The following is a 70,412-nucleotide window of genomic DNA, read 5'->3' on the forward strand; positions in this document are numbered from 1 at the left end:
ACTGTGTGGTGCAGGGGATGGGAGGGGTCATACATGATGGATGTTAGTTTTACCAGCATCCTTCTGTCCGTCACCTCCTCGATGGAATCCAGGGGGCAGCCCAGGACAGAACCAGCTCACTTAACCATCTTGTTGAGTCTCTTTCTGTCCCTGTCCCTGCTACCTCCTGCCCAGCCCACAACAGTGTAAAAAAACCGCAGATGCCACTACAGTATCATAAAAAGTCCAAAGGAGTGCCCCCCACACACCAAAGGACCTCAGTCTCCTCAACAAGTGGAGGCGGCTCTGGCCCTTCCTGTACAGGGCATCACTGTTTTCAGTACAATCCATTTTGTTGTTGAGGTGGACCCCCAGGTATTTAAAGGTGTCCACAATCTCAATATCTGAGCCCTGAAAGCTCACCAGCGTGAGTGCTGGTGATTTCCGCCAGGGGTCAATCACCATCTCTTTAGTCTTACTGGTGTTCAGGACCAGTCGATTTTCCTCACACCACTTCACAAAGTCAGTAACAACCCCCCTATATTCCCACTCATCCCCCCGATTCACATCCAACAATGACGGTGTCATCAGAGAACTTTTGTAGATGACAGTGGTGGGAGTTGTACCTGTGTACCTGAAGTTCGACGTGTAGAGGGTGAACAGAAAGGGGGAAAGCACCGTCCCCCGGGGCTCCCCCGTGCTGCAGACTACCATGTCCGACACACAGTCACGCAGCCTGACAAACTGAGGTCTGTTTGTGAGGAGAGAGAACTCAAGGAAACATGTTTTAACAGACATGAGACATCCTTGCCTTTCCTTTGATCGTTAATATGAAGTGTCCATAAACTGATTTCAGATGCAGGGGCGTGTCAATCTGTAACACACTTGATCGTTAATATGAAGTGTCCATAAACTGATTTCAGATGCAGGGGTGTGCCAATCTGTAACACACTTCTGCGAAGGATGCACTCATGTGTCCTCAGTTATACTGTAGCTCCTCCAGGCAGCCTCCTTGCTCCTCAGAGCAAAAATAAGAGCTTTTGGGACATCCTTTATTATTGTGGACCAGAACATCTTGCGGGCCGAGCGAGGATCGAGGGTTTAGGAATGATAAAATAAGGGAATTGGGATTCATCTTAAGTATGTCCATGTGAGTATTGGTGGAGTACATCCCTTTTCCCTTATTTGATCGTTCCTCACTCCTCAATCTGAAAGATACTCGAGAGCATCCTTCAGGAAAATTTTTTATGTACCGACATGCTTATTTATCAGGAATCAGTGATTGAACCCTTCAAATGAAGGATTGGAAGAAAGGATGTCTCGTGTCTCTAAAATGTTTCCTTAACTCATCTCTGCTAGACATTTTTCCTCTCATCTTACAATATATAGAGAGAGATATATAGATTCAGATTGCTCAGTGACTGATGCAGTGATGCAGTAGATGGGCATCCTCGGGACAGCAGAGGTTTTGCCATTTATTCCTCTTCCTTCAGCCCCGTCTCCATCTGTCTGGAATGGTCAACAACTCTTAATTGATACTCTGTGATTCAGTCAGCTCCTTAGCAAATTAAAGTGAAATGAATTAATTTTTCACTTATTAGCTAATTAGATGTTGAGGAGAGCTATGGTGTGTGCACTGTTCCTACACTGATCCTTCAAGATGGCAGACCGGGATGACCCCCAGGTTGGTTGAGGATTGACGAGTGAGGAAAGAGCTAATGAAGGAATTGGGATTTACCCATGGAAACCCTCAGTTGCCTTGTTCTAACCTTGCTCTCTGAGCACTGAATGTTAACACCTTAGATTGTTCTACTGAAATGACCTGCCGCTTCTAGATGTACGTTGTATCAAGTTTATTCCTGTGTCCACAAACGTCTCAGCATCAAACTGTTACGATAGCACTGAGACAAAGTGATACTAAAAATATGAACGGGGGATTTTAACTAGAAGTAGGTTGGTACTGGCACCTACACGCACCGGCCGCTTTGTTGGGTGCACCTGTGAAGTTGTGTGCGGTTCGGTGCAGCACTTCCGCCTTGGCATCTGTGTTTGCGGAGCTAAAAATGTTTCAGGTTTTGGTGAGGTTGTCAAATTAAATTGTATGTTTATTGCTGCGGTCATAGTTAGGGGTGGTGTTGGGCTGAACAATATATTTAGGTGTCTATATTTTTGTCCTCCTTAGCTACATACCTGAGAGGGTCAGAATATTAGGAACACCTCTGAATATAATGTAGTCCAGTACAACATCACCTTTGGCCGTGACCTCAGTAATAAACGTATAATTGAATTTAAACATTTGACAATTTCACCAAAAACAAGCGTTTGGGGCTTGGTGGGCACGGATGTTGAGGCGCAGGTGTTGCACTGGGGTGCATGCAAATTGTGCAGGTGTGCCTACTAAAGTGGCTGGTGAGTGTATTTACAGACTGACTGTGGCCATGAGGGGTTCGGGCCCTTCACTGCTACCTAATTGGTGATTTCTTTTTTTCAACAACAAAATATCTAGAATTTCTGCAAGGCCGAGGAATCAGATTCTTCTTAGTTCACAGACATCTGCATCTACATGTATACATTTAGTATGTGTGCACACATGAACACTGACTGCCCATAAAGCTTCAACCACCAACAACAGTTTATATGGGTATAGCTATACCAAAACAGAAAGCCTTTTTTTCAACAGCAGGGAAATGGGTCTAAGTTTCTGTGACTCACACATTTCTCTGAGGAGAAGAAGCTATATATATTACACAAAAGTGCATTGGGATGGCTGTGCCTCAGGAGGTAGAGCGGGTCATTTCCTAACCGGAGGATTAGCGGTTCGATTCCCGGCTTGTCCAGTCAACATGTCGAGGTGTCCTTGAGCAAGACACTGAACCCCCAGTTGCTCTCGGTGATGTCACCGGTGTGTGAATGCGTGAGTGCTTGGGAGTGCGAATGGGTGAATGGCCGAATAATATGAAAGCGCTTTGAGTGTGCTGTAAAGCATAGAAAGGCGCTATACAAGTATAAGACCATTTACCATTGACTGTTCTGAGAGAGGAGGAGGTCTAATCAGTAAACATGAGAACACCTGTGGGGCAGTGTTTTAATTTCTGTTCTTTTTTGCACTTTTATCAGCTCTGTATTGTTAAATTATTTTACTAGTTTCTTCTGTTAACCCGTTTTTCCTGAGCTTGTTCTTTGTTGTATCTCTGTCAGCAGAGGATAAAAGGTTATTGACTGGATCCACTTATCATCACGTGGCTGACAAGAGAGGCTGCAGCCTGTACTGACCTTTATTTACAGTCTCACAACCAAAGATGGTAATCTTTCATGGGAAAAGAATGAGAATAAAATTAAACTCAACCCTGTAAAGCTAGAGGGAATAAAAGAGAAATCTGAGCCCAGGTTGAACCCATCAGGCTCAACATTCATTCAAAAAGTACCTTCTATTTTATGCACAGGCAATGTGTAATAAAGCAGTTTTTGTGCACAGCATAATGTTGACATTGTAGTTTTTATTTGTGCCTAATGTTTATTCTGAGCTCCTGAGTTCTAATAAGGCAGCTTCTAATAACTGGTGATTTTATGGCAGGAGAGATGTATACTGTATGTTGATCTTGTTATAGAAGTAATTTTTTACATGTTTATAGCCAGTTTCTTATGACTGAGCAGGAATATATAACCTTAGCCAGCTGTCACTAAGTGTGTGACCTGTTCTTGGGGCAGACAGATTCAGTTTCTATAATGTGTCTTGAAGCAGATTTTGGCCAGAGTTTTCATAGCAGAGAGGATTTACAGGAAGTTGTTTATGGTGTACGTGTGTTTCCTGTGTTAGAGCTCTAACTTGTAGCCAGTCAGGCACAGCATGCTGGCATGTTCTCCTGCAAAGAGGCAGATGACCGCTGAAAAAGGGTACTGGTCACTATGTCCTTCTATATTCCATTAACTAGGACACACATGCAAACAAACATTAGATCCAGGAAGCCAGCACTACTCCCAGTCAAAGTGGTCTACATTATCAGCTGCTGAAAGTAAGACAATCCCCTCTAGCAAGGACAAACCTCAGCACTCAGCTGCTAAAAAGTGCTGCAGAGATATGTATTGTGAATTGATTTATTGACTGTCATAATATCGAACGGCAGACAAACTAATGTTTTAAAAAGTTTAGGCAGTCTGGCCACAGTCAGTTAGCTAATAGGCTGACTAATAAGATGCACACCCATAGGTTTGCTGTCCTGTTCCAACATGGCAGTAGGGTGTGTTTCAAAGCCAGGATGAATGCTAGATAAATAAGTGCTTTGTTTTCTAAATCTGAGAATAGACTGTAGCTCTGTGGAAGACTTTCATGTCAGAAAAGGGTAAAACACATACACACATACCTCAGTACTACTGAGGTGTGTGTGTGTGTGTGTGTGTGTGGATGTTTGACATTATCTGAAACAGATTTCAGCGTTAACGCGTCATTTGTTGCATGATGCTTGGAGTGTTGTTTCAGTGTATCTACTTTAAGGGGATGACACGTTCTTATGATCTGAAGGTCTTCAAGAAGTCAAGTTGCAACACCAGTACAGTCAGGTCACTAAGGTTGAGCTTGACTCAGTCATCTTATGGTGGATGGAAAGGGTTTCAGTGTCTGGGTGGTGCAGCACTGGTTTCCCTTCAGGAGCGGAGAATGCATATCTGTGGTCTGTGTTGTAATGGTCATATTTTTGCAGTTTAAAGCACAGTCAGGGGTGACAGAATACCAGACTGCACTGAGAAATCATCAGTGGGAGGGGAATCATTACTGTTTGACATTCTGGGCCGAGTATCAATTGGCTACTCAGTGAAAGTACAGTATTTTTGGAAGGTCATTAGCAACAGCTGGACCTAATACCTAATGATCACCTTCTGTATGATTTCATTAGTAAGAACAGTAACAACAGAGCCCAACATCACCCTCATATTTCCATTGCTATGCAGCTACTGTACAACATTGTAATTTTCCATTAGAATCAGCACTGATTCATCTTGGAAAGATTCCTTTACACTTACTTAGGGGTTTGAGCCCAGGTCCCCTGGGTGCGTGTGCCTCTTCTTAATGTCTACCTTGCCTGCCAAATGTAGTCTGTGTATAGATGGGTATAACCCCATTTGAGAAATGGCATTACTATTAGTCAGGTAACGATTTAAGGAAAAAGTGAACCAACAAGTCTAGAAAAATGCTGAATGTCATTTAATGTATAAAAACACTACAACTATACTACGCTACAGCTTTTTAAATTGTAAGATCAAGAAAAGAAGTTGATACAACTGAAACACCCTGCCTTTCCCCCCCAGACAGAAACCACAGTTATTGTTGTGTTATTTAGCAGTGGCTCCCTCAGCCCAGTGAAATCTTCCACTTTCTCTAATCTCAGCCCTGCCCTGTCATTGTGATCGCCACTAGAGCACAATACAGGGTGGGAATGTTGTTGCCACAACATATTAGATCCAGGTAATGGTGATGCTGCTACTGTTTAGTTTGAAAATACAGTATTGTTTGGTTGGTAAGTATAATGGCATCATTTTTTCTGGGCACTGGCTATGTAGTGGAAAGAGCTGCAAAAACTATTTATTTCTTTTTATTCTTGCCATGTATTGTTAGTCGTCTGCTGTGGCTCTAAGAACATTTGACAGTTCAGTTTGCAGATTGTCTAACTTTTCCAGGCTGTTACCCATGTTGGGAATTTGGTTTCAGTCATGAGAAAGGCTGAGATCTGGAGCTATAGCAGGGCAGTGTCCCTGCAGCTGCGCATATGTTTAGCACTGATTGTATTTTTGGTTGTCATTAGCAACAGTGTTTGGGCGTTTGGATGTCCTTGACTCCTTAATAATGGAAACTGTGTGACTTAAATTGTACTTCCCACAAGGCATCAGGAACTGACTCAGTAGTATATCTAAGAGGAGGCTGCGGTGAATAAAGAAAGACAAGTGTAGATGTTTTTGGGGGGAGCAGAGAAACAGGTGTGATTCTACATACAAAACAGCTGGGTTTTTAATCGGGGTAGCGAGTCGAGGTGTACATACGAAGCAGCACCTCTTGAGGGTTGTGTGTGTGTTTTGAAGGGCGGACTATTAATAGAAACTTAGCTAAGTTCCTCTTCAGTGCTGGGCTGGCTGCCTGCTGCTGAGTGATATGATTGTGTTGTACTTTTGTTGCCTTTCTAGCTCATTGGCCAAGTTTCCTTTTATTGTTGATTTTGTAGCAGTAGAATGTGTTTACTGCTTTTGTTGTTCAACAGTGGCTTAATATGAGGCGTCAACTAAACATTTATCCAGACAGTCAGCTACTTAGTCAACTCCAAGCACAACTTTCACTTCTCTCCATATTCCAAAATGCCATTGTTTCATACTGTTTTTAATGTATGTGTTCTTGTACTGATTACATTCACTTAATGAAGCTCAGTGTTTACATTTTTGGTGAAATTGTCAAATGTATAAAGTCAATGACATATTCAGAGGTGTTCCTAATATTCTGACCCTCTCATGTATGTGGCTGGGGAGGACAGAAATATAGATTAAAGTCAATGACATATTCAGAGATGTTCCTAATATTCTGACCCTCTCATGTATGTGGCTGGGGAGGACAGAAATATAGATACCAACCAGTACAACACCAATTCAGTGCAGTTTAGATTTATTTGTATAGTGCCACATCGCAGCAAAAGTCATCTCAGGACGCTTTACAAAGTAAGGTCTAGACTTTACTATTATTATTATTATTATAGATGAAAACCCAACAAATTACTTTTGAGCAAGCACTTGGCGACAGCAGGGAGGAAAAACTCCCTTCAACAGAAGAAACAGACCCCGGCTCTTGGTGGGCGGCCTTCTGCCTCGACCGGTTGGCGTGAGTGGATAGAGGGGAGAGGAGAGGAGAGGACCACCTTTAAATATGACCTCAGCTATAAACATAATTGAATTTATACATTTATGACAGTTTCACCAAAAACAACCATTTTGAGCTTCATAAATAGATTTTAATAAGGTGGAAGTGTTGCACTGAAATGCATACAATTGTACAGGTGTACCTAACAAAGTGGTCAGGTGGTGTATATGTGATTTAGTACAGGACTGTTGCATTAAATTGTATACCCAATGGACCCGCCTCCAAAACAATCCACTTGTTCGGGCTACTTTTCCATGGCCCACCCTGTATTTAGATTTGAGCATACGTCATCCAGTCAGCCATCACGTAGGTGACTGTGATACCATACCATAAACAATACTGCTGTAGTGTAAGAGAGGTGTATACCAATTAAAGCATGTATCAGGGCACACATTCCAACATGTTCAACTCATTAATTCACATATTCAGATTCCTACTGTATTAGAAATGCGACATTTGTAACTTGATCTAAAAATAATGGATGTAAATTAACAGTGTTCTCCTTCCACTGTTTCTCTCTGTGTTTCCTTCAGGTATGCAGTGACGAGCTTCTGTAAATCCATGTGCATTGCTATTGTTCCTGCCCCCACCCGTCCTGTGCTGGTGAGAAACCCTGATCAGTTTTGTCTGCTCCAGTCCAATAATGCACCTGAGACCAATCTAGTTTGACTTTGTCCTCTGTGGGCAAGTCCCAAGCCTTGTCCATGGCTGGTCCTGCCTTAAATGGGTAATCACCTAGCGCCAAGCTGGACCCGACGACTCCACCTCACCACACCCGTTCCTGCTCCTCTTCCCCGCCCCTTAAACAGTTTTTGGAACGTACACACATACCTCAGCTGTACAACTCAGGGTTCCCATTGGCCAGCAAAGAGGAAGAAGAGGAGGAGTATGTCAGTGAGGCAAACCTGCCGGCTGCACTCCAGGTGTTCACGGCCACATGCAGAGATGCAGAGACCATTACTGGTAATGTTGCATGCATATGTTATAACTGTAGGTCAACAAATCTTACTGGAATCCATTTGATAGTGCTGAATCAGCAACTACATCAGCAACTACATGCATAAATATATAATTCAACATTCAAAGATGCTCTCTGGCTGCATTGCTGTGGTAATAGAAGTTCTGCATTAGAATTTAATTAAAAGCTTCCTACAACAGCCGTCCACAAACGAACGGCTTTAGAGCAAGCTAAGAGGAACACTGTAGGCTGAGGATCATGATGACTGTTTGTGGGAGTGAGGCATGCAGAGCTGTGAGAAGCTGTCCCTCTCTGTGACCCTTTTCTAATGTCACATCCTGTCAGTGAAGCAGTTCCTGGGGACTCAGCTCAGTGTGAAAGAGAGAAGAACTCCCAGAGGAACTCTAATGTCTTGTCACAATTTAGCTGTGTGATGGCCTGGCAACTTTTACCATCCTCTCTAAAAACAGATGTAGAGAATGTAGAGTGAAAGAATGAACAGGACAGGATTTTCTTACTGTTTGTTTGTTCAGTCTGGGGACGTCAGTGACGTTAGGTACAGTCCTAACAAAGGTTTGCACAGATGGGACCTGTCGTCTACTGGAGCTGGTATTGGGCCATTGTTTTAAACAGTCAGAGACGTCTTGAAAGCAGAACTGCATCTTAATACACTTCTGCACTGGTTTGGCTACTGTATTACTTACTATAAATAGTTTTGGAAAAATCTGACACCCCAGGGTTTCAATGTTATGATGTAGTTTGTTGATTTTAGTTTTATTTTCAGCAACATGGCCTCAGAATCAGTTGCTTAATATTGTGTGTACTAGAATTACGTCCCTGGGAGTGGGCACTAACTCTTTATGGTCACTGGATCAGTGCATTAATGGCTGCTTCCTAATGGACACTCCTTAACCAGGCTTAGGTACACAGGTGGCAGACAAAGTTGCATTCAATTGTACTATAGCTCTGCAGAGCTTATGTGAATTGGTGAGTTCCAGTTTTTTTTGGAACTGGGTCAAGTGTCAGAGAAATTATGTTAATTGTGTTATTGTGCTGTAATTTAGTGTAAACAGTTGGATAATATTGAACCTTAATATTAAGTCTTGTAATTTTCAGAAACAGGCTGGTGACATTTGGCTACAGCAGCCAACAGTGAAACATATTTTGCAAGGTCAAATGGTGAAATGACACGCTGTGGTCATGTGCCTTAAGGCAGGAGTTACTCAAGGGCAGGAAAGCAGTGGGGGGGTAAGTCAGTGCTGCCATCTGCTGGTGGGATAGTAATAATATAAGAAGCATAGATGTACTGTGTAATCGTTTTAAGTTCTTACTTTTCTCTGTATTTTCTTCTGTGTTTTATTCAATTCCGTTCAGTTTTATTTGTATAGCACCAAATCACAGCAAAAATCATCTCATGGCACTTTACATAGTAAGGTCTAGACCTTGTTCTTATTGCTTTCATTGTCTCCCTGTCTAACTCTTTTGCTGAATACTTTCTCACAGAGAGAGAGAGAGAGTTTCTGTGGGGGAGTGTGCATATGATTTCTAGAGTCTAGAGGATGAATGAGCACAAAGAGCTGAATAGAGCAACATGTTGCCATGGGGCAGTTCCTGGGTGTGAGCCTTAGAGTCCTTGGTTAACGGCCAGGAGTGAGGTAAAGTGTTGAGTAACTGAATTTCTGGGATGCTTGGTAAAAAAAAAGAGAGGGATCAGGAACAAACACGCAGTTATGTAATTAGACAAACAGTAGAATCCAAACTGCCGAGTATGCGGCCTGACTCTGATCCAATCACTGCATGCAAAAACACCCACTGTGCTGTTATGTATGGAGGAGAGCTTGTTCACTGTATTGTCACACAGAGGCAGAGTCAAGTAACATGAGACTGAAACAGAGTTGATCCAGTTGCGTCACTAAAGTGAGGAAAACTGTTATGTGTGCTATATGAGCAACTGCAACCTGCCTCACTGTAATTGAATTTATTGGAGGAGTGTAGGATTGTAATTGAACTCGGTGTCTGTCAGATGTACAGTATGACGCACACAATTACTGTAAGTACACTGTTGCAATGGATTTAGTGTTTTTGTACACGAGGCTCTGAATGATCTGGTGTAGAACGACTGGCTGATTTGCATACAGAACAGGCTGAACTGCATTAGTTTTGTTGTTGCTGCAGGAGCCTTTCAGCTACACCGCATGAAAATCAATTTAGTGCTTTGTTGCATGTGAATATATTGAATGTTTTTGTTTTGTTTTTTTCACCCTAAAACAGGAGTAGGCATGAGTGCATGGTTCTGGGTTGTAGCTCATCTTTCAGGCGTTGTTAGCATGTGGTGTTACGTGTTTACATGTTCTATAATATCTGATAGAGCCGCATGTCCTGTCATGTCCATGTCTCCTTACTTGATTGTTTCCAGCTCTTGTATCTGTGTATTCTACCTGACAGGAGCTTTATAAAACTACAACAAGACTGAATAAATGACTTTTAAGTTGTCAGCCGGTTTGTCCCATTGTATTCCAAAAAACATTTTGCAAATGTTCTTCTTGTATTGTCATGCAAAGATATATTGTGTTATTTTTACCTAGTGGTAAACTTAACTCACTGGATATAAGTAGGGTTAAACAAGAATTTCGCCAGTAAAACAGCCTCTCTTCCTGACACTAAGAAGCAAACTAATGGCCACTTCTTTGCTTATTAGTTTAGTAAAAGTCCAACTAATCAGAAACACTAGCTTACACTTGTACCAGTAAAATCTGATATATGGAACTGATGAGGTCAAAATGTCACTTTGGCATCACAATTGACTCTTAATTCACAAAGCCACGTAGGCATATCTTGTGCAACAATAAATCATTAAAATAGTGTGTACAGTACATGTTAGCGGTAGCTGTCACCAAGCCAGCAGTACAGTGATGTCAGCCACAGTGAAGCTGAGTGTCAGTTTGGATTTATGGGGTTGGTGACATTCGAACACCTTGGTGGAGCCTTCCTCACTTAGCTCTTGTGGGCTGCCAGTGATATTTGACCACAGTGTCATATTCTCCTGTATGTCATGTGAGTACCCTCCGTGGCCAGTTTACAACTGTCGCCTAGTCTAATTCTAGACTGTGCTGCAATATTTGGATGTATGGCTTCAAATGGCAACATGTGGTCCAACAGTAAGTGTAGGTGTACTTTCAGAGTAGCTGCTAAAAGCTAAACTAAACGAAAACCTTTTGATCATTGGCTCTTTCCTATTCACTATGCTATTGTATGTTTAAATAAGATGTCACACCCTGTAACCAGTCCTTTTTTGTGTAACTCAACTACAAAGAGGTGGCCATTAGTTTGCTTCTTAGACCAAATACATGAGTCAGAGCTGTAGGATTACATGGAGAACACACCGAGTGGGGTTTTGGCAGTTTTTCTCTTACAACTCAGCTGATCTTGTATGTAGGGCTGTGTATTGGCAAGAATGTGGTGATATATATGTATCACAATACAGTTATCATTCAACATATTGCAATACTGAAAACTACGCAATATATTGCTTTTTTTTTAATCAAAATTTTTTTGTCATAAAATAAGCAACACTCCACTATATTCATAAAATGTCCTGTACATTTTTTAAAAACTTTTTTATGCAATCAGAACAGGGATCTGCATTTGCATTTGTCTCGATCCCTTTAGCGTCCAATGACGTAGCACTACTTGGCATGTGAGACATTTGCATTTGCATTTTTCGCAGCCCGTTTAGCGTCCAACAACGTAGCACTACTTGGCATGTTAGCGGTTTATTAAAAATTGACACTGTGTTTTTGAGGATCGATACAGTATTAGAAAATGTAATATTGTGATAATTGTGTATCAATATTTTCTTACACGCCTAGCTGTATGGGCCATGATTGCTGCTGTAACTGGGTTAAATCTGGTTTGATGACCTGTTGAGCTGACAGTGAATTATGTTTTACACTTGAATATGCCCTCTCCTTAGATCTCCTTAGTCGCACGTCTTTAGGTCTGTGTTTCTCCACGTATGAATTGAATGAAGTGAAGCTGCAAACACTGTAACAGTATGAACAGTTTCAGACTTGCTGTTAGCTGCTACCTGCAGTGTGTTCATACAGAAGCTGGATAGGGAGAGAGAGAGTGTGTGTGTGTGCAGTTAGTGCAGAGTCCAGCTGGGTCTGTTTCTGTCAGAGTGAGGGGGGGCAGGGCAGGGGCGGTCCATGTAGATAGCGTCATCAGCATGTCAGGCGTGATGAACCAGTTTGGCTCGGGTCTCTCCTCTTCATTCCTCCCTCCCTCTTTTCCTCTCTTTCTCTTTATGTCTCTTAAACCCAGTACCGTCCTCTAAAACATTGAGCACCCTCTCTTGTTCTTCCTTTCTCTCACTGCTCACAAAACTTCTCTTTGTCTCTCACTCTCTCTACAATGTTTCTTGCAACCTTGCCTTTTCCTGGTCCAGTGGAAAATGTGATCGGAGGGCAGGATAGTTGATGGTTGTTGGGCTTCAGGCACCATGAGTGAGTATACTGTGCACATTGTAGTTTTTTTTCCAGTGTCAACTGGTCTTTAGTTAGGTTTAGAGCTAGTTTGGCTAACATCTGGATAGAGTCAGTGTCTCTATCCCTCTGACTTCCCTCTTTTTGTCTGCCAGTGAGTCAGCGGGTCATTTCATGTTATATAAGAGTCGTATAGTTCAGGGAGCCTTTGGGATTTGCCTGTACAAGTTAAATATTTGTACTGTCACGTTTATGTCTGTAGAATTAAGAAAAGTTTGTTAATATAAAAGTCCAAATCTTACATTAGAGGTAACTTTCATATTAACAGTTAAATAATGCATATTTTTGACATTAAAAGTGAAAAGTTTGCAATGACTGTATTATGGAAAGGTCAACTTACAGTAGCTCTGCCACAAGTAGCACTTGATGTTGCTTAACAGAAGGCAGCCATGTTGGATTTCAGTAGTTAAAATCTATCCCGTTCTAAAGTCCCACTCCTGTTATTCTGTGTGTGGATGGTTTGCCCTGTGCTTTTATACTGTACCCCTCTCTCTTCAGTGACATGATTTAAGCTGTCACTGTAGAGATAGGGCAAGTTTACCCATGAAGCCCATGTACTATTTAAATCGACTTTCTCAGTAATTTTACTAATAATAATAATAAATGATTGTTATTAGTAATATTACAATAGTAAGGTCTAGCTGCTGCTACTAATGTTGGCATCATCTGAAGCTTGTGTTCTTTTGGCCTTCAACTTCTCTTGGTCATAAACAACGTTTTCATTCATCTCAAATGACAAGAAAAAAACTTTGTGATTTTTTTAAATACTTTGATTCAGTGTTCAGAATTAAAACTTTGCATTACTACATCCCTGCTAGATGTAACACAGTATGTTATACAGTATGTGTACAACAGTGTCTTAAGGAAATCCTGACAGAGAACAGAGAAAACACAATCTACAGTGTTTAACTGCATATAAATAAATATTCAGCAATTATGTTACACAGACAGGCTTTTTACTCTGTACTTTGGACTGCCATGGTTAGTTTTTGCACTCTTTGTAGCTTATTTAGTGACACGGTTTTGATTGCAGAACTGTGAAAACAGTGTCCTGCACAATGCAACCTGGATAAGAGAATACATTCAAGCAAGGGACCTCTGTTTTTTGACAAAAAGAGACAATACCAAAATAGAAAATTGTGTTTTACCAAATACAAAACACGTGCACACACACACCTACCATTTGCCGTCTCCACTGACCTTTTGTCAGCTCACACAGCACAGAGTTGGTGCTATTATTGTCTTCATCCATGTCCTGTCTCTTCTCATTGTTCTGAAGTGCATTGGTCATATTTCAAATCAGTACAGAAGAGAAAGATTGTGGTTCTGAATAACAGTGTCCTCCTCAGGATCAGACTTGATTGAATATGATTTGGTTTCATTTAAAAGTGTGATTAAACAGAAAGAAAGATTAAAGATAAGTTGATGCCTCAGAAAAGTTAACTTTACAGGTACAGGTGCACTTATTACTCCCGGTTTATTATCTATATAAATGTATAAAACTTTACTTACTGTTACTTTGCTGTTGTCTTGTTTATATAAAGAAGAGATCAAAAACCAATGTACGAATACTCAAATAAATTAGTCAGTACATGAATGAATGGATGCTGAAATGTCCCCTGTCTTTTATCACTGGTAGAAATTCAGTCTAACCTCTGTGTTGAAACCTCATTGGCCGAATGAGTCCTCATCTGTTATGCTTGCGTCTATGTGTGTGTTTCCTTTTTTCAGTTCAGTCAGTCACTTAGTCTGGATTAGTAGAGTGTGAGAGACGGCACCAATAGAGAGACACAGAGGAGAATGACAGAGACAGGAGGAGGAGATGGAGAAACAAAGGTCTTTGCCTTTATTGTATGTTAATTTACATTCTGTTTGTTAATTCTCCCACATTTCTGTAGAAAAATGGACTAAAATCTGAATTCTGTGTCTGAGAATGTGCTCTATAGAGTCCTAAATGTATGTCCTCTGAATAGCACACTAAAGTGATGTATGAACAGAGAGGGGCATACTGTAGCTGAAAGCTTAGGAAAGACCGTTTAGTTTTCCACTTCCTGCCTGAGTCAGTGGTTCACAGTACAAGGCTACCATTGAGTTTGGATTATCCTTCTATTTATATTTTACACATTCAGAAAAGGGTCCTGGAAAACAGAAGCCTATATTTTTGCTGTCATCGTCCGTATTGGAGAAAGTTTATGCTTTTATTTGTTTAATTCTCTGAAGTGCCCCCCTCACCCCTTAATTTTTTAAAACTTATTTATATGACTTTTCTCAGACAACAGGGCCTCATAGTTGGTAATGAGACCTCCCCTCAGACAGTCCCCACTTGTACATTTGTTACGCCTTTGAGAGTGACATTGAATCTCAAAGGCATTTTGCTACACAGACATTAGAGAAGTTAAGACTGTACAATAGAATTTGATATGTGTGGGTTTTGATGTGGCCTGTAATGTATGTTTTTTTCATATTGTTGCACCTTGTAAGAAATGTTCTACATTATTCATCATGTATTATTCCATTTACATTTATTATTGTCTAACATGACCAGATGAGTTTCTTTCTACCATCCCACACCAAGGAAGCCTTTAGTATAACTTAGCTGGGCATAAAATTTGTCTCAAATTAACCTAAACTTCAGCAGCGCTTCGTTTGTGAGAGCAACAGAATAGTTCCAGTCAGTTCGTCTGTTTCCTCAGTTGGCCACTAGAGTGCATTATATACTTTGAGTTCCAACAGACCTTGTCCAGTCCATATTATGACAATTACCAGAACTCATAATAATTCATCACGCTAAAATAATCAACCTTTTTTTATCTAAAGACTGTATTATCTATACTCAAGTAATGTGAAATAAATTCAAAGTAAGTAGTGTTGCTAGAGAAGTGAACAAATACTGTACTGTGCCTGTCTTTCTCTCTGTGCAGATGTGTGTAACAGCACTGATTTGCCAGAACTTGAGATTATCAGTTTATTGGAGGAACAGCTACCAGTCTACAAGCTGAGGGCCGACACCATCTTCGGCTATGACCAAGATGATTGGCTGCACACGCCACTCGTGGACCCCGACTCTGCCCTCGACCTGACTACTGAACAGATAGAGGAGACCCTCAAATATTTCTGTAAGTTGTTTTACATACTGTCTTTCAATGATATCAGTCGGTATGTTCCTACAATTCCTAGAAATAAGTCTGTGTCATAAACTACGGACAGAAAATTTGATTTCTAGATTTAACCTCCAGGAAATTGTTAGTGGAGATCGTCAGTGAGGATTTAACATTGAGAGATGAAAGATTTGTACTGGCCTTCAGCAGGTGGGAATGAGAGAGCAACAGAGAGAGAGATGACAATGTGCCCGTCACAGTGTGGGCATGACAGCTGGTCCTGGTTGTCACAACAAACACTTACTGGGTCTCTCTGTCACTCTCCGGGTGATGTCTTTCTCTTGCACTCGGCCCTCTGAGTTCTAATGCAGTCTGCTCTTGTCTTACCAAACTAAGAGCTGCCTTGTGGTTGTCATCGATGCCAGCTGTAAACTACACCACACACCCACTTGGGTGTGAATAAACACACACAGACACACAAACCAAGAGAATTTAAAGTGGGTTTTTTTTTTCACCATCAATAATTCAGTGATGTCTGCTTGAACAGCGATTCAGGATACAAACTGTTTCTAAAAATAAATCAAGTGTCTTATAAATAGGTTTAGCCGACCTCACCTCGATGCCCCATGCTGACATGAACACCTTGGACTTGACATTTCTGTGACAGCAGGCCAGGCTAAGATGTTACATAACATTATGAGACATTCTGCAGGAGGCATTTTGTTAAAAAGTCAACATTGCTTTTGTACCTTTTACCGACTGGAGGCACGTTGCTCCTCTGTACTGTAGTAAGAGCTAAATAAAAATAATTGATAGTTCCCCTCAAATGTATTGAAACTAAATGTAAGGAGTAGAAAACTACTTAGTACACTAATGAAGTATTTGAACCTTGTTACTTCCCATCAGTATAGCGATAACACAAGTATTCTCCCGCAGTACAGACTGTGAACTTAACAAAATCTGCAACTGGGGTCTGATGCTGCCTCACTGCATTACACAAGTAGAATATGGAGCAGTTCTATGACCCCTCTGCATAGTTGGTGTAAAGCTGCATGCAAGTCACTTTATTAGCAGAAACTGCTTTGTTTCATCAGAGACATATTGATGAAGCCAGTTTCCTCATAAGCATCAGTTTTTTAGTCTACATTTGGTCTGTTAGCATTTAGCTTTGTGTGAGCTAATTAGAATTTATTGGGGTATATTTAATCTTTTAATAATATACAGGAATTTCCAAGCACGTTAGCACTGAATTTTGCTCATATTGTTAACAAAATGGCTGTATTTTACATTTTGCCTTTGCCATGATGGTACTCCAGCTTTCTGTCTCTTTTGCACTGTGCATGTGCTTATTTCATCATTCACCAGATAAAGTAGCCAATCCCAGAATCCCCGCTGTGCTCACTCATTCTGGGTTAGCCACGTCACCTCTGCCAGCACTACACTCTCATGCTAACTGCTTCTACATGCTGCTCAGCCTCAGGCCTTGGAGTCTGAGCCTGTTACTATAGCAACCACACAGAAGGACAGAGATGGGGAGAGGAGGGGGAGATACTGACATACAAATGGAGGGTGGGAGCAAGCTGTGAGATGCTCCCGCTGATTGGCTGTAGGCATCCTCTGAACCACCCATCCCATAGTGTCAGGATCGTCATCATTTCTGCAGCAAAACCCGTGACTGCTATTGCTCGCTTTCTCACTCTCTGTATGTCTGTGTTTATTGAGTCATTGTTGGAGATGCAGTGGTCCATGTGTATGCTGGTGCTGTCACTGAGCAGGGAATGTTACAAAGGAGAAGACAATAGTAATAATATGACCGCAGAAAGACAAGACTCAGCCCAAGGACAGACTGACAGGTGCATAAGAAGATAAACTGACATGAAATGGATGGTGACATGAGAGGATAGAAGCATTTGCTGAAGCTTTGGAGTGACTCTGATAAACTGATGGACAGAAAACAAAGAAGACACACTAAAGGACAGAGACGGCACAGATTAACTGAAGATTTGCAGTGAAGCGCTAAATGATGGACTAAAGGACAATAAAGTGACAGGCAGTTTTTTTATTTATTTATTTTCCCAACAACTGATGACGCAAGTAGCAGTTCTGTGGGATGGTAAGCAGAAATGACAACCAGCACCACAGCAGATATGGAGCACAATATGCTAAGAGCTTGCTGTTAATGAGATGGGGGCAGAAAGGACATATGATGAGCTTGGGAAGACCCTCATCAACAGTGACAATGTGCCAGCTGGTAACTTGTAAGCATACGGGGATGACTGACCAACAGCCATGATCGGTTACAAATAAGACTCCAGTGACAGCTGGTTATCGCTAAGCAAGCTGGAACATCGGATCTTCCAGAGATGCTACAGCTAATTATGCCAGGACATTGGAAACACTACAGCGGTCTGTCAGAGCAGTGAGGATGAAGAGACGAGGCCAGAACAGAGGCCAGAGGTTTGTCAAGGCAGACTACTATGAATTGGACTGGTACTATGAGGAGTGTACTGATGGTAAGACAACAGTCTGCTCTGGTTTCATGCAGTGACTTGTGGTTATTGTAGAGTCCACTAAAACTGCTAGTTGCATTGGTATTGCTGGGTATGTGGTGGTGGTAACAGGTTTGTATATACTATACACTTTTTGTTAGAGAGCAAACAAGCAAACTGAAACTAGAGTAAAATAATTCGATATATTACCAAAACTCACATGGTAGGGATGGCTTCAGTGTACCACTATAAAAATACACTGACAGCAACAAACAAGAACTGACTAGATTCTGCACTGACACAGCTGCTTGATGTGCGGTCCATCAGATCACCACGTAAGTGTAATGTTGTTATAAAGAAGTTAAGACAGAAGTAATAGTAGAAAGCACCTCCTGAAAGGTGAGATGGGAATTTTAAAATAACAGCTCACCAGCGCCACAACAAATATGGATCCTAATACACTAACAGGTGCCTTGATAATACCATGTTTATGTTGTAATGCTGTCTGATAGCCTCTGGCAACTAGCCCGGCTTTGCAACTTATCCTCTGGCCACTTATAATTCAAGGTTGGTGAATAGCATAAGTGTTATGAGATCATTGAACTTAAAAAAGATAAAAAGTATTTATTGTCCTTCAGCTAAACTCCCAAGGGAATCGACTCAAACTGAATTCTTCCTCCTGCTGGTTTCTAAGTCAACTCAGAGAATGTCACCTTGTGGATTCACGACATAAAAACATCAAGGCCGATGTTACAACACAGACAAACACAGAAGCATCAAAGCTGTAGCTACAGCAGACTTAGTGCCTGGTGGATATGGCAGGTGCTCTGTGGCTGCTGAGTCAGTGGCTTCTAAAATAGGGCCCCAGAGTAGCAGTGGGTGTAAGTGTAGGAAGTAGGACTGGGGATGGCTGTATGGAATGGAAGGCCGTCTCTGGCACTGATGCCAGCCACAGGGTTACTGGGGCCACTGAAAAAGGGAGAAACATAAGCGTATCTGGAGAGAGTAAAGTCACAAGTTGCAACAACTAAATTCACTGTGAAAATACATGCTGTGTGTAATGAAAATAGCAGGAATCATAACGGAAGAGTCTTAAGATGGAAATAGTCTTAAGTGACTGAAAAGTAAAGTTGGTCAAGCAGTGAAATAACATACTATCCATAATAAGGAATCTGTTATTGTTAACACCTTTTTATTAAGATTTTGGGCTGGAAGAATCTATAGTGATATCAAAAAAACATAGCTAGTAGCAAATCACTTGCAATCCATTTACCAATTCACTTTTCTGCATGTGCTAAGGAATTTGATGCAGTGTTGCACATTTATGTAATGTATCCCAGTTTGTCTTGGATGTGTAATGATTCTACAGATTGATCCATACACAAATAATCAACATGGTGGACTGGTAGCATCTGGTCATGTGACATATGTGACAAACACTCAGGTTATGGCAGAGGTTGATTTATCACCAGTCTGTTGACAGTGCCTCTTGCTCTTCCTCCCGCTCTTAGTCTAGGAGTTATGTTTTCTTTTTTTTGCACTTATGAGGTTGGTTATGGTCCCATCGTGGTTATTAACAGGGATGCAGGGATAACATTTTGAGACAGCTCAGCACCTCCACAGTGTGAGCTGTGCAGCTTATACATCTGCAGTGTTATTTTGCTGTGGCAGCCAGAACAGGTTTGTTTTCCAGTTTTGGGTGATTTGACTTTGTAGAGAGATTTTCTTTTTCTGCCAGACACAGACAGAAGACTTTAATGTGCATAATGCTGAAATGATCAAACAAGAAAATGAGAGATGATGGGCAGTTTCTTTGATAGATCTTCTAGTGGACAGTAGAGGCAGAAATAGAAAGCAGCTGGTTATATTCTGACATGTGCAAGGGAGGGATGAGGAAGTAGGTTGGCTTATTTTTAGCTCAATGACTTTCATCCTGCTTGAAGCCAAATATTCTTTGGCACTTTCAGAAGCCTTCAAACAAATGGTTGGTCAGGCAGAGGGGAACCAGGACAGGGGGCCGGGGCTCAGAACGAGGGCAGACAGTTCTTCCAGTGGGAAAATGACAGAGGGCAGGGATAGGGGTGGGAAACAAAATGGACAGATTAAAGTTTTAAAGTGGTTAACCTCTTGGAAACGGTGCCAAATAATTCTATCACGAGTTGGCATTTGCTTTTAGAAAAAGAAGCATCACTGGAAGATAGTTCTTCCCTGGCCACTGCTGCTCTGTTGATCATTTTGCTACAGTTGCTGTATAAAAGGAAATGGTGAGAAGGAAAGAGACCACAAGGACACAAGTTTGGTCTGGAAGCCTTGTTTTAGCTACATGTAGGTGGGTTTCTGGATCTCAGCAGGGTTATATACTGTACATCTAACTGTCAAAAATATAGTAATTTTCTTCAAAACTGTTGTACAAAGTATGTCAACAGAAACTGAACAGAGGTTAAAAGAGGGGGAGGGGGCTATGAGAGGGAAAGTGGACAAACAAGTAGAGTGTAAAGCGTGAATGTGACCAGAAAAGCAATGGGAGAGAACAATGCTGCTTAGACACCGAGTTGTGGTAACCTCCTTTGTTGCTTACCGTATTGCCTCCATAAGACCTGTGTGTATTCAAGCACTGAGGACAGTACTGGGCTGCCATCAATTTTCCAGACCAATTACAGTAATTACAATGCTTGAGCAATGAGTAATGAGCAAAAAAAGAACAGCCTAGATGGTGATGTGAGTATTCACTCAGTATAGTATATATGGTTATTTTCTAGTTTTCGTTACTATCAGATTTTCTCACAGATGGTAACTATACTATATATATCTGTATTGTCCAGTATACCACTATATGTATCTTTCAATAGATGCTAATGAGGACTAAGAAAGCTCAGTATGATGTTTTCATACTGTAGGACAGCTAATTAAAATGTACATGGATGAGCACCCAGGACAGTTTATTGAATTTCCTGACCTAGCAGTCTTAGTAGACCTGCTGCTGATGATTAACCACTCTGCCTCAACTGAGCTATTTAAACAATGAAGTGATAAAGGTTATAATTTGGTGGTGAGCATAATTCATCAAGACACAAGGAAGTCTCTCAAACTGAATGGTTAACTAAAGTAGAATAACAAACCACTAAAGGGAGTTTTCCCTCCCCGCTGTCACCAAATGCTTGCTGTACTGTGTAAAGTGCCCTGAAGTGGTTGTTGGTGATTGTCGCTATAAAAATAAAATTGGATTGAGTTGAAACCCAGTGTGCTGCAAAGTTAAATTACTGGCCACAGGGTTTATAAAACTCAGATATTCTTAACAAATAGTTCCATACTTCTCAGTCAGCCAACAGAGAGAGACATGTCTAGAGACAGGGTTTGAAGTATTGTGTCCATTTTCCTGAAACCCCTATTGAATGTCACACAGTTGGATACACATGACCCAGTTCTCTCTTTTCTGCATTTAAAGTTGACAGTATAGTCTTCTAAGCACTGCTTTGGAATGCTTTGTCTACCATGTGCTTCTAATATTTAACTCTCACAATGCAGATCTGAGATTTGATCCCAAACTTTGGCCTTTCTGATCTTTCTGGACTTGACTAAACACTCTCCCCTGTGTTTGTATCTCAGTGCTGCTAATTGCCTGCAGAAAACTCCTTTAATGTAAGACTGACGTCCTGCAAACTCTCAAGAATAATTTCTGCTCTGGGTAATTGCCAAAGACTACAGTGGGTCCTAAGTGGGCACAGTCCTTTTTCTTCCATATGGACTATCATCTCAAATCCTGTCCTTGTAACCACATTATCTTTGAAGTGGTTGAAAATGGTTCATGCTAACTAATAGAATGATCTGATCTTATTAAGACTGATAACTCATCTCTTCATCTGTCCTAAAAATTGCACTTCATAATGCTGGTTGAAGGTTAAAGACACAGGACAAAACATTTACCTGTAAAGCTTGTCCAGTGTCTGGCCCCACCCTGAAAACATGTGCATGTCTGTCATTGTTTGCTCTGCCTTGTTGTCACCACAGAGGCCGAACGGACTGTACCAAGTTATTTTCAATTGATGGGGGTTACACTGGATGTGAGACTCACCTGACAGGCAGGTGTCTAACTCAGCTCCAGTTGGCTCCTCTAGATGCCAGGGTGTACCATTTCAGCATTTAATTGTAAAGGGTGGAATGGGTTGAACATTTGAGGATTACAGGGATGAACACAAATATTCCAGATTATTTAAAACACTCATATCAGTTGTGTTAAATCTATTTTAACCTAGTTTTATGACCTTTATTTGCTGATGGACAGCTTTTTGTGTATATATGCATGTGTCCACCCCCCTGTCTGTGGTAAAGTAGAGCAAGCCATTTACTAACCAATCGTAGAGGAGAAAGGGAGGAGTCAGGTTATCTGGTTTTCTCAGGGAGTTACCATAGGGTACAAATGATACACACACTTTTAGCAACTCACAGCAGAAGGAGTTTGTATTTGATGGACACCCACACACACACATTGATGCACAATGGAGTGTTTAGAGAGAGAGCGACTACAAATACTATATATATCTTGTTTTGTTTATGGAACAGAAGCTAGTTAGATGTTTCCTTTCACATATAGGCACACACAAATTAGTTACTGGTACACAGATGAAAACACTCACACACCCACAAATGCACACAGCACAGGTAGGAGCCATGGCGTTGCACCTGCAGGTTTTGCAGTTTCCTGGTTAGCCACAGTGCCAGAGAGGGGGATGGCAATGCTCACAGCGGCTGAGGATGAGCTGGAGAACTCCTGCCAGCCAGAGGAGGACGAGGAATATGTTTGTCTGCCCAGTAATGGAAGCACAGAGCAGGAGGAAGAAGACGAGGAGGAGGAGGAGGAATATGTCAGTTTTCCCACTCATGGAATACAAGAACAGGCGGAGGAAGAGGCAATGGATGAGGAGCAACAGGTTCTGTGTGAAGGTAGTCTGTGGCCTTTGTGATCAAGGGCACTCTCTTTTGTGCTCTTGTTTGTTCTTCCTAGTCTGTGCATTGCTTTGTGCGGTGTATCTGGCCTTTGTTGCAGCGATTCCTCTGTCTTAATCCATTCATTCTGAACTGATGTGGATTTTGGAAGGGATTATTGATTATTGAATAGTTGTGTAAACTTTTAAGAGGCATTGTGTCACCTGTGGGCTGTGGTTTTATCCTGCAGGCGCAGTCCCTCATGTTAGTGTGGTATCTGGTCTCCACACAGCGTGGTTTATCTGCCTGCTAATTTAACCTGTTCAAATATGGGCTAGGCTCTTTATCCCAGCTGTCACTTCAATGTTGTATGTTACATGGCAGCATGCTACAGTTTCACATGTTTTAAAATGCTCAGATACTCAAAATTGATAGCTTTGGGTTTATTTTCATGGATGAGTAACCATCCTGACATTTTGGACAGGGACTGATGTCAACACATAAAGATGTGTATTTTGAGAGATCTGAACATAAACTCAGCGTTCTGTAGCAAGGAAGGAAGGAGTCATGTGTGATCTTAAGTGGGGTTTTATTACAACATAAGTGTTTCTGCATATGCACAGCCAACCATGATTGGTCATTTTGTGTGCAGTATTGTATATATGAAGTATCTCATATAATCCATGAAACTCAGATGTTACTATGGCGTGAACATGTTCTTATTAGTGGCAGTATAAATGAGTATAAACTTAGGTCCAAAGACAAAATGGTACTCAGTTACAGTGTAACCAGTTGCATTACATTTTTGCAGTCCTAAACAATCTAAGAGCTGTTGAGTCAGTTGTCTTGGTATTCAGTTGCTGTCTTTGAACCTGTGTGTTGTCAGGATTATTAGGCTGTACCCCCAGACTTCTTGCTCCATTAGTGTCTCTGCTGCAAAGTAGACAGAAAACCAGGAGAGTCTGGTGATCTTGGTGGATGCAGGTGAAAAGGTGACAGCATTTCTGTCAGATAATGCACCACCTCTTCACAAATTCTTTGGTATTCTAATGTTTATTTATTTTGATTGCATTGGAACAAACAACAAAGCCAAATCTGATACATTCCACAGAGAACTCCAAAAATGGACTGGACAGGTTTACTGACACCTTTTCAAAATCATCAAATTGTTGAATTTCGAGCATGTGATGCTGCTTTAATTTGTAGTGATACTCACCTGTAGCAACCAACAGGTGCTGGCAATACAGAAATCACACTTGCAACCAGTTAAAATGGAGAAAAGTTGACTCAACCCTTGTGTCATGTGGACCACACTAAGCACAGAGAAAAGAAAGAAGAGCAAAGAATTGTCTGAGGATTTGAGAACCACAGTAGTGGTAAAGCCTGGACAGTCTCAAGGCTCCAAGTCCGTCTCCAGAGATGTGGCTGTTCCTGTGTCCACTGTGTGCAACACTGTCAAGACGTTTACAGCCCATGGCGCTTTAGCTGGTCTCCCTTAACGTGGATGAAAGAGAAAACAGATGACAGATTGCAACCAAGGATTGTTCGAATGGGGGATAAAGAACCTTGATCAACTTCCAAACAAATTCAAGCTGACCTGCAGGCACAGGGTGCAACAGTGTCAGCTCATGCTATCCGTCACCATCTGAATGACAAGGGACGCTGTGGTAGGAGACCCAGAGGGCCTCACTGGTGACACGGAAACATAAAAAAGCTAAACTGGAGTTTGCTAAAACCTTCTGGGAGAATGTCCTGTGGACAGATGAGACTAAAATGGAGCTTTTTGGTCAAGCACATCATTCTACTGTTTTCAGAAAACAAAATGAGGCCTTCAAAGAAAAGAACACGGTCCCTACTGTCAAACGCCAAACTGGCACTACGACTGCAAAGAATGCAGTGACTTAGCCTCAGTCAAATGTCTTATTTTTTATGATTTCTTCACCTGATGTAACATTTCTTTTATACCAATGACCATATATCTGGAGCTTGCTAACACAAAATGATATTTAAGGTACTTACAGATACAGTCCTGACCAAAAATATTGGCACCCCTGCATTTCTGTCAGATAACACACCACTTCTCCCAGAAAATTGTTCTTTTCTTTGGTATTCTCATGTTTATGTCTTTTGTTTGCATTGTTTGTTAAATCCCATAGAACACCCATGGAGAGGTCTCAAGACGGCAGTTGTGAGAAGAAACCTTTCAAATCTGAGCGAACTGGAGCAGCTGGCAAAAGAAGAGTGGTTCAAAGTTCCAGTAGAGAGGTGGAAGAAACTCACTGATAGTTACAGGAAGTGACTGATTTAAGTTATTTTGTCCAGAGGGTGCACTATCAAATATTAAGGTGAGGGTGTCAATAATTCTTCAGCCCATTTCTAGAGTTCTGTGTGAAATGGATCAGAGTTGGCTTTTCTCTGCTTTTTTTGTGTTGCTCCAGTGCAAACAAAAGAAATAAACATGAGAATTCCAAAGAATTTGTAACAGCAATTGTCTGGAGAAATAGTGCATTATGACAGAAATTCAGGGGTGCCAGTATTTCTGGCCATGACTGTATGTCCTTCCTCTACCCTCTGTGTGATAAGGAGATAGAGGCTTCATCTGTCTTAAGTTACCTGTTTTTGTAATATTAGGTTACACATCCTTTTACACAATCCAGGTTCCAGTCTGTAACATTTGCCAAGTTCTCTGATATAACTGAAAGACCAGGAAGTTCCAATATTTTTCTTAATGATTACCAAAGTGTACACGATTTCTGGATGTTTGTTTTTGTTAAGCTAGTCTAGTGTCAATGTGTTGTCATTGCTAGTTAGTTAGGGTTAGTCTTGTCTGATGTGTTTCCATGGCTGCCTCCCTCTCAACCTGAATACTATATATAGTACTAAACAAAGAGAAAATATCACCACTTATGAAGCGCTCTGTAGGCAAATGTTTTTATTAGTCACTTAGTTCACCTTAATTGCCTGATCTGGGTGGAGTGGTATGATGGCAATAAACCACCATTTCTTTTTTTAAAGGAAAGCACACACACCCACAGAAAGTATGACAGATAAACAGGCTGCACCTTGTATTATCAAGCATTCAGTCTTATGTGCATGTGTGCATGCACATGGACACGTTTTGTTTCCTTGTGATCATTAAGCTGAACTGTTTCCTATTTAACGCTGTGCCTTCACCGCTCACCCAGGAGAGGCAGTTTTTTGTGCATGGTCACACTAGTTTCTTGTTAAACCTAATCTTTTTCAGCTTGTTAAAGTAGAATCTCTTTAGTATGTCAGTATTTGCAGTGGCAAGTTGTTTGACATGTGAAGCGTTCATGGAAGGAAATCTTAAACCCCAAACCACCTTAGACATCTTATGGTAACCCATGTTCAGGTTTGTTTGATCAAATAAAATGTCTCTGTGCAGCTGCTCATTTAACTTTTGCCTGTTTAGAAAGGAGCAACTTATTTATTTAATAATGGATAGTAATGCTGGAAAACATCATTAACTAAAGCCTAGCCAGCTGAGGTCTTGTGTCTTGGCTGTGTCTGTTTCCAACAGCCAGAGACTGTTTGTGTTGTATGAGGACATGATAGTATGACGTTTGCATTGGCCAACTCTGTTTTGCATTGTGTGAGGCCTCTGACTCAGTGCTAGGACTGTGTGTCTGGCATGATATTTATATGACACATTAAGATAATATTGGGCATTACACCCCCAGAGAGTGTGACATTGCAAACATTCTCTTTCCAACTGGCAGTGTTAAACCTGACAAACATCCACATTCTCCGATATACAATTCAAGCCAAGTCATTTTATCTAAAGTGATGAGAATGTGAAAACCCACTGGACAACAAATTTACTAATGAACCAAGAACAATAACGGTTATGGAAACTAGTTACTCTGAAGGAGCAGACAGTAGTTGTTGTTTTGGCTGGAATGAGCCTCATGGGTGTTCTGCCCTGGACAAAGGGTTATAGTTACATGTAATACATTCTACCAGCGAGATCCTGTTTGAATTTTGACCTCTGAGCGGAGTCATTCTTCCACTGAAAACTGATTACCATGGCATTTGAAGTCAGAGCTCTGTGTGAGGATGGAAGGAGGTGATAATGAGCTTGTGTTCAGTGCAGGGGTGTGTGGCACTGTGTTTGAATTCAGTAACTTATCTTGTGTGAATCACCTGTGAGGCTGATGAATAGTGGACTTGTATGCAGCTCTAAGGCGTGTATGAATTTAGTATGTGGGTGCAGAGTCGAATATGACTCATGAAGTTAGAATAAGAAAAGAGGGATTTGTTTGTCAGTGATGAAAATCTTATGTAATATAGTTTGATAATGTGGAATTTACACTCAAACAAATGCAGTCCACCTTATTTAAATCAATGGGGGTTGAGTAAATATTAGAAACCTGAGGATAACAGTACAGCAGTAGAAAGTACAGTCTCCAGAATGATCAGACAGTAAAATCAACATCCTAAGCTGCATCGCCTGTTTTAGAGAGGTGCTGATTTAACTGTATGATTACTTTGGAAGATGTAGTTTGTGCTGCTGTTCAAAAGTATAGTGTTATGCTGACAGGTGTTTTGTCACTTCTGTTAGTTTGTTCATCCTCTTGGCATCAATGAGGCTCCCTGTATAAAGCAGTATATAGGTGTATACGACAACTCTACAGTACAGTTGGTTACAGTACTATATGGTTACAAATTACTCTTATTATTGCCTGTCCATTAATCTTCTTAGTGAAATTTTGTACTGAGCCTTAAAGTCTCTTTTTCTTCCTTCCTGTGTCTGTGCAGTGCTGTGTGCTGACAGAGTGGGCCAGATGACGAAGACCTACAGCGACATTGACGCTGTCACTCGACTGCTAGAAGAGGTAATATCATGAGAGATATACATGCACCAGCCATTAGGTACACCTGTACAATCGTATGCAATTCAATGCAACACTTCCACCTTAACATCTGTGTTTATGAAGCTCAAAATATTTCAGTTTTTGGTGACATTGTCATAAATGTATAAATTCAATTATATGGTTATTATTGCGGTCCTAGTTAAAGGTGGTGTTGTACTGGACTACATTATATTCCTAATATTCTGACCCTCTCACATATGTAGCTGGGGAGGACAAAAATATAGAGACACTTCTAAAACATATTAAAATGGCTGGTGAGTGTATGTTAGAGCTGAAACACAGAGGACTACTGTTCATGCAGACACTGTAGCACTTTGGTCAAGTATTATGAGGTCTGTTAGTCTGAACACAGTTTACTTTGTGAGGTTTATGGCACAGAAGGTTTGATAAAATGATGCCATAAAACTCACTTCCAGCTGCTATTCAAATCTATCTGATTCACATCAGCTGTTCGGTGGACCAGATGGTGTCAGGCAGGACACTGAGGAGCTCAGTCGGCTTCCTCTGCATAAATAAAAACTATGAAAATTGAAAGATGTCATTGTAAAGTGCAACGTGATATTAAACAGCCAGCTATCCAACTGTTAACTAAACATGGTGTTAACAGATTTCTGACCATTAAAAGCCTAAAATTAAATGTATTCACCATGTAAGAAATCATTTTGCTGATCACGTTTGCTGCGAACATTTTTCTTCCTTTGGTTGACGGTGTATTAATATTCACTATTCAGATCGGTTTAGGTGTGAGCTTGCCAGTTGCTTTTTGTTGTTCAGTAGTACAAAGCATTTTATTTTTTATACTAGTCGCCAGTAATAGTGTTACTACATTCAGACCTACTGAACAGAGCATAGCATGCACAGGTTCATAATGACCCTTTAATTACCCAGGACCTATTGCACTACTGTTGTATTAGACTTTAGTTGGCTAGGTGTACCTAATAAACCGCCAACTGAATGTATAGTTCAGTGTTGGCTGGTGGGACATTTTCTGATGCAGTCTGAGCTGATCCAGTCATAGTCAGAAATGTGTGCTCTTGTGGGCAGTAAAAGTTGAGGTGTCCTGTTTGTGTGGACATTGTTGTTTCCGACATCTTCTGTTGTTTACTTCTTCATCCCACCTTTTTCATCCTTGTTGAGGTATTGGAGTCGATCCTCATGTTTTAAATTTGCCTGTCTCATCCCACTGCATGTCCTTCCTTGAGAAATAGTTTGACATTTTTGGAACTATGCATCAGTCTTGTCCTCAAAATCATGTCAAGAAAGTAAAGAAGTGTAATATCCATAAATTTTGAGGTATTCTTTTAATGTCCATAAAGTTGTCAGCTGTTTTGCTGTGAAAACATTAAACAAAACTTTGTCTTATCGCAGAAAGAGCGTGACTTGGAGTTAGCAGCTCACATTGGACAGTCACTGCTGAAGAAAAACAAAGCTCTCAGCGAGAGGAATGAAGTGCTGGAGGAACAAATAGAGCACATACGAGAAGAGGTGCATAGCAAGAGTGTTTGTGTGTCTGCTTCTGTATTTGGTGGTGATCAAATGTGAAATGTCTTTATAAATATAAAGGTATTTGTCATTTTATTGGGCTTTACTGGTGGTTGGACATGCTGTCAAATCATTGTTATGGTCTCTGGGTTTGGACCAGTGCAGCTTTAGAGTTGTAGTCATGTCTTCATTTCCTTTGCTTATCCTCTATCCACATCTGCTTCTGTTTTACTATGTATAGGTATCTCAGCTGCGACACGACCTGTCTGTGAAAGATGAGCTGTTACAATTCTATACCATTGCTGCAGAGGAAAGTGAGGGGGTGTCTAACACCTCCACACCGTGAGTATGCTATTCTCTCACCTTTACTCACCTCTCCTCCTCGCTCCTTCTTGAAAAATATTGTGCAGTGCACTTACTGTTTTGTAAGTGATGATGCACTGGCTGACTGACTCATTCTCTCTCACGTGTGTGTGTGTGTGTGTGTGTGTGTGTGTGTTTACAGTGTGCGTCCCACTGAAACCAGTGCATCAACTCCAACGTTTTTCCCCCTGGACTGCTTACAGAAGAAACTCAAAGATCTGGAGGAAGAAAACAAGTCATTGCGATCTGAGGTGCACATTCTGTAGATGACGTCTTGCACACCCACATGCACAATATTTTTATAAGTGGTAATACAGTTCAGCTAACATAGTGTATTCTGCTTTGTTTTCTAATGAAATCTATATTACTGCATGCATTATTCATCCCAGTACAATGACATGTATGCTAAACATTGTTTGTAAAACGATAAAACTCATGTAATAAACAATCTCAAAGGTCAAATCAATAATACAGCACAGTATCAGATGATTTTATTTTTTTTTTTTTTTTGTCAGGCCAGTCATTTGGAGTCTGAAACAATCTCCTATGAGGTGAAAGAGCAGCAACTTGTCGATGACTGTGTCAAAGAACTGCGTGAGTATTTGGCTGACTGCAGCTTTCTTTTTTTCTGGTGACACTTGTGTTGCAGATTCTTACTTCTGCTGAATGTCCGTTCTTGTTCCCAGGTGATGCTAACCTGCAGATTTCCACACTGGCTGAAGAGCTGGCCAGGAAGACTGAGGACACCTCCAGACAGCAAGAGGAGATCACACACCTCCTCTCCCAGATAGTAGACCTCCAGAAGAAGGCCAAGCTGGTATGAAACCCCTGACATTAAACATATACTATGAGTTGTTAAATACCTGCTGCCATTATGCAAATAATTTGTTGGATTAGTACATTATTTTTTCATGTTCTCTATGTGCAACACAGAAGAGACAGATTATTGCAGGTATATTATTTTTTTACACCTGTTGTCGGATTTTGTTCGGGTTGTTTTGCAGTATGCTGTGGAGAATGAGGAGCTGACTCAGCACTTAGGAGCAGCCAAAGACGCCCAGCGACAACTCACTGCTGAGGTAACCGTGGTCTCATCGTTGTATTTTCTGCAACAAATATTAATGGTCCAGGACAAGTGTTAATTTTGACACCTGAATTTGATTCTCTTTTAGTCTTAGTTTGTTTTGTTTTTTTATGAAAATGCATATTAGCTTAAGTCATTTTTAATATTTGCGGTATATCTTTATCCTGGTTGTGTACAGTTACCATGGTTACAAGTGTTGTTCCTGTCTGCTGTGGGGTTTTATTCACACACTGTCCCTTTGCTCTGCAAGAAGTTGGACTCCCTGACATTTGTACTAAAATCTTCTTCACTGGGTTCAGATTAAGAGGTGATGCTAACGTTAAAGCAGTGAGATCTCTGCAGTGAACCTTTAGAGATGATTTAGCCTACATTAATCCTGGAACTGACTGAACACAAAAAAACATCCGACTAAAAAGAACATTAGTGTTACATCTACACCCACAGTGGTTCACATTAAATTGTCCTACCTTTTTGTCGTGAAGTTACTTCCTGTCCATTCGTTCGTCTTTCACATAATCATTTACTTTTTATTCGTTGATGAAAACTGGAAAACATTTCATCATAGTTCTAATTATCAAATAAAATTTTTTATTTAGTTTGTTTCATTTTTATCCTTAAAAATATGTTGTCAATGAATATTTTTCATTATAGTTTTTTGTTAACAAAATGAACACTGTCCAGGGCACTCTACTAGAGAGCCTCCTGTGATAACTAGGTGGCTGGGGAATACTGCCTTTTGTCCCTCCACGCTGATGATAGCTGTGGCTTTAGGCATTGTGTTTTCTCTGCTGTCCATCCGTCTCTTCCATTCTCATGAATGTGAGATCTCAAGAGCACCTTGAAGGAATTTCTTGGAGTCAAGGTTGAGCTGGTTAGATTTTAGTGGTCAAAGGTAACAGTGACCTCATGTCTGACCCATTCCCGCGAATTTACCTGGTTGGCAGAAGCATACAACCTACAATTCTGGTTTTACATTATACTTTGCAATTCTAGCTACAATATTAATATGATCTGGCAGCACTGGATGTGATGTCTAAACTGAATCTGAATGAGGTGTGGATTTGGAATCAAGGCAATTATACACTTAGGTATGGATAAACAGTGCCTCTATATTGGATATCCCATATCTGAATCATCAGCAGCACCTACTGTAAAGCATTTTCCAAAACTCACGTTTGTCTTTTTGCACCTGCTTGATCCTTTCTTCTCCTTCAGTTGCAGGAATTCCAAGATAAGTATGTAGAGTGTATGGAGATGCTCCATGAAGCTCAAGAGGAGCTGAAAAACCTGAGAAATAAAACGCTGCCACTCAACACACAAAGGCGTTTCCATTCTCTGGGCTTGTTCCCCATGGTGAGTGTAGGAGCAGACAACACAGAAGCAGGGGAGATGGTAGAATTCAAGGGAGACGAGGTTCATCATCCTTTAACTTCAGCCTAGCTCTTCGTTGAACTTCGTTTTGCCATTATAAATGTAATACGTTAAACCTACAGTAGCCATAGTAAATGTTAGTAGTGCTTAGATTAACTTGTCTATCTGTATCACAGCAGATTAGGGCCCTACTAGAGACCTAGTAGCTACAGAATGATTAAAAAAAAAAGTTTTGTCTTCTTCTCCAGGACTCTCTGGCAGCAGAAATAGAGGGCACCATGAGAAAGGAACTTCAGATGGATGATCCAGATGTAGAAGAGCAGAGGTACAACAAATATAAAAGCCTGACTCATCCTAACAAGAAGACATAGATTAGATCTGGTGTTATGTTTTATGTGATCATGTGTTCCAGACTTCACCCAAAGCGAGTGTTCCAGACTGTAAAAAACCTCAACCTGATGCGTCAGCAGCGTTCATCACTAGCCCCCTCCCCTCTCAACATCCCAGGTTCCAATCAGACATCATGCTTCACCTCTGGGCGTTCTAGCAGGGTGGGCACCCCTCGCCCCAGCTCCATATATGGCAGTGAGATAGGAAGTGGGATTATTTTGAACAAGACTAGCAGTATTCTGGAGGGTCCAAACGATGGGTATGTTTCTGTTTACAGTTATTTAGTTCTGTCATTGCCATTAATTTCCTCTTTCTCCCTGTTTATCTCAAGTAACTAGGGGGATGCCACTCATACTACCAACTGTCTCTTTCTCCAGGTCAGAGGACTCCAACAGGCACCCCCTTGGTACTCCAGGGACCCCAGGCAGCAAGGACTTGGAGGCAGCCCTGCGGCGTCTGACCCTTCGCCGTGACAACTACCTCTCAGAAAAACGCTTCTTCGAGGAGGAGAGGGAGAGAAAGCTGGCTTACCTGGCCAAAGAGGAGGAAAAAGGAGGGGGGGAGAGTGGCGCAGGCCCAGGGACCCCGACTGACAGCCTATTGTCACTGTACTCATATCCCTCTACAGATTGTAAAGCCGCTAGAAGGTGATTCTTCTTCTGAGAGCCACAAGTCCTCTAATCTTCCACATACTAAAAAAGAGAATCAAAATCAGAGATCCTTACACAATCAAAATGAGATTTTTCATATAAAACAGAATCTAAATACTCCACAATGCTATACCCAGATTTGTCAGAGCCAGTCACACAACCAAGCCATTCAGAAACAGCAGCAGAATGAACACCTGGTTTCACACAGCCACAGTCCGTCTAAAATCTTTTTGAGGACCTTACAGGATCCTGAGAAACTGCAGAGGAGCTCCAGCCTGTTGGAGCAGAGCACGAAGCCTCACCTCAGCGCTCCACTGGCTTTAGGCTCAGGTCTGCTGGAGGTGTTAGAACAACAAGAAGGTGGCTTAAATCTCCAGCACTCTTTTTACTTCAGACACACACAGCCACGCTGCTGGTTTGAAGTATAGAACACTAGGCAGCCTGCTGTGCACACAGCAGTGCTCTGCTTTAAAGCACAGAGTTTGTGAAATACACAGTGACCCCTCACATGTCACATAAAGATTTGTGTTATCTTTTTTCAAGGCGGACTTGTTTTTTTCCTTATATTTGATAAATATTACTTCATAAAGTATCTTAATGTGACTTTAGTGGATGTGAGAGCAATAACAAGTACAGTATTTGCTGTCAGATATCCACATAATGGTGCTGTTATCTAATAGCTACAGAGCAATTTATGGCACCTAGGACAAAGTTTTGTCATAATGTTAGTGGCTTGGTCAAAAAAGCAACAACAGTTTTCAAAACCTGAAGACATTTTGTTAAGAATGAACATGTGCCATCTGTAATTTACCATATATGTTTTAAAATATGTCCAGGGGAAACTAAACCTGAAAAACTGCTTTCACTGAGAAAATTCCTTTTTGTGGCCCCACCTAGTGTTCAAACTCAGTGGCTACACCACTTGTGAAAGGTGCCATCTCAGCACCAGATAATGTTCTTAAAGTAAGACGTACAGTATGATTCATATTAGGGGTGTGACAATACACTTAGCTCATGAGACAATACACGATAACGAGATCTCATCACATCCCTTGTACATACATAAGAATATTGTGTTGCTTTTAGAATGACAGGACGTGACAGCGTTTAATTTCAAGTCTAATGAGAATCATGAAACCCACTGAACACACACAACAGCATTCTTACACAAATTTCTAGTGCTACATTAGTGCCATACGATGACTGTCCACCTCATTCACTCATTTGTTTGCCGTTCTTTTCTTCACTTCTGTTGTCTTTTGTTTGCACTTTTGTTTCTGTTCTACGTGTTTCCTTTGTTGAAGACTTCTCAAATAAAATGTTACTATTTTTCTCACCTTCCTTTTTCCTCATTCTTACTGTGTTAGTCCTATGAATTTGTGACATTGCTCACAGAACTTACATGTATCATGGAAAAGCCAACCATTCACTGGACTTGAAATTAGAAGAGTGTACACATAATGTAGGTACCCAAACTACTGTGCCATGTCATTCATTGTCACTGCAGCGTGTACGAGAGTCTGTACTATAAGAATGGAACAATCTAAGAATATGTCTTTGCCTGTCCTGTCCTGTCTGAGTACAGTGACCTGGACTGTGTGACTGTTACAAGCATGATTTCGTCCTTGCGGGTCTGTGTGCATGCGTCTCTGCTATAAGCTTGCCTATCTATATACAGTGTGTCCTCCAGTAACAGCCAAAGTATGTTTAAACACATCCATGACATCGGTAGGCCTACATACAGTATAGTGCTCTTGTCATGCAGCATATGATACTGTAATACAATACTTGTAGCAGTTAGCTAAGACATGGACCCGTGTGGCAGATGTGATTTGCCAACCTCTTCTGTGCTCTTCACCAACATCACTAAAGTCACAAAGAAAATGCATGTTTGACATTATTGAAACCTGTTGTCAAACTGGTATACATGATGACATCAAATCAGTTTTAGCACAGTGCTGAGAGCAGTACATTATTGACACCATGAATTTGTGGCAGAGAGCAGCTTAACATAGATGTGAACTTTTTTTACCTTTAATTCCAGGCTCTGCGACACTCCATGCATGGCAGCAGTTGGCTCAACCCCACATGGGCGCTCTGCTGGATCATCGTCCTGGTGTGATCACGAAAGGATTCCACACTTTACCGCACGAGCAGGCACAGGAAGCCAGCTGGCAACTGGACCAGCCAGAGGAGGATGAAATCTGTGACTCGTTTACTGGCTTATCAGGAGAAAGTTTGGCTCCCTTGGTTCTGCCTCACTCTACCTCTACTCCCTCTATCTGCTGTAACAAAAATGGTGACAATGATGACGATATCCAATCAGAAACACTGCATGGGGAAATGTGCAGGGCTAAAGATGCGATTCAAGGAAAAGACATTGGAACCTTGCCTGCTGAGAAGACTGCACTTCCCTTCTCCAACCACTTCCCTTCCTCTTCTTCTGAGATAATGAACGGGCACGTGGACCTCCAGGAGGAGCTCCAGGCCATACAGCCTACCACAGCGGACCACATGCCCGGTGAGGGAGCTTCTTAGCTACATCCACCCTCCATTGTAACCCTGGAGCATGGGGATAAAGGGGAGGGGGTGGGAGGGTGAGGTTCTGGGGAAACCACTCACTGGACTCTCAAAACCCCAATGTGATGTCTCTGTCTGCATGATCACGCTCACGTGTAACCACTTCAACACCCCCTCATCCCACTGACAGTCCTTGTGTGTGCAGCCAGCGAACCAAGTCAAAACTGAGTACTTATTTTATTTTTTGTTCCTTCTTTTACTTCAGCTGACATCTTTGTAGTTCCTTTCTCAGTTCACACTTTTTCCACGGTCACACTTTGCTTTATTTCAATGAATCACATTTTTTTTGCTATGCAATTCTATCCTCTTCAACCAGCTCCTCTAAAGTCGAACTTTAATCTTATAAGTGCAGGTTATTTTTATGGTGTGTTGTTTCATTAGCTTAGTTGGTACTAAGCTAGCAGTATTAGTGTTAAGATTCAGTTTATTTCTTCTAACATTCAACACAGAGACATCAGTGTACCACACAGACAGGGATACCTTGGCTGAGGTCTAGCTTGTGCTCACATGTGTGCATGTGTCTGTATTAAGCTGAATTGGTGCAGCTGTCCAAGTCACATAAACATGACACAGTGGATTAAGTTAGTGGCTTTGGTCTGGGTCACCTTTGCACGCACACACAATACTCTTACTTGGTGCTGGATAATATTCCTCAAAGTTTAAAAAACAGCCACATTCAGCCAACATGTAGGGTATAGCCCTTAATGATGTTGGTAATTACTTGAATACTATTGAAAGTAAGATTCGATTTCACAGCTTCCTCTTTACAATATCTGTATTTTTCTTTTTACTTGGTACAGTACAGTTTACATGGGAAGCCATGCCAGATCCACTGTGTATTATATCTCAACATTACCTAACTCAGAGGGCATGCAGTGCACATCCTGCCATTGCTTTAATATCAGAAATTAAGGAGCAAATGTACTGTATGCTGCAGCTTTTTCTTGGGGCTTATACTATGATTATGGCCTGTTTTCCCCCCACTTTGTTGTGTGAACATTTATGCATTGAGGTTTGATGCATTGCCTCAATACTAATTGTCTTCTGTTACCTTCCCTCACTTCTCCTCTTGTCTAGTTAATTTCCCAGGGAAGTGTCTGTCCCATACTAGCTCCACATACACCTTCACCACCTGCAGGATTCTCCACCCCTCTGATCAGCTGACCTCTGTGTCCCCGAGGTAAACATCTTGACAGCTTTCTATTACTGTTGTACTCTGTTGTTTTAAAATGCTGTGTCAGTAGGAAAATTGCTTTGTTCTTGGTTTGTACAACTGCTACTTAAAAGTGTAGTGAAGTATTGTGAACACACGATGGCAGCAGTCATTTCTCACCTACCAAAGGTTGTGTTATCTCTTTACCAAGTGGCTCACTGAGGAGGAAACACTACTGATAAATCTGGTGTTAATAAAAAGACCTGCATTGAAAATTAATGAAGTTGTAGGGTAGTAACATTTACAGTCGGTGTTATGTGACTTGAACAAAGTCTCCACTGTGTATTCTAAATCAGTAGCAGTCAATCAATACTGTTTCTCTCAGCCGAGAAGCAAATCGTCCCCCTCTGTTCTCCTCGTTAGATTCTGAAGCAGGGCGACTTTAACCTCACAGCATCTGGCTCATACTCTCCATGTCCCCGCTGTCTGACTGGCATTGACAGGTCATGTGATGAGGAAGATGAAGTGGAGTTGTATCGTGTGGTTGTCGTGGCCGCTGTAGAACAGACCCATTGAGTGTACCCTCTGGTGTGCACATGGGTGAGAAAATGTGTTGGAGTCCATTCATCAAAACTGTGCTGTGTGTAAAGCTGAATAATATTAGCAAATTGCCCTAACTCTCCAGATAGTCATAGCCTACACTTGCCTCTAATCAACATGTTTCCTACTAACAAATCAGCTTCTGACTCAAAGCTTTGACTCCAGTCACTGATCAAATCTAACATTGTCAGGATTTGACTATGGATTCCTTCTTTCGTGACCTTTGGGATCAGTATATGGTAAAAAGAAACTGAGCACAAAGGTCTGCCTGTAGCTTTCAAGTACATTTAATTCATTAGATGGAGCTGGCTCAGGCTTTGTCACATGACATGAATCTGGTCCTGTGTTTAGGCGATAACAAGTGGTCATGGGGAGAGATTGTAACCCTGTCCTAATTCAGTGATGGTCTTTGGCAGAGGATTTAAGCTCTTCTACTGACACACCCAAAAGGACGAAGGACCCTGGAGACGAAGACTAAAGTGGTGTATGACAGAATACACAGCAGCTGTCTGAACCCCAGAACCAGTCACTGCATCACACTGAAGGAGGTTATTGGCTAGAAGACAGTAGATGGCAAGAGAAAGATGGAGGAGGCCATTCACATCCAATGTCAAAGGCCGACCTTGAATTGATAAAAAGTTTACTGTTCACAAGGGCCAATTAAAGATTTGATGAAGTCTCAGGCAGCTCCAATCACTGAAAACCAATGTTCACATCTCAGTTTACAAAACACAAAAAGAGTTTCATGCATGGCTGTGTTTTAGATAAATGGTATTAGGGGTTGGACGGTTCACAAAATTTTGCAGTCACGGTTTACAGTATGGTTCAGTATGTTTTTGGTAAAGCAGGCAGAGAACGTTAAATGATTGCCTTAAAATCCTGGCTAAGACCATAAGGAACATAAACAAGTCTTCACTGTCAACATAAAGTGCAGCATAAACCACATGAACACTGCTCATTTTATTTTCACGTTCCTCTGTAAGATGCCGAGTTTGTTCACATTCTCAGGCACAAGACAAGTTCTGCTTACAGTGCAGTAACACTGTACCCTGCTGCAGAGAAGACTCTCGCTCAGTAAAGCTGTAGCCAGAACAGCAAGGTAATGTTGTTTTATCCAACACTAGATTTCTTTATTTTTTTTTATCATAAACAGATAGAATTCCATTTTGTCAAACTGACACTGTGTGTGTAACAGGTGTGTCACCCCTGCTTTTTTTTTTTAAGCTTCAGGTTTATTTTTCCTCTGGCACATTTAGTGAAGCATAATCTCCACAGACAGCTGTTTAAATACCTCAGATCCTTAGTTATTTTCTGTCCAGTACATTTTACTGTCGATTAGTCTGGTGAAAACTGTCCTGCTGACAGACAGACAGGTGTTTTGATGAGCTGAACACACAGCTCGCATCTCGTCTTGCATTCAGAAACAAAGCTAGTAGATCTTCTAACTGTACTTTGTTTTGTCCACTTGCCATTTATAAGACTGACTGTTAGCTGCAGATTTTTCATATGTGCCCTTGTTTTATTGGGTTATTGGTGCAAAGCTTTTCTCCTAAAAACGTTTTCTGCATATGTCTCAATCTATTTCAAATGAACCGAACAATACATACATGCCATGAACCGTGACTAGTGAACTGAACAAGTCAGATATTTTCCTTGAACCGTCCCACCTCTAGTGTCTTTGTACTGAAACGGTTTGAGTCTTGATTGTCATGAAAGCCAAGTAAGTGTGTTAGTACACTCAATGAAACTTTTCTTCTTTTCTTCTCTGCATTTTCAGCCCAGCTCTGGCATCTTGTCAGAGTTGTGCTTATACTGGTACCCCCACCTCCACTTCCTCTCCTATACCTGTCTCTGCCCCACATACACCTTCCTACACCCCGTGCTGCACCCCACGTCGCCTCTCCCTGTCTCTTTCCATTGCTGAGTCCTCTACCAACCTTAGGGACTCCACCAAGACCACCAGCACCTCTCTAGGCCTGGTACGCCTCCTGCTAGAACGTGGGATCTCCGCCTCAGTGTATAATCCTCTCAGCTGGGACCGTGGCCTGGATGCCAGTGGAGCTTCAACACCCGTGGGAGGAGCGCAGACTCCAAGGTGCACCGACAAGTCTGGGGATACAGATGACAGATGGCCAAGGAAACGCCCAGACTCTCTCCTCCTACAGCCCTCCACCCCAACACACTCCCCTCTCTCTAAATCTGATTCTGCTACTAACACGTGCCCTGTTTTTCAGTTCAGCCCTGCTGCTGATGACCCGCCATACTACGACACCTTCCTTGCCTCTAAACCGGCTCGTATTATTCTGAGGGAAGTGCTGGGGGAGGCAGAGAGGGAGCGAGGGGGGCAGACAGACGATGAAGATGACAGCCAAGCTGAGATGCTGAACCTGCGACTTGTGGATAAACTGAAACGTTTCCACACCCTCTTGCCTCTCTCTGCTTCGGTTTCAACTGGGCGTACTATGTTGGCTCCCTTTGGCTCCAATGGAATGGTGAACAGTGCACTGAGTGGGGGGCTTTCAGGACTGAACGCAGGGCTGAGGAGGAATCGAAGCTATCCTGCCATGGTGGGTGCCAGTATGGCTATGAAAGACCCAGGGGGCCCCCCAAGCACAGAGATAATCATACCACATGCGATGCAAACCCCAAATACACAGAACAGAAAAATGAGCAAAAAGCAAACAAATCACACACTGGTCACAAAGGACATACACATGCCACAGACACTACATGCACCGGAAACTGTCACGCCACAGACGATAATACAGAGACACACCAGGCTAAATGATGAGCTGCAGGATTCACCAAGCAAGGACCGACACAGTGACGATGCAACTGGGACATAAACAGGCAACATCCAGTATCTTAGCCCATATTACAATACAACATCACATCATGGCTAAACGTACACAAAACCAAATACCTTATGTAGCTACACAGACACCCTTCAGCTATAGAGTCCCTATAGCTACACAGATAAACAATCCAGTCCACCCCAGACTCGGATAGTTACTCCGCTTACTAAACAGTCACCAGTCTGATCAGGGTCAACTAAATGAAGTGGTGGTGAAATAACCAGTAGAGGCTCAAACAGTTACTGTGGTATCCTAACATACTGTCAGACCAGACTAATGATGATGGAGTATGTTGCCTTCCTCTGTGTTCATTGTAACTGTATGCAATATGCTGTGTCATATATGGTGTAATATTAAAGGCCAAATCTAGTGAAAGTACTGCAGAGCTTTTCGTTCAACCTGTTTTTATTCTCAGTCTGTGCACAGTGGCAAAAAGGCAACACATGAATTTGAAATGTATCATACTGGCTCAAATATAACAGTGTTTTTTCTTGAGAATGTTGAAAAAATGGGCATTGTATATTACAAGACTACAAAATTGAGCATTTATTAAAGCAGATTTTACTGTTACTTTAATAAATTTCAGTGTTGTGGGTTGTTTATAGCCTTAATATCACTAAAGTTTCTGCCATGGTATTACAACCAAAAGATTTACAGAAAGCATTTTCCCCATTAACAACCCACATAAATGACATCAGCAAAGTGCTGTAAAACAGGACACACAACAACCAAGGTCTTTTTAGCTTAGGGGTTCCAACTTTAACAGCTGATATGTCTATAACCTCTGTCAGCACACACAAAGTCTGATTTATATAACCCCTCATGTCATCCCAGTGTTCAGTCTGTGCGAGCTAGCAGGGCCAGGCAAATTTCAAAAACAACCAAAGCTCATCTAAAATGTTTCCATCTAAAAAGGTTTTCTTGTTATATCCGGGCCACTATGGTATTTTTAAATCTTTAATTGTTTGTGTCTACATTGTCTTGCACTGGAGTTAAATGCAAGTTTTAATGTCACATGCAGGGGCATTTGCACTAGAGATTATTTTCTACCAGGAACTCATTTCCCCCCTTTAAGTATGTAATCTGTACTGTATTTTCAAAAAATTCAGGATTGGGGCTTTAATGTGTCCTCTGGCTGTGACTGAATGTTCTCATGTGCCTAAAAACAGATAACATACTGTATGTTTTTGGAATATGGATTTGTACTTGTTTTATGTGATTAATATTTTTTATTTGCCATAGCAGGCATGTAGTAGAGAATGTAAATGAGAATAATTATGAAAATTAATGTATTTGCATCTGAACATGCTGAGGGAACCCTACACGTGCTCGTTTGTGTCTATTTTTGCCTCCTAACGAGTTTGGATGAAGCGTCCTCTTGGATTAGAATCCACAGGGACATGTAACACATGCAGTAGATGGTGATACAGAACAGGTCCCGCTATGCAGACACTGACTATAGAGAAACATATGGCAGACCTGCAGAGAGCACAAAACCTGAGTTTTCCTCCCACTTTGGTACACCTCCATTTTTTTTCCATACTCATCTTTCTAGTCAGTCATCAAAGTGGCACAGCATGGGTGCAAACATCCCAATCTGCATAAATCTGCCTATACCACATTTTCCACCCAAATAAAGGCTGGTTGGGACTAAGACACAGAACTGAAGTATGTCTTTTTTTTGCAAAACAGATTTTAATCACACAAATTCTTTCTGTATTGACAAAAAAACCTGGCTCATATGCATATGCCATATCATTTATTTTGTCAAACTAAACCAAGTGTGTTGGTGTAAAAAGCAAAGCAATATTAGGCGTTGTGCCACTTGTATGTTTCTGAATGCAACTGTAAAAAGTGTCCAAATGTTGGTTTTAAGAGCAAGAGATTGAACTTTTTTCTGGTATAACCGTCCCAGTCCCAGTTCCAGTTTCTGTCCCAGACATTTTATCCACTTTCTTACCGGGCTATTTGAAAAGACAGCAACTAACTTAAAATTTGATTTGATTAACCTAAGAATGAAAGCTCCACTGAAACACCTTTGCACAGGTTGCCCAATTCCTCCTACTGTACAGCATTTTGATCCCTTGCACCATGTACTTGGGCGCTTGTGCTGATCGCGCAGGTCTGAGCACTGGGACTGGGCCTCTGAGTGACGAATGAATGGACAAAATGGCTGGCTCCGATGCTGGCAGTGATCGTTTGAAATCCTTAATGATTAAGGGGTTAAACTAGCTATGCTATCAAGAAGGAGATTAATGATTATTAGAAGCCAGCATATACATGAAAAGCCCATAGTACATGTTTAAGAAATTGGTTTTGCAGCTTTTGTTTAAATTCTGAACTGTTACTGACATTTTGAATCATTTTTCAATTTCAGTCATTACGGTTACAAGCTAAACATCTAGGTGGCAAAGAAATAGATGCCTTTAAACAATGGGTACCCTTATTTGTTGCCATTACTTCATTACATCTGCACAAAATTCTCAGTGTTTAATAATGATATCAAGTGCTAAGACTGGAGGGACAAGGAGTTGGTCTCTGTCTGCGTGTACAATATGTGCTTGTTTTTGTGTGTGCCACTTGAATCGGAATGTGCATTGTAAATGTATGCAGCACATACTGTATAGTCATGCTAACTTAAAAAAAATAAACAAAGACAAAGAATAAAGTTTATTTTGAGTGAAGGAGGGACAAAACCTTTCTGTGCAGAGACTAAAGTGTTCTTTTCTACAGAACAGACTGTAATGTCAATAAAAAATAAATACATGACAATTGTTTTCCTTATTAAGCAAAAATGTTCATGTTCAGCCTCTCCTGTTCTTCTCACAATGCTCAGCTGGCTCCCTGTTACAGCTGACATTTGATAAACATCAGTAAAATTCAACCTTACACTCCAACATGACCGCTGTACTCCTCCACCTGTGCTGCCTCAGCCTCCTTTGATTATAAATAAACCACTAATGCCACAAGCAGTGACACTGAAAGCTTTATAGACTCATCTACAAATAACAGCAAATTTCCAGATGGCTAATAAAAATGTTATAAATTCTGTAATACAACAGCATGGTCACCCGAGTGCGTATTGATATGGTTATTGGCTCCTGTGAATATTCACAGACTGGAGTGCAGCAAGTTACTTTTTAGTGCCCGCCATTTCTGTTACACTTATAATCCACAGGGAGGCAGTGTGGATCAGAGAACAGACTGGACAGCTGGTGTAAACACAAACCACAGCCAACTCTAACCCCCCAGAAGAAATCAAACCAGCTTTGAAAGATTTACAAAATGCACCCATTGTTGGTCTAGCAAACCCATGTGTCTGCCTCTTTGCTTCAGAATGAAGCTCAACAGAGCTTTCTCCTCCATCGTGTCTTTCCTACAGGCTGTTGCAGTGAGGAACCAGACATGTAACCCTGCTCACTGCACTAGCACTGCCCTTCTGTTCAATTATAAACTAATTAAAGCAGCAAAGGACTGAGTGTGACTGGTGGATATTTGAAACTTAGATATTATGTACTTGGTGCATCTTACTGCATTGGCAAGCTAGAGGGAGACAAAACACCTGACTGTACAGACAGCCTGAAATAAAACAGTCTTAAAGAACAAAAATTTATCACAACTTTGTGCTCTTTCTTAAAACTGTGAAAGTAGAGACACAGAGTGAGAGATGAAAGAGAGGCAATGGAAACACAAGAGTGCTCTCTACCTGAATGACAGAGAGAGAGGGAGGTGGAAATGAAGAGGGGGGCAGATGATTAATACGCAGTAATAGATGTTAGTGAAATGGTTTTCGATGCTTGGTGGAGGACTAGCAGGTGTGTGTGGTCTCAGAGGGAAAATGAGAAGATTCTGCAGAGCTGAGTCAGCCAGGACAGAGGAGACAAGGTAAAGGAAGTACAAACGACAGAAGAATGGTAAGATGGAGGAGAAAACCTTTCCACTGGCATGCCTTGGTTAGGTTAATATTAGTCAGTCCTTCATATCTCATAATCTGTGGAAAAAGGTAATTGGATGTAGGGAGAACACAGCAGACTATACAATTCTGAAAATCATTTGTACTGCAAACCCAGTGACCATAAAGCAAAACACAAACTCACAAAAGGCTCACTGTCTCTTTTATCAAACGGTACTTTAAAGTACAGAACACAATCCAGGAGCAGACCTTAAAGCTGATTCATCCAAACTGTCACTCTCACACACATGTGCCCTGAAACAAAGCGTCTCTGAATCTGCACCAGGATCAGCTACTTCAGCTGCTATGTATGCAAAGAATATTCAAGAGGCTCTTGGGCATGGAATAATTAACATCAGCTTGGAAAGAAGGTCCACTTCAGGGACAGGATGTGTGGTGAAGCGCGATGGGCCGCAGAACCAGAGTCATTCAGCAATGCTCTGTTGCTGACTAGGAAGAGGGGATATGTTTGGCTTGTGAAATCAACTTAAATGCTACCAGAAACCTCAAACATAACTTCATGAGACTTAATAAGATTATTTGATTTATTTAGACAATATCTTTTATGGTATCAAACTGTTCATTTAATATTTGAAGCACTTGTTTATGTTATTTCTGTGGAAAGGCCTCAGGTCATTTAGCTTTACTGAATCCAAAGGCTCTAGGACTGCACATAAGGACTTTCAGTGGGCCCCTGACATTTCATCTAGCATCACTTTTTTGAATTCAGTAAAGCAGACAAGAATCAATTCTCCAGAAACCATAGTTCATACAAAAAAATACTCAAGGGGATTTCCTTAGGGGATTTCGGGGGCGGCTGTGGCTCAGGAGGTAGAACGGGTCATTTCCTAACCGGAGGATTAGCGATTCGATTCCCGGCTTGTCCAGTTAATTAACATGTCGAAGTGTCCTTGAGCAAGACACTGAACCCTCAGTTGCTCTCGGTGATAACACGGCACAAACTTTTGTACATCCATTCATTGTTCCCAGATGATAAACCTTAGGGTTTTAGTGATGCTGACCACCAAGAAGCTGAACAAAAGTTTAGATGGTTTTAATTGGGATATCTCAACAGCCATTGAATGTCTGAAACAAGTAGAGTATGGCAACCAATTCATATCCCCCACATAATAAACCTTTGTCTCACCTAACACATGAACTAACATTACTTTTATAGTAAACACTATGTTTAGAATCCTAAACATAGTGTAAGCATTGTCACTGTGAGCCTGTCGGCAAGCTAAAACCAACTAATTTTGACCCCACAAAACTAGTAGCAGAGTGTCACACAGATTTTTTTGCCTGATTAGCAACCAAGCTAACCAAGGAACAGACAAAGCAGCATGTAGAATTTCTTCCCTGTTTTGAGGGCATTGTGCACTGTAGCTGATAGTTTCATTTTCTACTAACGAACAGCACATGCTTTGTTGTGTTACATGTCCATATCAAGCATATTTTAATATTTCATGTGAGGCGTGATTAAATTTACTGTTTGTAATTGCAGATTCATAGTTTTCTCTGGATTGGCACTTCACAATTGTTATTCTCATTTATGTTAAGGTAGGTTAATTAAACTGAGTGGCTCATTTTATATTTCTCACACACAATGAATTGAGGGTTTTTTTTGTCCTTTTTTCCTCCTGTCTGAGGTCAGTCCTCTCTGATGGTGGATCAGAAGTGTGAACTGTGAGAGCTGAATCTTTTTGTCCCCATAAGGACGTCAAGTCCCCACAATACATGTCAGAGTGAATGTATGAGATAAACATGGTTTCTCTGAGTGATACTAATTATTCAATGCAAGTGTTTAATAGTTTCTAGGCCTATAATTATATTACTGATAGTAAAAGTCAAGATGAAACTGATGACTTAACATCATAGCTGTTAATCAGTCAGAAGGCACTTAATGATCAAAAAACATTTTTATACATTTATCATATGGACAAACAACTATTTAGGAAATCACCTGGTGCTAATATAGATTTTTACACTAACTTCTAGTTATTATTTAGTTTTCATTCAGTTTAATGACAAAGTGTAAACATTTTGAAAGTGGCCTGGGACACAGTACAGAAAAAACTTAAAAACTGGGCGCCAAACTCTCTGCCCCTGATGCTTTTAAAGAAGACAAAGAAAGACAGCGATCTCTGCACAGCCTGACTAAATGTTTGTCCGTGACTCTGGGTACTCTCAAACTGGGTCAGTAAATGTGGCATCTGACTGTGTGAGAGCTGAGCAGTCATTTCACATCCTCAACAATTACACATTTAAATGAAGTCAAATTTAAAATAAAACAGTTCTTTCTACAGTATTTTTAATATGCGTTACTACAGAGCTCCTGCGGTTTCTTTTTGCTACATACTTTATGTCCTCAGTTCACCATGCATTTATTCCGTGTTTGCATGTCCAGTAATACTACTGTTCCTCAGGCAAAAACACTATGGGCATGAATCTTCTAATTTCTGTAAATATGCTTCAGAAAAAAGCTCTTGAAAAAAGTCATGTAAAGTGCCTTGTTTCCCCCCTTTCCAACCATTTATCATAAATATATTTAGCATTATGGTTTAGTTTGGTCACCAGAAACAAAATGTATCAAAAGTTTGACAACTAGCTAGCTAGCTTGAGGAAACACTAGAGCAGAGCAGCAAAACGTCTGAGTTTTACCGTTTCTGAAATCAACCTTTCATTTGTCAAAGACAAAATTATTATTATTATTGTCCCATTTTAAACCATTAAACTCAGTCCTTACAACTGCACTACTTCACTACTGCTTGAATGTGTTTTGGAGTTCTTCTATGTTGCAAATCCCAGAAGAGCATCAGCATGTTGAAACATCAGCTCTATTAAAAAAAAGCACCTTCCATCTCCTTTATTTTTATGCCTCCATGCCTGCAATAGCCACTGCTGGGTCCGACTTGTGATGTGATTATTATGTATTAGGTCACTGTGTTTGATATCCTGCACAATTCCCCTGTAGAGATTTTTTTTTTAGCCCTGGCACAGGTCTGACTGTGTCGCTGTCATTGATCCAGACAGTTGAACTGTTTTATGAGTTCTGTGTGATGGAGTGAATTCAATGCCTAATGTGAGAAGTAAAACACAAGCCATTACCCAAAATGCTGCTGTCTTTAGAGAGCATTTTTCGCACTTTTATGTAATTGCTGTAATATTGTAATTGCTGTAATATTGTAATCGCTGTAATATTGTGATTGTTTGAGCACGAGATGATCACCTCAATTTATTCATGGTTGTTTACTTGAGCAGCAACATTATTCATGTGATTAGCACCAGGTCCTGAAGCAACAACAAAAAATTAATGTCATCCACTACTGTGAAGTCATCTTCCTCCTCTCTTCCTCTGCTCCACTCATTACAGTTTGATGGTGACATTTTTAACAATATTTACATTCGGTTATTAGAATTTGCCAGACAGCAAATTGAATCAAGCAAAATCACACAGCTTTGCATTACTCTCAGTTTGCCTGGGAAGCATCAGATGCTATCAGGTTTTACAAGATGAAACCATTTTGTTTTTTCATCCTGACAGTTTGATACTGATAATAATCTGAATGGCAACAAAATAATTAACATAACACTTAAACCATAATCAAATCTCACCATTTGTGCCATGTTTCAGCTTTTCTCTATGACGGAGTGGTATCATTGGATTAAATTCCAAATGACTGAAAAGAGCCATGGAATCATTTCCAGATGCTTTTTAAATTTTAGTACATTACTCTGGCTGTGAACAAAACAGAGAGGGTACCTCTGGATGTGGCACGCTAACCTCCTCGCTGTAGTAAGAGTTTACAAAAGGCACAAAAATTTACATTTTTGCCCAGGTGATGCAAAAGAAACCTAAAAATTCTTCATGGCTGCTAAATCAATGTCTGCTACTAATTCAACAGTGGATCAACTATCTGCTAATCATTAAGTCAGTTTTTCAAGTAAGGATTTGGCTCCAGGTTTGCAACTGTACTGTGAAATGGTAAACACACAGTCTCTGGGTATTAGACTGTTGGTTGGGCAACTCAAATAATCCGAAGACAAATTATTGATCTAATAATCAGAAACTCAGTCAATAATGAAAACAATCATTAGTTACAGCCCTGGCGTGCTTTCACTTTGTATGGGCTCGTTTCAAATACAGAAAATGGAGTCAGCATCGTCCCACCAAACAATCATGAGCAATGTAATTAGATAGACAGACCGACTTTATTGTCATTGTGCAGAATACAATGAAATTATGTGGCAACTCCCAACACAAAATAAAATAAAGTAATAAAATAAAATGGATGCAACTCAGACAGAACAGACTATTCAAAGGTTGGAGAAACTCCAACTGTGGATGCATTAAAAAAAGCTAATTGTGTAGAAGTGTTGGACAATAGTTGCACGTTAGAGCAGAAACAAAAAAATTTGTTCCATCACCTAAACTAGAATTACTGGTTCAGTTCATCATTGAGAACAAGTGGACATTTGTGCCAAATTTGAAGAATTTCCCTTAAGTCATTTCTGAGATATCATGTTCACAAGAGTCATATGGACAACCCAAAATCATAATGCTGCAGCTGTCGCCAGCATGAAGGCATAAATGTTTCAATGGCATTCAACATGACTACATAAACAAGAAAAAGAAGAAAACTGCAAACTTGATGACGGTAAACGCAAATTAATCACAACTTAATATGCTAAATAATGTTAATTATAATCAGTGATTTTCTGTAAAATTTTCAAAAAACAATCAGTGGAGCAGCTTTAGGGCAGATGGATACCTGAGCAGTACTCTGAGCCAGCCATCAGTGCCACCGGTAAAGCCCCCTTGCTACACTTGATTTGTTGTTTCCTGTTGTTCTCTTGATGCATGATTTTACAAATAATAATTTACATAGTGCTCTGATGCATACTTAGCATTTCTCAAAGACACATTTCACAAATTATTAAATAGTACACAGCAGTGGAGAAGAGGAGCGAGTGGAGAAGAGAAGGCAGAGAGATGATCTATGCTGGATTCAAATCCAAAAGTTTACTTTGGGTCACCAGGGTGTAACCACTTTATATTTAGAAATGTAACAGTGACATTTCTGTTATACTTAGCAATCTTATTTAGAAATGTAACAGTGACATTTCTGTTATACTTAGCAATCTTTGCTCGTATCACCTGTATCATCAGAAGGCCGTAGAACAAGATGACATGACATGAAATGTCACTTTTATTTATGTGTTTATAATGGCTGGAAAATGGCATGTCAGTGTTGACATGGGAGATTTCTTAGTTATAAGTGTAAACCACATCAAGAAATGTAAGTATAATGTATTACAGTTTTTCACAATTGCTAAGACAATAAACCCCATTCTCTGAACCAAATTCTCAATAGTCTAAACCAATTTGTTGAATAAATCACTCTTTCTGCAAAACCTTAAACCAGTTCAGGCACTTAGACTCTGTTAACAAATCTCATGCACTCTTTTTGCTAAACTCTAAACACATTCTCACTAAAACACAATTCACACTGTGATGAACCTGTGTTGCAAAACACTAAACGCAACTAAAGCACAGTTGTCATCGTTTACACACAACGATTTAAAATTGTTCACACTTGTTTCTAATTATGTGATGAGAAGGTACAAATCATAAGCCAGTTCAAAGTGCACAGATGGCACAGGTACATCCATCAACTATGGATAACAATATGAGAGGTAGAGGAATATGAGGTGTTGGACAAAAAGGACGAGGAAGAGTAAGACCTTCCACCATACAGCACTGCCCTCAACCCAACAGAAAAGTTTTGCTCTGCATGGCGGTGGAAAGTCTATGACCGAAACCCATATACCAGGGGAAATCTGCTACAGGCAATGGAACTGGCCTGTGGTGAGATAGACGTGCAGTCTTGTCAAAGCTGGATCCACCACACCAGAGGGAAAAATGAGGGGAAGAGCCAATATGACGGAGAAAACAAAGACAAAACGGAGGAGAGGTAGTGGCCGCCGAGCGGCCCTGACATTTTTGTTGTAACTACATGTCCTGGATGCTGTGTTCTCCTTCTTTTGATGTAGTGTCTAATGAGTGAGCTGCAGTGTGTATATGATTGACTCATTTGTGTATGATATGAAAGCATTGTTTGATTTTGAGTGCTGGTGACATGGTTTTGAAGCAATTGCTTGATTTTGCCAGATGAGTCAGAGGTTTTGTGAATTTAGTTTGAGTATTTGGATTTGTGTTTAAGGTTTTGAGAAAATGAGTGGTGGTTTCAAGAAACGTGTTTTAGCAATTCAGAAAAACTGTAATTTGTTAAATTTAAGAGTGGTATTGGGATACTTAATTTCCTGCATTAATTAATAATCCCAGTTCTCTCCAAATGCTGTATGTCTCTATTTCTAATCCCTAGGCACCACAATAGCCTCATCAAATGCTCACCTAGTCACTGTGCTGTTGTGACGACAGGGCTGCCAGGACGCATAGCTTTCAAAACGATAGCAGGTACTCAAGTCTGGTATGACAACAGGGCACACTAGAATAAACTGTAGCTGCTGCATATCAGTTTAGGAGTAACACTGAAGAAGACGACATAAAACTATGTAAAAATAGTTTAATACTTTCTGAAATGCTGCTTGCTAGATTAAATCATTAACAGAGAAAGAGGATCATTACCTGTAACAAACGACAGCTGTGGTTACATTGCTGAATGGATTCTGATGGTCACTGTAGGTGATAAATCCTAAAGAGGTTTGTCTTCATCTGGTACAGATGAATTTTCCATTTTCTAAATGGTCAAAACTCCACTAGTTTCTGGACTTCAAGAGGCTGTGATTATACCACAGTGCATAATGTTCCACAGTAATGCAAACTGGTGGCGCCCATTTAGCTGCTGAGACCACTCACGCATTCAAACACAAATCTAAATTGGCTTAAGAACTACAAAAGCTTCATGTTGTGTTTATCATCATCAGCTCCATGTCAAAAAACAGCTTAGTGTCTGAGACTCTACACGAGAGATAAGACTAATGATTTGAACTAAAGCTTGTGGACATTAGCAATGTCACCACTGAATGTGCTACATAGATGTGTGAGATAAAAACTGTGGAGGTGTTTAAAGGTGCATGAACAGAAGATGCAGGGTGGATGTCAGCTGGAAAAGGAGTGTCAATGTACATTGGGCATAACCTCAGTGACCCTGACAGTTCAATGAGGTCAACCTACCCCAGTGGGACAAAAGTCAAAACCACTGCCATTATTACTACAAACTAGCTTTCACTCCTCAAAATATCATCGTAACAGTAATAGAAAGAAAGTTCCACATTGTTAACAGGGAACAAAGTAAAAAAGCTGAAGTTCCACACTGACTGATAGTGTAATGTACACACACAGGTTTAGAGGTAGGCTAAAGTAGGAGGACTTCACTTGTTGGTTTAGAGGGTAGCAACGTGGTAAAGACATCACGTTTCTGCATGTTTGTGTTCTGCTTTCAGCAGCTGTTTGTTAAACTTCTCCTACAGTCTCAGTTACTGGCTGATGTTGTTGCCCTAAGGAGCACAGTGATCCTTGACTCACGTCTTTTGCTCAGCAGTGTGTGTGTGTGTGTGTGTGTGTGTGTGTGTGTGTGTGAGAGAGAGAGAGAGGAGCGCAACCTCGCCCTTGGCTAAGCAGAGACCATCAAGAAAAGATACAGTAGAAAAGAAAATCAGCACAGCCCGTGTTGGCCTGTTAGGTCATGCCAGGTGACGCTTAAGGGAAGCACTGTGTGTAGCGCTAGGTTCCAACAGTGGAAGTGCAGCTTTACACTGTATGATGGTTTTTGCTGTAATTTGTCACCAGTCTGTATTTTTTGGCATCATATAGCTGCCGCCATGAGAAAATGTTTTTGCTTAGTATCTCGCTGAAATGATGAAAGTTTCTCATTATAATGAAATACTTTTCTCATTTTTGCATTATAATGACTTGCTGTAATTTCTCATTATAATGACAAACAAATATTGTGGGTTTATGTGTCAAACCAGTGATTCTCAAGGGCCGACTGGAGCCCAGTGCTCGTCATTGCGTGGAAGGTTGGTGTCATGACAAAGGGGAATGCGGAGACACCACCATTATGGGATATGGAGGACTCTAGCACATACATTCATCACAGGTGGTATGTGTGTTGAAGAGAGAGAGAGAGGCTGCTGGAGGGGAGCTCCAGCTGGTGCTGAGCACGATGCTCTACTGATGCTCCCACAAGGGGCAAGCAAGTTCTCGGCAGTCAGAACCTTGAAACAATCCACTCAAGAATGTGTGACATCGCATAAGATTACACATTAGATCGCGCACTACACCGGCTGGAGCATGTCTCCAGCAGCTGCTCTCTCTCATCAGCACCCACACCAACCTTCTGCACAACAACCAGCTCATGAGCCATGATACCCTGCATGTCCCGATTACGTTATGTTAATGACAACAGGTAGAGTCAGTCCGTGCACTGCTGTCACTCATTAAAAGCTGTGCCAGCTCATATTAGGGTGTAGAAGTGACATGAACCTTCCTTGAGTGCGTGTTATAATATTAGATGGTTCTTTGTCATAAATTTGAAACTATATTTCACTTAAGTTATCATTATTATGAGAAAATACGTATGTCGTTATGACAAAAAAATATAGTATCTCATTTTAACAAGAAAAGTTCTTGTAACATTAGAAAGTGTCTCATTGTAACGAGAATCTTTTCTGGTTATTAATGAGATACTGAGCAAATATTTTTTCTCAGGGTGGCAGCAGTATCAGAGACAGTATATTTCTGTAATGTGTATTTATAAAGATGGCCGGTTAATAAACAATTTACACCTACAGTATCAGTGTATAAACAGTGTGTAGAGTTGCTAAACTGCAAAGAATGCAGGGTGCAAAATGGACCTTGTGGCCCGAGGGAAGAAGAAGCTTCTCATCCTCTCAGTCCCGGCCATGATGGGGTGGAGACCACTTGCCAGAGAGCAGCCACTGAAGCAGTTTGTGGTTGGGGTGGTGAATGTTTATAATGATCCAGTTTCCCCGGGACCAACACCGCCTCATGTAGATGTCCTGGAGGCAGGGCATTGCTGGCCTAATGATGCATTATGTGCATCAGATCACACTGTGAAGGACTTCTTGCTGCAATCGTTTTACCAGCAGTGGTGCTCCCAAGTAGCACTGACTCTACTGTGGCCAAGTGGAAGGATTTCTGTGAAGATCCTGAACTACTTCGGCCAACTGAGGTGATAGAAGTGGTGTCTTGCCCTCTTCACCAGCTTGGAGATGGTGAACACCAAGGTACCTGTAGCTACTCATTATCTCCACCAGGGTCCTATTGAACCTGAGCGGTGTTTTACAGTTTTTCTGAATTGCTAAAACACGTTTCTTGAAACCACCACTCATTTTCTCAAAACCTTAAACACAAATCCAAATACTCAAACTAAATTCCCAAAACCTCTGACTCTTCTGGTAAAATCAAACAATTGCTTCTAAACCATTTCACCAGCACTCAAAATCAAACAATGCTCATACACAAATGAGTCAATCATATACACACTGCAGCTCAGTTATTAGACTCTACATCAAATAATGGAGAACACAGCATCCAGGACATGTAGTTACAACAAAAAAAGTTGTATTGTATAGTGAATTTACCAAAAACCATGTTACGATCAAAAAAAGAAGAAGAAAGAAAACATCAGAAAGATTATTCTGCCTCAGGATCACGTCTTTGAGCTGGGCCCGGCCAGAGGACTTCATCTACGTCACAGGCAATGTCGTCCCTTGCCAGGCAATGGGCAAAAAACCCTCTGGTGTGGTGGATCCAGCCTTGACAAGAGTGCACGTCTATGTCACTACAGGCCAGTTCCATTGCCTGTAAGAGATTTTCACTGGTATATGGGTTTCGGTCATAGACTTTCCACCGCCATGCAGAGCAAAACTCTTCTATTGGGTTGAGGAAAGTGCTGTATGGTGGAAGGAACACATTCTGTTCTTGGTCTTACTCTTCCTCGTCCTTTTTGTCCAACACCTCATATTCCTCTACCTGTCATATTGTTATCCATAGTTGATGGATGTACGTGCCATCTGTGCACTTTGAACTGGCTTATCATTTGTAATAAGCAGAATGAATAACACAAAAATAGAAAGATACCAATAAAGCAATCCTCATCAAAATGGAAAAATAAAATGCAAAAAGCATACATAAATTCAAAACAATAAAAAATGGAAAAGAACAAATAAGGCAAACAACCGAAAAATGGAAAATTAATCAACGGTAAGGTCATCCTAAATATCAGAGCATGAATCGTTCATATTTCTCTTTTTTCAATGCAAAATGGAAAAATTTAAAACAAAGGTCACAAAGAGATACAAACATCCAGTCTCTACACAGCAGACATCTAGTCTCTACACAGAAGTTACAGCACTCAAAGTAAGCAGATTCTGCTTCATTATAGCTGTAAGATATATATAAGCAAGGGAAACAAATGCATTAAAATAACCAAAGCTCAATAGTTCTGGACAATCATCAATACAGCTGTAATATGCATAACCAAGTAAGATAAAGTTATGAAAGGTAACTACAGGTATGAGAAGTAACTAAAGCTTATAAAGTAACTAGAGTCTATAAGACTCAAATCTTACATTCCTAAGAGTTTTAGTGATCTTGGTGGTAGAAGTGCAAGGTCTCTTTGTTGAGCTGTTTCTGACAGTGTTACTCTTGTTAATACAGCTGTCCAACAGCCTGACAGCTCTAAGTTACAAACATCTCCTGCTAAAAATGCAGTAAGTGTGTGTTGGTCGTACAGAGCTGGTTATCATAGCAGAATGGTCTGATTGGTTTGTGTATGCACACCATGTTCTACATAGACAAGGTGCAAAATGTTATGTAGCTCATGAGAAAGTTGACAGGTCTACAATATGGCACGCTCTAAAGCAGTAATTACACCAGCGTAACACACATAACACACATACTCTTTAATCTCCCTCTTCTCCTCTCCATCTTTCTTTCCTTCCCTTTCCTCTGTTGTTAACCATTACAATAACCATAAAGACATTAGAATAGAACTACAGGAGACAGGAGCCATAAAACACACAAGCGTAAGAGTAATATGTGGCTCTAATCTTTATAAAGTACACACATCAGACAGCCAGCAGGGAGAGCGGCAGGCAGGAAAACCAGCAAGCCTCAGTTATGTGAAGGTATAGATGGTGCATAGGAAAATTTGTGTGTTGATGGTTTAATATATAATAAAAATGAATGCTGGTGTCATGGTGTTATTAGCAGAAAACCTCACTCATTTGTTCCCAACATAAACTGAATTGTTGACTATTTAGAGAAGCCAAGAGTTGATTTTCCATGTACAGCAATGGGGAAAAAAGTGCATTGTTATTGTAATAAATGCATTGTGTAATATTTTATGGAGCACTTATAAACTTTGGAAATATACAAATATATTATGCTGACCTTACTTTTATGAAAAATTGTAATGTGTTGACTGTTGACTTGTAAAATACATTACACTATCAGTCAGTGTGGAACTTCAGCTTTTTTACTTTGTTCCCTGTTAACAATGTGGAACTTTCTTTCTATTACTGTTACGATGATATTTTGAGGAGTGAAAGCTAGTTTGTAGTAATAATGGCAGTGGTTTTGACTTTTGTCCCACTGGGGTAGGTTGACCTCATTGAACTGTCAGGGTCACTGAGGTTATGCCCAATGTACATTGACACTCCTTTTCCAGCTGACATCCACCCTGCATCTTCTGTTCATGCACCTTTAAACACCTCCACAGTTTTTATCTCACACATCTATGTAGCACATTCAGTGGTGACATTGCTAATGTCCACAAGCTTTAGTTCAAATCATTAGTCTTATCTCTCGTGTAGAGTCTCAGACACTAAGCTGTTTTTTGACATGGAGCTGATGATGATAAACACAACATGAAGCTTTTGTAGTTCTTAAGCCAATTTAGATTTGTGTTTGAATGCGTGAGTGGTCTCAGCAGCTAAATGGGCGCCACCAGTTTGCATTACTGTGGAACATTATGCACTGTGGTATAATCACAGCCTCTTGAAGTCCAGAAACTAGTGGAGTTTTGACCATTTAGAAAATGGAAAATTCATCTGTACCAGATGAAGACAAACCTCTTTAGGATTTATCACCTACAGTGACCATCAGAATCCATTCAGCAATGTAACCACAGCTGTCGTTTGTTACAGGTAATGATCCTCTTTCTCTGTTAATGATTTAATCTAGCAAGCAGCATTTCAGAAAGTATTTGTGTCTACACACTGTACTTGTAGTGCTAATAGTTGAGACATGAAGATGCTAAATTTAACCAATCACAAGTAACAGCTCTGTGAGCTGCCTTTTGAAAGATGCTGAAACCTAGCTCTTAGAACGCCCCTCCAAAGCGGGCACCAGGCAGTGGAAACAAAAGCAGAGCTCATGCCAAGTGTTACACTGTTCATTATGTTCTGGTAGGTTCTTACGGTGGAAATGCCCTGTACAGTGCTGGGCCACCACGTACCACCAAAACAGCTTCAGTGCACCTTGGCACTGACTCTACAAGTCTCTGAACTCTACTGGAGGGATGAACACCATTCTTCCATAAGATATTCCCTCATGCGTTTTAATGATGATGATGGAGACACTGTCTAAAATGTCGCTCCATCATCTCCCATAGGTGTTCAGCTGGGCTGAGATCTGGTGACTGTGAAGGCCACTGCACATGATTCACATCATTTTCATTCTTACACTCAGTGACTCAGTCTCAGTGACCCCTCATGGCCAATGGATGGGTGCACTGTCATCCTGGAGGAGACCACTCATTTATTCAGGCCTTTCCTTTAATCTGTTTGTATAGGAAAGAACACAGGCTTGTGGCATTGATGCATGATCTGCTTTGTGTTTAAAACAATAAACACAGCCCATAATTTTTTCCACAGCAATTTCACATCTACTTGTATCCATTTCATTATATACACAGGCACTGATATATTATTCTTCATTTTATAAGGTTGTGATGTTGGTCTCCAGCCACATGCGTCTCTCAGACAATAGCTCCAAGCCCTTATACGGTGATACTAATTGTTGAGAGCTGGAGGCATTATTGGACTATTTGCATGATGAATTCTGGCACCATGATTTCCATTTCAGGATGCTTGACTCTAACCTGAAGTGGCATTCTAATGAGAAACGTCCCCAGTGTAACTATTTAGCAATGTCACACCAATATCCCACCATTAATTTAAAGCCTCCTACTGAAAGAAATACCAACCTTTCTGAGAACATACTGTGAAAATAATGACTGCTTTTCAAAGATATTCATGACTGACTGAAGAAAATAGTTGAACATCACTGCTATAGACACACACACACACACACACACAAAATGCCACCTAATATTTAGACATTTAACATTCAGATGTGTGTAGGTGTGTATCCTACCATCAATTTGAGAGAGCCTCTTACCAAAAAGCATGACATCATCTGCTACACAAGTTCATAAGCACCGTGCTGACGCCAACACACTCACCCTCAGGCCTCGCAAAACCCACAAACAGTTTAATTCATAACTTTATAGACAGCCACAGAAATACACACACAAAAAACTGCATCACAGCGCACACAGACACAGTCATGCTGCATGATGTGCTATTGCTCAGTGTGGCCACTTGACAAATTCTTGACTGTTGTTAGTATGCACAGGCACGCTGGTTTGCTCATCAGGACTGCTCACGTCCTGAGTGGACTCTCCCTCTCTCCAACTGTCATTGTGAAACAGTGAGGGTCACAACCATGGCCTTCTCTTTTATTATGTCTCTGTCACATCGTAGGCTTTGGCTGAACACATTGTGAGTCTGTCATTGTGTTCTTGTGTCTCTCTCTTTCTAAATAACATTAAAACCAAACACTGACAATTATTATGCCTGCCTCTGTGGCCATTTTGCTGGTTTGCAAGCAAGTTTAACACAAGCATTTCAACTGGAGACCCAGAATTCTCATACTTCCACTATACACACATTAACTTGTAAAAGTTAACTTCCAAAAGTAACCATGGTCCAGCTATTAATATGACAAGATTCATGATTTTCACTCAAGCAGGTTAATCAAGTAGGGCCCTCAGTGTAATACTCGGGGGAACTGCATTTTCATGACTGCTGCTAGTAAATCAGAAGCAGCTTCCACTTTAACCGAGATACAACCACAGAATAAAAAGTCTTTGAATTTTGAGTGGTCGGCTTAATCACGATGAGGTTTCAAAAATTAATTAAGTAAAGACATCACTGTAGCGTCACAGTCAGGAGGGAAACCTTGCTACTCACAGGCATAATCACAAGCCCTTTTCACAAATGGGATACGTAACATTGCTGGCTTCATTGATCTGTGATGGCTGTCTGTCTGGCTTCTGATATAGGTCGCTTTTATGTTAACGTTCATCACGGTTTCATTAATCACAGACAGGCTTGTCATGCTTGTTGTATCTGCCATAGGCATGGTGCAGTGACATACAGTAAAATGAACGAGGCCAGAGTTTTCTTACTACAACACGGCGAACAAACGTGTGTGTTCCACAAGAATTTTTTCCCCATCTTATTGCTATTTGGGACATTCTCCAAAACAATTATATTTGTAGTGAGCTGAGCGGGAGTCATGCACAAACAACTAGACTGTTGTGATTGGTAGGCCTACGAAGAAACATCCTACAGCAGTATGTCATCCATTTACTGACTTCATAAAGTTCAGACTTGTGTCATGTTGCTACATAATTGTATCTTATTAAGACTGTCATTGTGACTTTTACAGCAAAGTGACCAGGATGCTCATTTTGTGACTCGAATGCAAAGCAGTGCATGTCTAAAAGGAGCTTCAGATGAGACAGTCTGCTTTGTCACACTGCACCCTGTTAAACAGGAATTCATCAGGGACAGAGGGAATCCATATTCACCCTTTGTCAAATGTGTGTTAGAAAAACTTTTAGAAGAACTTCAAAAACTTTTCAAAAGTTCAGAAACAGATGTGATGAACAGGCTCACAACTAAAACAAAAAACTGTGCGAAGTATAAAGCAGCAAGCTGTCACATTTAAGAGACTGGAACCAGCAAATATTTGTCCATGTTTCCATGTTTTTCATGATAAATATTACCAAAAACATTTAATCAATTAACTAGTAATTTTAAATTAATTTTTTGTTGATCAACTAATCATTTCACGGTTAGACTGCAGTCAGCTGCTCTTAAAATATTACAGTCCTCAAAATATAAACCCCTGAAAGATTTTAGTGGGGACAGGAAAGTTAATATTGTTCTTTCTGTACACAATATTAGATGTTAAAGTGTGGATAGCACTGTAATTTAACACTGACACAGCAATGGAGTAATTGTTAATTCATTTGTTCTTGACTGAATTGGTTCTAGTTGTCCTGCTGTTTGGTATAGCGGAGATGTCTGAAACATGTACAGCATTTTTATAATCTGTCAGCAGGTAGAGATTCTTGATTTTTTAGTACCAAGTCTGTGGCATTAATCATTCAGCTGTGTCATATTGATTTTCAAAGAGCTCCATCTGGATATGACAGAACTCATATAACCATTACTGATGTTTTTGGTTGGAGGAGCATTTTGTTCCTCACAGAGGAAGTATTTAACAATATCAGACATATGATTTAAGTGCACTATTCTTAGGTTTTGTCTTATTGGTCTTGCAGAAATCTGTATTTAAAATTAAAAGAAAATTTTAAAAATTGTCAGCTACCATCCACAGCATGTTGCACAAGTAGACACGTCTGGTATTGATTTTTTTGAGTGTGTTTATTATTCATGAAATGTTAAACAGTATTAAATGTGATTTATGGTCCCATCTGTGCCAAAAATGACCCTTGGCCATCACACTCCTTACAGGAAACCATTATGCTAATAGGAAGCAGTAGGTACTGTAGCGTGTATAAGCTGGTGTGTGTACTAGGCCCAAGTGTGTGTTCCCACTGATGTGTGGGTCTGTGCTTGTCAGCAGAGCAGGACTGGGATTATAGATGGAGCTTATTATTCACATGTACACTAAGAGGGAAAGATACCATTCCTTCCTGTTTTGTGAATAATGGTGATCAAATAGTTGATATCTACGTGTAGGTGTATATGTGTGTGCATGTGTGTGTGCGTGAGCTAAATTCTGTACAGTTAGAAGCAGGCTGATAAGAGGCTCCTGGCTGTATTTACTGACCACCAGGAGACATGTCGATTATTATTTGATGATTCCTAGTCTAGGCCTTTGCTGTTCTCTAAAGATTCACTCAGATCTCTTCAGCTTTTAGAGTCAAGGCAAACCACATCTGCCAATGATGACAAATTACACTTTGGCTGCTTTGGCGAAGTGTTGGATTCTGAGCTGGAAATTCACCAAGGTGGTAAAAATGTCACTACTTTGCAGGTCAAGAAAAAGCAACATATGGTTATTAACCACCCTGGAACATTGTGTCATTGGACACAGAGATTGTTGCCCCTTCAAATAGTCCATTTATACCGACTGACCTAAAAAGGACCCTCTGACCCACTGTAACTATATGTTGCTCTCATTCTGGTGACTGACATCTTTGTGAGTCTGGCTACTGCCAAACAGACTTTACTCAAACCCAAAACCTGTCTTCTAGGCATTAAAATGTGCATTTTAATAGCCTGCAGATGTTGCAAACATGTAGATGACACAGACTTGTTCAAAGTTGACAACATGTGACTATCAACTACGTATGGCAAATAAGTTGTGCGTGCTTTAGAATGGAGAGTATTTTTAACATGCCAAAACAAATCACTTATCTTGAGCAAACGTTTAGCCAAGTCAGCCGGCTGTGTTACGGACATTTCAGTGGGACTAAACATAATCTGCCAGCACCGTTGCTGAGTAGCAACATGAGCTCCTAAACAAGGGTTCATGAGCGAGACTTTTCAGTGGAACTACTGGCTGAGAAGCCTCGACATCTAAATGAGGCCATCGCTACTAACGGAGAGTCAACTTGAGTAGCTTCATTCAGATAGTGTAACCCTGCCATGTCTGCCACTCTTTAGCACCCCCTGTCTCCATTGTAATGTCTACAGTTTGGATGTGTCTTCAGTATTTGCAGCATGTTTGTGTATTCTGTATTTGCCATGTATTTTCTAAATGCTGTCCATCTGTCGTCAAATTACTTAAAGTGTTTTCTTAATTTGCTAGTGCTTTGTTTATTTTACTGTTTTCTCAATTTGCACTGAGCTCTCAGGGCCACCGTAGTATTGAATTAGTTACGATTGTGGTTTATTGATGTAGGTTTTGTCTGAACGACTTTTGTTTTCCATCATGCCACCTCTTTAAGACTTGGTTTAAATGTTAGAACTAGGCTGGGGAAGTGAATTTAGTTCCTACTTTCTTAGGCTGGAAGCAAATCTGAGAATGCAGCACAGTTAAATGCATCAATAACCACCTCTACAGTAGCACCATTTTGAACCTGGCATAATATATTTTATTATGTTATATTTCTTCTGTCAGTGAGGGTTTGCAAAGTAAAATTTTTAAGGCAGTCACAAATGTTTAGGCCTCAGTCAGGTTAAACTCATCATAGCTTGTCTTCAGTATCATGTAATGGATTTTAAAAACAAAGTCAGGCTGTGTGGTCCAAAGCAGTAAGCGGATTTAAATGAATGTGTCCACTGAAGGGCCCCTAAGACAAATTTTAGACTGCTTTGACAAAGAACCAACTAAATCTGACTTTAAGTACTTTAGTCCCCCGATTCAGTCCTCTCATGACAATCTATGGGTCTGCTGTTAAGAGAGCAGCTACATGATGAATGGACTGGATGATGGATGAAAATAGAAGCGTACACACACACACACAAAATCAAAAACTACAAAAAATACAAACATTTACAGCAGGAAACATCATATATTATAGAAGCCTATCCTAATTCTGATTACTTTTGATTGTATTCCTAGTTTCTGTGGAAAAAAGTTGCAAGTCACTGTTATTGTAGCAACATCAGCTGGAAGTGTTTTTCTGTCCAACACCAACAGTGCTGTGACTGATCACTACTTAGTGGGCTGGGCTCTCGGTGATTTCTGTGAGAAGAACGCTACACGGCCAGTTTAGTTGCTAATGGTGAATCACAATACACCATAAAAGATGACAAGTGGTAAGAGCAGAATGGCAAAGCAACAATTACTTCCCACTGAAAAACAATTACTGGATTTTTTAGAGAAAAGAGCAGAAACTGCACAACTGAAAACCACTTAAGGAGCTAATGGCCTTGCTTTGACAGCTTCTCTTAGTGAAACCAACACACTCACTTATTGGCTATGGTTCAATTAAAATATAGTTTCCTTAAATTTTCTCTGATGTTCTGAAGCCACCATTGTTTTCCTGCATATGTGCTTCTTGCTTTCACTGCAAGCTTCTCTTTAGAAGTTAGTTGTCCTCTAACACGGAGCTGGTGCACGTTTGTTACGTAGAACAACACACATAGACAGTAAGGGATGAATATACATACTTTATGAGAGCTGGAAGGCTCAGTAATGATTGAAATCCTTTGTGTCCTTGCGATAAATGCTGCTTTTGTCAAGTGTTGATGGCTGAATTTCAGCCAACTCAGTGTGGTCAACATTCATTTCTGGTCAGGTCATTTCATCTATCCATTTTTTACAGCATGTGTAAATTGCCTTGGTTTGCCTCAGATGTGAAGCACTTTGGATGGCAGCCTACAATTCATAATGTGCATGGACCACACAGCCTCTAGGGGCTTTTCCAATCTGCACAGCATACAACACCTTGTCTTTGGACCCTCAGATCAGAGTAGGAAAACTCCCCCCAAAAGCCTTTTAACAGGGACGACTAGAAGAGACCACAGGAAGAGCAACAGAGGAGTAGATGTGTGTACAGAGGAGAGACAGGTCCCAGGACAACCAATGATCCAGCACAGAGAACCTGTGTGACAGAAAGAGGCGAGAGAGGCACACACAGCCTGAACGCTCATGTGCTCAAAGGAACAAACAGAGGTAAGAGAGGTGCAGTGGTTTTCTAAAGGTTTGCATTAATCCCATCAATATGACAACACTGACTATATTGTATATAACTATAACTAATGCAGGTTCAACAGATAACACTGAGAATCACTGGTGGAAAAACATTAGCTAATACAAGTTATCGAGGCTGTGCCACTAGACAAAGATGAGTTTTCAACAACAGCAGACTGTGCACTGAACCCTAATGTCTTTTTTTTCTTACCACCAAAGTTTATTACATTTATAGTTTCTATACCAACAGTGCAGCAACAATTGATGCCCAGTGGGAAGTTCTCCTTAAATTAAAAATGTCCCACTCATGTTGTACAGCATTAAAAGTCTCAGGATGCCAATATCCTTTCAGTCTGATTTAAGCCATGATGGCAAATTGGCTCTAGTAATGGCAATTTACAGTATATTGGCTGAATCGTGACTTTGGCAGAGACAGAAATTCTCTTTCTTTTGTTTATTGATGTCTGCAGTCTCCCAGGCAGTGAGCTTACAGAGAGACTGAGCCTGATAATAGCGCCTTCAACTAAAAACATGACTTTTCTTGGCATAAAAAATATCAGATATTTGGGGCGTCTTGTGCTGTTTGACTCATTGTATGGCACTTTTCACAGAGGAGTCATATCCACGTATTGTCTGGAAAAAACTGTGTTTCTATTCCTTCTTTGATTTGATTTGATTTGATTTGATTTATTCTTTCAAGCATGTAAAACAGTTGATATGACAACACACATAATTTTACACATAATCCAATATCAATGTGCTTATACCTAGTACATGCTTGAATGGAGTAGAAAGAAGTCAGACTTATCCAGTCCTACCCCATGACATCATCTTACCATCATTGGTTTGCAATCTTTATTGATTTGCTGCACAGTATATACACTATTCCTGCAGGCAGCTCTCTTTTTACATTTTCACTTAATCTAGCATTCAACAGACTTGACTTCTCTACCAGCCTTGTCTCTTCGTCACTCCCCCTCACATGCTCTGTTTGTCCCTCTAAACCAGGTATCAGCTAATTGGTCACGGATCATCTGACAAGAACAACAGTTTGCCCCAAAATATTGGAAACACCGTTTTTAGCCTTTCTGTCCTGACAAGGGTAATTCTCAGACAAGCCGTTTGAACATTCAGACAGATTGTTAGTCCAACTGACAGGCAAGGCGAGTTTATTTGTATGGCACATTTTCATACACAACAGTAACTCAAAGTGCTTTACAAAAGCAGACAAGGTCAGCAGGCAGCACTCCAACCTTAAGTGGTGGCACAGTGGTTATACCACAGTGTGTGTGTCTGTGTGCCTTCTCGGTGTCAGTGTGTATGTGAGATGAGCGTTTCTTTGTTCTTAATGAAAAACAAGTGACTCTGTAGAGTGACTCCAAGCCAATTAAACCCCTCTGCTTCTTCCCCTGCCTTTCCTTCTCAAGCCTCCATATTCATCTATCTCACCACTCAGTCCTCTGGATTAGAACCCACAATCCTTGTATTTCTTGACCTCCTTCCGAAATAAAAGATCATAAGAGGTTATATTAGAGAAGTGATTAAGTTAGCCTTTGGTTAACAGTGAGAATAAGGGTCAGGTGTGGTTTAGGAAAAGTTCCAGCTGAATATTTGACACCCATGGGTGCTCAGTCGTGACAGAAATATGTAAATCTGTTTTGTTCTAGCGACCAAAAGCCAGATGCGGTGAATTTGAGCATCCTCTGTTCGTCTGTTAGATTTTATTACTCAAATTAAGAAAGTGCTTCCATAACATGTAAAGGAAGCAGTTCAAGTATGAATCAGATGTCTTCATATACATGTGCCATTATCAGATCACTGAACAAAATCTAATTCAAACAGCTGTTACCAAGTAATCCCTCCTCCCATCTGACCTTTGCTGAAGGAGCAGATGTTACAACTTATTGTCATTTGCTTTGCATCATTCAACCTGTTGGATGCAGTATTTAGACTTATGTGAACACAGCCTGTTAGACTGTTGCTGTGCAGTGAATGATGTATCTGAATTGCTGCTTACGCACTGCCCACTTTACATCAATCTACCAAGAAAAGGATTCATTATACTATGACAAATCATTTCCAGTTTTGCAGCATTAAATTAAACTTTTGAACTGATGGAAACTGGAACATTATCAGATGCATTAAATTTTCTGCTTCTGATTAAAACAGGTTAGTAGCAGAAGAATCTGCCTCAGTAGTTTATTAATGAAGAGTGATTACATTTCCGCATATGACTGTGAGGAATTATATATGTAAAACAACAGTACCCTCTTTCTGTCTGGCATATGAAAATGCTGCCTCAGAAGTCTCAGAGCATAAACCCAGTGTCATTTCAGTTGTTACACACTAGGACAGCAACAGTCACAGTACAACTTCAAATCAGAAAACGTAAGCAAAATCAAAATTAAAACTGAAAAGTGATTTATAAATCATCTGTGTCCTGTACTACACTGAAAACAATACAGCAGCACATTTTTTGTTGTGATACCTCATCTGTTTTATTCTTTGTTCAAAATAAACACTTACTTCAACTCTGATTCAAAAAGTTGGGACGGTTGCATTTCAGGACCAGTAATGAGGTAAAACTAAGAAATGAGTCCTTTTGCAGCAAGTGATGTCAACAGGTGACTGCATCATGATTTCGTACATGAAGTGGCATCCAGGAAAGGCCTTACCGAAACGTTTAAAAACAATGCTTCTCAAAGAAGGATAGGAAGGGTTTTGGATATGTCACCCTCTACGGTGCAGAACATAATTAAAAGATTTGAGGAATCTGGAGGGATTTCAGTGTGTAAAGGGCAAACGGCCAAGCCTAAGCTAGCTGACCGTGACCATGTATGGATTTAGTAATTTTATTATTTCCCCATCTTGCTACAAGAAGTAAAACCAGAAAGCTCACAGTGACACCAGGAGCCTGATCCATCACAACAGATTCAAGTAAAAAGTTTCTAATACTTAAATAGGCTAACAGTTGATCCACCTGATTTACATAGCTGTCTGTGGTGATTAGACTTCAAATGCACCAAGTAAAAAAATAGACTCGAAGTGTAAAAAAGGGGTTTGGTTGCAACATAGGGATAGGGTGCTCAGTCACCCATGAGGAGCTCGGAGTAACGCTCCTCCACGTTGAGCAAAACCAGTTGAGGTGGCTCGGGCACCTGTTTAGGATGCCCCCTGGATGCCTCCCTGGGGAGGTGTTCTGGGCTTGATCCTTTGGGAGGAGGCCTTGGGGCAGACCCAGGACACGTTGGAGAGACTATATCTCCTGGCTGGCCTGTGAACGCCTTGGGGTTCCTCTTAAGGAGCTAGAGGAGGTGTGTGGGGTGTGTGTGCCCCCATGACCTGGTTTTGGATAAAGCAGACGAAGATGGATGGAAGGTCGCAAAATCCCTCTTAGTCTTGAGCCCTAGATACCATCCATGCCTGTTCAATATTTTGCATATGGCTGACTCTTGAACAGAGATGTTAATCAACTCCAGTGAATCTTTCAAGTCTTTAGCTGTTACTCTCTGGTTCTGTTTTACCTCACTGAGCATTCTGCGCTGTGCCATAGAAACATGTCTTTTTAAATTTTGGTTTTTGTCCTGATTAGACAAACAAGAGACAGTGCATGAATTAGTGAGCTTCAGAAGAGCAGGTGCTGCCTTGAGTCTTTATGCTATGCCATTTTGAGGAATAAGAGTTGACATGTTGTCATGATTTCTGTTTTCTCTCTCTTGTTTTTAATGTTTGGATGTAGTAGGCTAATGCTTAGTTTGTTGAGTTTGTAATATTGTTACCTCTGGTATACTGTCTATTGTCAGTGTAAACCTGATTTTACTGTTTCCACACTGACAAAGACCAGGTGAGGTCAAAACTGGTCTCTGTTTGAAACTGGTATGCTCAAAAGCATAAAGGCTGTAGATATCTTTACTCCTTGCTCTGCCTGAAGAACGTTTCCTCATCTTAGTCATGATCCTGATTGGAACTGTTTCTAAACAAAAATAGGTCCCTTGACTGTCACTGGTAACACCATAAGAAAAAAGAGGCCAACACACTACAGTTTCAGCAAGGTGCCACAATAACGCTGTAGCTGTGTCTCCAAGCATTTTATAATCTGACATGCATGTTTTTCTCTCTCTTCCCTCAGCTGGCTTCAGGGTGTCTGCCTTCATTTCCTATTTTCAGTCCATCTTTTGAATAGTGTCTCTCTGTCACCTCCTTATTGGTGCCAAGCGGCCTGGAGGGGAGCGCACAGAGATCCAGAAGTACGCACACAAAGTGACACCTGACGCACACAGAACAATGTAGCTGGTTAATCACAGGACCTGCACACCTCGTCCTGTGCAGCTCTCTCTCCTGCATCGTTTGGTGGGTGTTGGGACTCGTATTGATTTCACACCTTTAAAGAGCAACAAGGACAGACAGAAAGCTGTGGGTAACTGTGTGTGTGTCTTAGTGATAAGACCTCACTGTTATTTCATTATCTGTGTGATGATGGATCACATACTGACCAGCCTAAAGAGACCAATTTATCCTCTGATGTTGCTACCAGGCTCCCTGAAGTAATAATTTTATCATGACAGATAACATTTTCTGTTTGCTAACGGCAGAGCCAAGCATAATGACCTAAAACACCATGTTGTAATTTGATTCATTTGTTTAGCAGTACTCTCCCCTCTTCATGTCTATCTACAATATAGTGTCACTGAGGGACTTATATCTACCATGAATGCACTGACTTTCATTTATTTGTGGGCCCAAAGCAAACACAAGATATGTTTTTGATAGGGATGTAACAATATCAAAAACTCATGTTACAATACTGTAAAAAGTCCACATGACATTTGTCACAATATTAAAAAAAAGAAAAAAAAATGAAAAAAATGCCTTTACTAAATAATAAATCATTGTTTTATTGGTATGATTTGATGAAGTTAAATCAACAATACGTCACTCTGCAGTTTGTCTCCCCCTGTAGTTGCTGAATGTAACTGATTTGTACCAAACTGTCAAACACTAGCTTTCCCCCTCTCCTCTTGGATGGCAGTACATGTGCATTTGTTTACAAGCTGAAGCTGTTACTGAACTGGGAGAAAAAACCCTCAGAAGCCAAAGAATGGTAAAATATTATGACAAGGTTTTCTACAAATATGACTGCACAGGTTTGTTCAATGGTCAGAATAACAGCTGATTTTTTTGTTTGTTTGTGTTGTTTTACTGAAATACTGCTTGTATTTTCAGGCAGTTTGCTAACTGTCTGAATGTGGTTGGGTATAATGGAACGAAATGTTCTTGGTGACACGATATAGGCTCGTATTGCACATAATTGGCCAGTTTCATTTATTACATGCTAGCTGAGATGGGTTTGTTAGGCTGCACTTCAAAGTCTTTTTTGGTGTGATAGTGACAAAGTCTGACCCAACTTTCTAGCATGAGCTGAATTTATTTATATGGGGGACTGAGGTAAATGAGTTTTTACATCTAGAAAAAACTGCAACTCTGTGAGATGGGATGACATTGATATGGTTACCGTCTACGTTGAAGTATTTCATAAGTAACATTAGCAGAGATGTACACTGTGCTGTGGTGGTGTTAATGTTTTCATGTTAGCAGATAACGTCAGGACAGTAGCTATTAACAGTCAGTAATCCTGACAGGGTTAGTTTTAGCTCTTGTCAGTGAGTGAAAGCCAGTTTGATATCTACTCATGTCTAGTAGCTTGTGCTCTCTTCTTCTTGGATGTGGCTGGGCTCTGCCTCATACATACTCCCACGTGAGTGCTTTAGTCCTGTTGCACAGATTGCACACAGTCGCAGCTCCATCCATCCATTATCTATACTGCTTATACTGAGCAGGGTCACAGGGAGGCTGGAGCCAATCCCAGCTCACATTGGATGAGAGGCAGGGTCCACCCTGGACAGGTCACCAGTCTATCACAGGGCTGACATGTAGACAAACAACCACACACACACACACACACACCCACACTTACTCCTACGGGCAATTTAGAGTCACCAGTCAACCTAAGCTGCATGTCTTTGGACTGCGGGAGGAAGCCGGAGAACCCGGACAGAACCCACACAGGCACAGGGAGAACATACAGACTCTGCACAGAAAGGCCCCTGGTTGATTGAGGTTATGATTGTTTGACCAAGGAAAATGCCAATTAAATAGAGAAACCCACTGCTCATTTCTCTAACTATCACAAAGAAAGCAGTCCAGGTGAAATAGGCACCAAAAAGATCATTATCTTTTTAGTATTGTACCATGAAGGATCCACCTTCTCACAGAATACATCACATTAGACCAGACCAGTCTTCATTCATCTCAGCCTAAACCAGACACCTGGGGCTGAGAATACCACAAGCTGCTATTCTTATTAAATCTGTAATTGATGTTCATAAAATGATGTTTATATTATTCATACTATTATAAGCATTCACCTGATTAATTCATCCCTAACTATATGTAGAACCAGCTAACCAAACACACAAACTGTTAGTGTTGTTATCTGTATTTATATTGCTAAGTTTTTTATATTGCTTTGTTTTTTACTAGACCCCATACAGTACAGTTGAACACACCCATACACGCCACATGTAAAATATTCCTATGTTCTTTTTTAAATGTCTTCTATACATTGTCTTATCTTCCATGTCCTGTCCTGTTGATGTGCTGTTTTGTGTTGGAATTAAAAATAATAATAATTATTATTAGATTTAAAAAAGAAAAAGTCACTTCCACTTGATTATGATTTTTGGGCCCAGCTTTTCTGACTGACAAACAGCAGGTTCGACCATCTCCCTGAAACTGCCAACTAAATTTACCAGCATATGGACTTAGTGAAAACCTGCAGTTTTACACACTGCTGAGTAGCATGTCTGTCTAGTTGCTCCCACTTCTCTTGTCTTCTGAGTACATGTCCAAGCAGCTGTGTCTGTGTGCAGCCTCTCATCCATCACACTGTTTAACACATCTTCCACATCTACCCAACTAAACTGCTCCATTTCCTGCCAGTGACAGACTGCCTCAGGCTGGCAATATAACTGTCTGAACTACCTGTCAGAGGAGAGGAGAGGAGAGGAGAGGAGAGGAGAGGAGAGAAGAGAGAGGAGATGATGGGGGGGAGAGGATAGGAGAGAAGAGGAGAGGAGAGG

The 70,412-nt window shown here is 40.7% G+C and overlaps 1 protein-coding gene across 1 annotated transcript; it reads left to right on the top strand.

Annotated features, from left to right (window-relative positions):
* The first annotated feature begins 12,163 nt into the window (after window positions 1-12,163).
* trak1a (trafficking protein, kinesin binding 1a) lies at window positions 12,164-43,078 on the top strand. Its single transcript, XM_020596663.1, is given in 17 exon segments — window positions 12,164-12,334; window positions 15,295-15,489; window positions 27,663-27,739; window positions 29,147-29,263; window positions 29,502-29,602; window positions 29,766-29,874; window positions 30,139-30,217; window positions 30,310-30,440; window positions 30,628-30,702; window positions 31,923-32,060; window positions 32,327-32,403; window positions 32,491-32,727; window positions 32,846-33,089; window positions 33,091-33,115; window positions 35,163-35,639; window positions 36,776-36,878; window positions 39,229-43,078. Coding segments are annotated over 17 exon segments (3,258 nt in total). The 5' UTR covers window positions 12,164-12,330; the 3' UTR covers window positions 40,298-43,078.
* The last annotated feature ends 27,334 nt before the right edge of the window (window positions 43,079-70,412 follow it).

Source organism: Monopterus albus, unplaced genomic scaffold, assembly GCF_001952655.1.
Source record: "Monopterus albus unplaced genomic scaffold, M_albus_1.0 scaffold31.1, whole genome shotgun sequence".
In the NCBI taxonomy this organism is placed as follows: Eukaryota; Metazoa; Chordata; class Actinopteri; order Synbranchiformes; family Synbranchidae; genus Monopterus; species Monopterus albus.